Source organism: Colletes gigas, unplaced genomic scaffold (assembly GCF_013123115.1).
Source record: "Colletes gigas isolate AHSC1104 unplaced genomic scaffold, ASM1312311v1 Colletes_gigas_Sc00007, whole genome shotgun sequence".
In the NCBI taxonomy this organism is placed as follows: domain Eukaryota; kingdom Metazoa; phylum Arthropoda; class Insecta; order Hymenoptera; family Colletidae; genus Colletes; species Colletes gigas.
Window position 1 is genome coordinate 10,359,147 of NW_025106636.1, and position 63,349 is coordinate 10,422,495.

General features: G+C 34.3%; 1 protein-coding gene across 1 annotated transcript; it reads left to right on the forward strand.

The window, feature by feature from the left end:
* The first annotated feature begins 33,191 nt into the window (after positions 1 to 33,191).
* LOC122396622 (metabotropic glutamate receptor 8-like) lies at positions 33,192 to 55,020 on the forward strand. The gene is made up of 16 exons (XM_043395180.1): positions 33,192 to 33,197; positions 36,914 to 37,090; positions 46,799 to 47,014; positions 47,227 to 47,358; positions 48,027 to 48,206; positions 48,600 to 48,769; positions 49,148 to 49,302; positions 49,582 to 49,830; positions 50,457 to 50,612; positions 50,739 to 50,865; positions 50,925 to 51,036; positions 51,164 to 51,387; positions 51,790 to 52,070; positions 53,770 to 54,078; positions 54,175 to 54,314; positions 54,820 to 55,020. The coding sequence occupies exons 1-16, from the start codon at positions 33,192 to 33,194 to the stop codon at positions 55,018 to 55,020; spliced, it is 2,835 nt and encodes a 944-aa protein (XP_043251115.1).
* The last annotated feature ends 8,329 nt before the right edge of the window (positions 55,021 to 63,349 follow it).

The following is a 63,349-nucleotide window of genomic DNA, read 5'->3' on the forward strand; positions in this document are numbered from 1 at the left end:
ACTCCTATCTCCACGTATCCTTGGCCGCGGTTTTAATATTTTTCTTCGAAGAATTACTTCCCTCCGTACAATGTCTTCTTGGTAAATCAGATTTGATATCACTCGTGGTTTAATAGTGAAAATTAAATAAAAGGTTCAAGAAATCTGAAGTGTATATCGATGACTTGTTTAGTGATATTTCATAATCAAATAAATACTTATAAAATTATAAAAATTTATTCTATAACTTTACCATTCCCACTTTCATAATAACTTTCAAGAATGTATTCATAAACAGTTAAATTTGTTAAACTTGTGAAAAGCAGTTTTCAGTCTTATGTTGACGTCAAGACACAATTGTGAAATCCATTAATTTAATTATTCGAAAATGAAATTAATCTGATAATTTGCTATTCAATAAGAATAACGCCAATTCATTGTGGAATAAAGATATAATTAAATTGTTGTTTGCTTTTATTGCTTTGTCCAGTATCAAACTGATTAGCTTATAATCGAACGGACTGTTTAGTCTACGCGGTGAACGAGGTAAAATGTTTAGATCGTGATCTGTTAGTTCCTTAAATAAATATACAACGTCTGCATATATAGAACAGAGGGGAGTAAATGGTATTCATTGTATTGCATACTATTTCCGGAACCGATTCTAACTTTGGCTTTGAAAGCGATCATTGGGAGTATAATATGTACTGTATGTACCAATTAAAACATCTATCTGGCATCTATATAGATAGCAGCACTCTCTTTCACAACAAAGTTGGAACCATAACTCCTCTCATAGGATTCCAAATAGGAGGCGGATCCGAGGCAGGATCAGACGAGGATCCTTTAGGGGCAGTTTCCCAACTTAAAATTCGTTAAACGCATTTCGAATATGGTGGAAAGACGGCCAAATTAAAATTTCATGGCTTTTCACAAGTTCATTTGCATTGTTCAAGACTAATTTCGTTCCACGTTTCTGACGTATTGCTTATTGATTACGGTTGAATGGTAAAATTTCGAACAGTCGGCGAAGAAACAATATTCACGAACTGGGGGAGAAAGGTTCGACATCCGAGTTCAAACACGTGGCGGAGTAAATGGAAATTTCGATTCGAAAGGAGTACCCATAGCAGACATTTTTCGACGTTGGCTCGTTAATTAGGTCACCCTTCGTTCAAGACCCTCTGTTCGAGACCCTCCGTCCGTCGTTACTTTGCTACCCGTCGATATATCGGTAGCTTTGTTTGCGTTGAGCGAGGGTTTCAAATTTCTTAACACTTGAATAATCGAGTAGTCGCACCATATCGCTTCAACCGATCACAGTAGAACAAGTTTACACAATTATCTGGCCACTCGGATTTAACGTAACAATTATTTTATTATTTAACTGTTCGATCTTTCAGTACTTGATACCATTCCATATGTAAAAGTTAGGGAATGTAAAAGAAAAACTGTACATATACAGAATGTCACATCTAATTCGAAGACCCCCTTAAATAGAAGGATCAGACCGTTTAAATAGGTATAGCTTCATTAATTTTAGAAGTTCGATGATATGCTTTTGCATATATATTTCTAAAACTATATCCTTTAAGAAAATGCCCCCAAAAATCGAATTTTTGACAGTTTACAGTATTAGACTCCCTTGAATTAATTTACAATCACAATATTTAGTCAAAAATAAATTTGTTCAGCCTGTGTATACAATTTTTATCTCCAACTTCTTCGTTCCATTTCCTTCGAATCGAAGATTTGATACACTTTGTATCATGTGTTACGAGAAACATATGCTTCTTTTAAGGGGACCAAGCAGTCAGAAAATCGATTGCTTTTTAATTTCTTTTTTTTCGATAGTAATACTATTCAGAAATGAAATGTCAAAGTTTCATGACGTTCTGGTGAAAAATAAGGATTTTGAGGGATGAAAATGTCGAGCGCGGAAGTCGGAGGTGGCGGAACAGTGAGACAAGCGGCGGATAAAACAAAGGTCCAAAATAATTTGAACGGCTATAAACACAAACCAGTTTTTACTCATTTACGAAGACTCGAGCAAATGAACAGCTAGTTGAGCGATGTATTGGTAGCTATACACAGAATGCAATTGAACGTTTTAATAATTTAGTCTGGAAAATTGCTCCAAAAACATTATTCAGCGAGTCAGAAATTGTTGCTTATTTATCGATATGTATCTTCAATAATTTTTGCAAAATTTGTGTATCGCAATTGGACAGCGTGCGGAGGTAATGTGTTCAACTTCAATAGGCTGCCATTTTTTTAATTATCAATTTTTTTCTGCCCTTTTAGTACTGGTTATAGAAAAATGTATCCTAATTAAGAATCTTTTTCATTTTGTTGACTTACTGTTAGAGAAACAGAATGGCTGGAATCATGGAAGTCATTAGAACACTTTTTCGGTACACGATTGCCTACTTGACTCTGTGTTGTCATTAATTTTGAGTATTTCTCGTTATAAAAATTTGTGAATATTACTGAAAGAGTAATAAATATATACGCGAAACACAGATGCAAGAACTTGTATAGTTTCTTTACAAAAAAATACCAAAGAGAACACAAAAAACGCGTTTTACAGTAGAAGACATCCTTAAGTATCTCAGAGAAAAATATTATTTTATTTTTTCTTTTTAATGAAAATATCGAACAGAAGTATTTAACTCTAAATAAACAACGACGGTCCCGAAATGTGAAAAATATGTTTCAAAAAGTTTTTCGTTGATCTGTCGCCACGTTTGCCTCGTCAAGCAGCGTCAGATATTTTTCAATACGATCGTAAACGACAGAAATATTTAGATATTTCCTTCGAAACAAATACTCCACGGTCTAGCATTAATGCTGCCCCCAACAATTCACGTAAAATACATGACATTTTTATCGATGTCACAGTTGCTGAGCTACGCAGAATCAGTCTTTTGTAATAACAGAAATTAATTCAATTCATTTACCGTTGAGCCCATAAACGATCGTATATAAGAGATTTATGTTTTCTTTTCTCGCGAAGAGCACATCGTAAAAACTAACAGATGTTTCAGCGAGACTATAGCACAAGATCCTGTCTTAGACGCGCTTCCGAGTTGAAAGCCTCTTATAAGACTTTGGAAAGTTTAGAATAGCAGTTACACCTACTTCGGGTATACAATCTGTACTATTTTTATTGGAACGCGACGAAAGTCAGATTATCGACGCTAAATTACCTTGCAAAGAGCAAGTTTCTCAGTCTTGTTTCATAATTCGCGGAAAGTGAAATTAAATCTTCGCTCCGGTACACAAAGAAGTAGGAAAAAGTACGGGAAATGGATCGTACCGTTGGAAAAGTTGTAAACTACGATCGCAGAAACAAGAACATTGAAAAGATACCGCGATAAATTTATTGGAAATTAACGAACGTCATCTTGAACAACAGGAAGTTTCAAATATATTTCGATTTTTATGGATGAAAGTGCCCAAAAGTTGGTAAAATTTTCAACTAGTAGTCGGTGCTCAAAATTCTTTGTCAATTTTTTTAGAAAACGAAATTTTCGAATACCAACAAATATAATATTATTACTACAAGATATTGTAATCCTCGCACATTCGGAAAAATTTAGCGAACCACTGATTCTCAACGATTGTTTTGAAACATTATTTTGAGAAAAGGGTGAGTTTCTTCAAAGTACCAAGAGGGTAGAAAAGGCAATGGACCCTTTCTTTTACTATCCAAGTAATGACGAGAGAGTTAGTTATTTCGAGTCCAACATCTCCCTGATAGCAACCGAGGGGTGTGATCCTATTCGTGATCTTTGGATCAAGAAGCTATAGACTCGATGGCTTGGGTACTTGGATAACAGCGACGGTGCTAGTTATTCCAAGGCCAATACCCTCCACCCTGTGGTAGCGATCTGGGAGGAGGCAGCTTATGTTCGTTATCTTCGGATCAAAGCGATATACTGCGCTCAATGTCCTATGATTGGCCGTGGGTCTCACTCCTGGGGGAGATGTATTAAACTTTAGCACCAAAAATTACCCAAGAGAAAACTTCCTCGAGTCTGCTGGAGTTTGGCAGGTCCCTTTGCGTCTCCAGTAACGACAAGGCTAGTTCTCTGGATAGTAAAGACTTGGAAAGAAAAAACTCATTCTCGTGATCTCCTCTTCTGAGCTACTGTCGGACGTCAGAGAATAAATTTTAGGACATTTTTATCTTTGTAAAGTGTACAATCTATCCACATATTTTATTTCTAAATTGCACTATGAATATACTCCATCCACGATTTTTCAGTCCCTTTCGATACTCCGATAAAAAAATGTTTCATATCGAAGTTAATCAGTATTTAACCGTCAAGAAATTGCAGTTGCTTAAATTTAAAAAAAAATTGATTTTCGATAAAAGATTAAGGTTACTGTTATATTTTTAAATGGAACTAGGTTTTTTTGACTTCATAGTATTGTAGAAGATTTCGAGACTTCGGAACTTTAAACGTTAATAGTTATTTCCCCTAGATAGTAGATAGTTGTGTATTTATTTCTTTTTAATAAAATTCCAGTTACGTTTTGTTGTACATTATTTTGAAAATAATTATCTCAACTATATTAAATAGCTCTTCATCGAGCAGCGTATAATCCTGTATTAAATCATAAAATGTGACGTTTATAGTGAAATTAGCGTCGTTCGGAATATGGAGATAGATGCGTGGGTCAACGATCGATGAAATTGACCCGATCCACGCGCTGGGGATCGATAGCCGTCTATGCCAAAACCGGGCTAAAACCGATTCCCTGTTACGTAACGAGAAACACGCTGCTAAACAAATTTGCTCGCTTAGCGTAGTCGAATTTCATCTTACCCGAGATATATCCACGCTTCGCCTCGCTTTCCTCGATATATCGCCAGAAAACGTTTAATTTGTCCCGAAGGCCTGCCTCATTCATAGTTATCGAAAACTGTTGCATCGTAAATCCCAACGGAAGCGTGAAATATTTAACGACTGTAAAATATGTGTAGTTCGAGTTCGTGAGCGTGTGTTCGTTCTCAGTTTTGCTCGATTCGATACACGCGTCAAACTTTTATTATTAAACTTTTACTACGAGCATCAAAAACGACTTCAAAGTGCGAACGAACGCTGTCAAACCAGTGAACAGAATATCGTTTTCGATTTCGATGTATTTTTATAATTTGTTGCAATATTATTTGAATTATTGACGGCTAAAACTGAAAAATATGAGTTCTTCTGTCAGATGTGTTCTTTTAAAAGTCACACGAATCTATCTCAGAGTTTCCATCACTTTTTTCCAATATCAAAGAGCAGTTAATACTTTGCTGATCAGTCATACCGGTGTTTTCATCCCCAAACGTTGCTGATCGATTTCGAGTTGTCTCGTGTTTGCACAAACATTAGTTTATGCATGCAACGTGTCTACCAAAGCAATTACCGCAATAGCGTGTCTACTGCTGAGAGGTTGGGAAACAAAACACTGGTCTGTGATATTATAATGAAGAATCATGGTTTGTGTTAATAGAAAATTAATATAGTAAAAGATTTCAATGTTAAATGAACTATTTAATGTATTTCTAAAACACTCTGTATGAGATAGAAACCTCATCCAATCTCATCTCATCTTTCTGTTGCATACCAACAGCCCAGCTAGGACAATTAATAATTTTCTTGAACAAGATATAGTAACTTGAGTATTTCAAAACATTGATAAGATGAAGCCAATATAGAACATTTTTTAGTTATTTTAGAGTATTGATTTAGCTCTTGAACTATTTAATGTATTTCTAAAACACTATAGCTGCTTTATTTAAAGATGTGACACTCAATTTGGATAACCCTGTAGCTACGATTTAGTTTCCCGAAGTTGCATTTTAAAAGTGACTCCTTGAATTTTTACTGGAGTTTTTATCGACGAGTTTATCGGACAGTGTACTAATCTGTTTCGTAGAATCGTTAGTTTATTGTTAGGGCCGTCGATGGTGCGACGATCTAGCTAGTGATTCCGTCGAATCGTCACCGGGTTGTTAAGTTCATTCGGAGGTGACTGGATGCAACCTGATCGATTCCGTTGAAACGCTATTGAAACAGAATGAACAAAGAGCGATCAACGGGAAGTTTCCTTCCATCTGTAATAGATTCGATCTACAGGCGACTGCATAATAAATTATAGTACCTCTCGTATTGCCAGTGCTGAACGACGTATCTGTTGAACACTCGAGTTTCTCGAATGAATTTATTCAATTTAATTTACCACCAAGTATACAGTCGCTATCCGTTACGTTTCATTCCGTAGCTTGTTGCTGTCAATGATAAGAGTATCTTGATCTTAACTTCCCAATCTTTCGCTGAAATTATTTTAGACATTCTTTGTATACCTATTTCCATTGAAACCTCTCATATTGACAGTTGCATCAAATTGCAGTTTTTTTTCAATCAAAATGTGTATTCATACCATTCGATATAAATTTCTAAAAAATAATAATTAAGATGCAAAAGATTGACGAAGAAAAAGAATTTGTTTTTCATTACAAGTGTAACATATCTACGTTATGCTTTTTTTTTTAATTCAGTGTATCGGTTTTTTGAAAAGTTAGAAAATTAATTCAAATGTATCTGAAACTTAAAAACGTAAAAATATTTGATGTTTGAATACTGTAACAAATTATTTCCCATTCATAAAATGTGAAATATTTATTTAAGCAAATTTTCATTTGAATCAATGTAAAAACCGAATGAGAAAGTACACAATGCGTCGAAAGAAGAATCATTGTCGTATCAATTTCTTGTATCTACCCTTGGAAATTAACTACCCCTTGTCCCAGTTCCTAGAATCAACTTCATGTAAGTCGTTAAATAATGGTCTTTCAGTCTAACACTATTGCGCTTTTAAAATATTCACAGTGGAGATTTAGTCTCCGCGGAGACCTCAAAGAGGCAGCTGAATTTAAACAATCCGAGCACGAGACCTGCTTCAGATAGTTCGCCTCGACGATCCACGAATGAATAAAATCCCACACTGAGAAGAGCTTCTTGGTTAGACGGTCCTATGGCGAAAATATTAAATAGACTTATTTATTTGGAAGAAGAAACAGTTAACAAAACGATAATTAAAACACGAACGAACGATTAAATTCGTTCAATGCAAACATTATTATCGATACAACGTTTCTTATTAAAATTAGTAGTATCATAGTACCACATACGTATTTCTCTTAATATTTTCATATTCAATTAAATCACAAAAAAAGAAAAATGTTTCGTGCTGCGGTATAATTTCCAGCTCACGAAAAGGCGAAAGCTTTTTATTTACCATACGTGGTTTTCTTCGTGTTTATTCCAAATTTTTTATTTGTCTTTAGACTAATACTTGGTTCTCCCAGCCTCGTTAAAATTCAAGAGTCCTATCTGAATTTATTTTTTTTTCAACATCTAATCTCGAGAATTAATTTTTTGAACTCCTCGAATATTCATATCACGTTAACGTTTAATTACGTAAGTAAATAGATGAATACGACGTGACAGTTAACGTGTTAATAAATTGCAGCGATTTGCTGGTCTTGATTTTTTTTTAACGATTATCTGTCGGTATAAAATTTGTTGATCTCCCATAAGAGTGGTGGATAGTCGTCGTTCTTCGGTGCTAATTGCTCTGTATTTTGTGTTCGTGCCTAGTTGGGTGTACTCGATTGTGTATGTAGGTGTTAGAATTGCTTACTATTGGGGAGGAGATTCCAGTCGAGACGCTTGTGGAGGTAATCAGGGTAGATTGGTACGTGGTGCATTGGAGAGTCATAGGGTGTATGTCGAATGTCGAATACGAGCTGGAGATGTTCCCTCGCCTGCAGCTTCGAATGTAATTGGAGGTAGTAGTCATCTTCATTCTTGCGTAACGGATGTTGCGTTGAATGTTGTGGAATTAACGACATTATTGGTGTTTAGGGAAGGTAGCGTAAAGGGGGGGGGGGGGGAATTATGTGCAACGAGGACTTCTCCTTCGACCCCTCTCGCTATTTCCCCAGGGTGAGTTACACGATCGAGATGTCAAACATAACTCATCCTGCTACTTCTTTTCGTGGATCGTAAAAACCAACGCTTCTTCAAATCGAGTGACTTTATTTTTACCGAGGATGAGAAAAATAACAAAATTTACTAATTCTGTCCATTACAATTCGCGGATCAATACTGAAATATATAAACGAGCTTGATGTAACAAATAATATTACCACCCTTATTAATATAACATTATTTGAATGAAAATTTAGTACGTAGTATTCGATATTATTAAATGGTGCATTATTAATAAAAGATTAACGAGACGAATCACGAAGTCCAAAGAAATATGAAGTCCTAGAAAAATTGATAAGAGATGAATTTTAATTTTGTACCGGGCACTTTTGCACCCCCGCTAGAGACAGCCCTGATTCTACCCCTATTTTCTGCTGACTCTTCAGCCTCCAACTTCTCCTCCTTCCCCATAGCGATCTATTGTGATCTTTCAGTTATTCTTCGAAGTATTCGTTTCCGAAAACTACACACATTCTACATTTTCGAAGAATGACCCTGTCGACCGTTGATTTACGCTCTCCAAATTCGGTCTGCTTCAGCGCCGTTCGGCTGACCTCCATCGCCACTTCGTTCAGCATTTCTGGGGTCAATTTCTTCTCAGGGAAACCTTCCAGTATCGTTTCCACTCTGCAGCGAATGGATGCTCTCATACTCGTTCCTCGAGTGGTCGAAGTTGAAATTCCCACCGCTCTCGACTCTTCGAGGGTGGACATCTCTCCTAACATTTTTTTCGAAATACGTGCTAACTAATCTTAACGCTAGATCTACCAACAATCATGGCGTATTTATTTACGTCAAAGAAATTTAAACAATGAATCGAGGAAGTGTGTAATACGATAGAAATGAATGTTTGTTCGTTCTCTCATAGAAAACCATGGTTTTGCAAAAATCCAGTCGTGTAAATTTTTTGCAATTTTTATTAGAAATTTCTAATGAACTTTTGAGTTTAAAATAGCTTGATCACATTGAACATCTTGTTTACATTAGAAACGTGAGAAGAACAGGGGTACAAGTATTATAATAGACGTTCTGCAAAACAATTGAACAAATAAATGGAAAGGTGTAATTAGAATTGTTTACGTCGGTTACATATTATATCGTGCGTTGTAAGGGTACAAAAAACGAATTTAATTTTGTCTGTGAAAATCAGTGCCGAGTTTTTATTTCTTCATAATCAAATATTTCGCGTAATTAGTATGCTGAACGATAATTGGAAACGCGAAATAAAACCGCGAGATTTGTGGGAAATAAAGAATAAAAAACGAACACAGAGCGTTGAAATTAAAATAGCGTAATTTTTCTAAGTGAAATTATTCCAAGCTTGGCGCACCAACGCGTGCGTTGCATACCAAATGAAGAGTTAATTTTTTATTATGCTCGTAGAAAAGTTATACTTCGCGAAGTACTTTGATGTTCTTGCTATATTTCATCGTAACAAGCGAATTTTATTGTGAAATGTTTTACTTTTGCGCGAATTTTAATCAGCGACACACTACGTATTAAATTGCAAATATTTTATTAAATTCCGTTCGATAGTATTGTAGGAATGATATTGTCGTTTTATGTGTAATATCGAGGAAAAGGGAAAAGACGAGGCACAGGATCAATCGCCCTACCAACCCCTCTCATAATTTTCGTGCTTCGTAAAAAAAATAGTCGCGCAACAACTTTTATAGAGCCATTTTAAAGGTCGAACCCTACACTTTCGCTTCCTTAAATTCAATCTTCTCAAACGCGTTTTCACGCTCGAGGAAAAAAGAGATAAAACGAAAATGGTTGTTTTCGAAAATATGGAGAAAAATTCACACTGCTTTCGAATCATCGAAAAAATTTGTTTCGACGACTAAAACCACTCTAAAATTTTTATACATTGCCGTTGAAACAATGGAGAAGAAGCTTATATTTGAAATTGTGTTCAGAAACAATATTCTGCCAGATGAGGGTAAATTGTGTTCGTCAAAAAAAGGAAGAATCACAAAAAATTGATTATTGTTTGTTTCGTAACTGTAAAATCAGCACAACAGAGTACACTTATTGAAAAAATTTTGCAAATGTGGATCACGTGAAAGTAGAATTTTAGATTGGTATTTGCTACAACCCCTTTAGGTAGGTTTAATTAGTGACGCTTCTTTAATTTCTCAGAGTTATGGCCTAGTTAGTCGCAGGTTCTCTTCTAAACTTACATTCTGTTCTTACTACTAATCCTATTGTATGCTTGGCTACACTAAATTCTGCTTCGAGGGATAGTCACTAGCGTTCATCAACTTCGAGCTCTGATGGAGGAGAAAAAGTAAAGGAATACGAACTCCTTTCCAGGGATCAACAAGGTATCGACTCTTGCCTTGTTGAATCCTTCGAGCAGCGAAACTTTCTACAAGAGGATGAGCGCTCTTTAAATGAAACCGGATTTCAAATGTAGGGCACGATGAATTGAAACTAATCCTTGATTTTAGAACCTAGAATATTAGTAGTTCACGATACACTTACGAAAAAGTTGCATCGAATACGACAAATTTTAAATACGTTGCATTAACTTAATTTTTGAAAAATTGAAAAAAAAAGATTTCGAATATAGAGCACGATGAGTTGAAACTAATCCTGGATTTTAGAACCTAGAATATTAGATGCCCACCATATATTTATGCAGAAGTAGCATCGAATACGACAATTTTAAATACGTTGCATTAACTTAATTTTTGAAAAATTGAAAAAAAAGATTTCAAATGTAGGGCACGATAAGTTGAAACTAATTCTGGATTTTAGAACCTAGAATATTAGATGCCCACGATATATTTATGCAGAAGTAGCATCGAATACGACAATTTTAAATACGTTGCATTAACTTAATTTTTGAAAAATTGAAAAATATGATAAATATTTAACATATTTTGACGAATGACGGTAACCTCCATTACGGGAGTTTCAAAGTTTCTTGCATTAAACAGCCTTTCAGAAGCTTTTTAGTGCCTCCCGTTTGCGTTTGAGCCACCTTAGTTATCTACGAGAGCATTAAAAGCGTAATTAGCTCATCCCCAAATTGAAAGCTTACAACCGACTCTGTGGTTTGCGTCTAATTGTGCTAGTTGTAACGACGTGATTTTGAACTTAAAACGATCTCTCTGTTTGTCTAGTTGTTCTTGCACGGTCCTGTCATAAACTAGTAATAAGCTCTTTTTTGTGTCCCCTTTTCAACCACAAAATGATAATTACTATCCATTTTATCCAACCTTGCGCGTTATACTAGATCATCCCACAAGTTCGAACTTCTAAAATTGATGAGGATGAAATCCATCAACCATTCAGAGACAATCGAGAAGCGTTTGCTTGTTGAAAACAATAAGTGTTATAGTTAGAAAATTATGTCTTTTGTTTGCAAGATATTCCATAGAAAATGAAATGCTTTTTAATTAAAGAAACATACTTTTGATTTTCTACATTTTCTATATCTTGAAATGTTTTTTCTACAAATATAGTTCTTGAATTCGTGAATTTGATTAGGAAATTGTCAAACAACCAAATATTGCGTTGCAACATTTTCTAGAGGGAACAAAGTTTGAAAATTATCGGAATACTAAAAAATAATATTGAACAACATTTTAATGAAAAATCAAAGTTTTGTAGTGACAGTATAATGGATTTGTCGACAAAATGGGAAAGAGTTGTAGAATGGAAAATGTAGTACAATGTTTCATAAAACTAAATATTACAGAGGTGCTCTACTGTAGTGTTTCTAATATTGTTTTAAACATAGTACAAAATTCAGTAGGAACTTTCTGGATGACAGAGTGCATAGACGGTGTGTGGCGCTAAACATGTGTCGAGTAATTTCCAAACTGCGGTTTGTAGAAAAATATGTTCCATACAGAAGTTGCATAGTTGCGATAAACGGCATAGGGTACTATAATTGCATTTCCCCCCAGTGGAATAGCTAGAGTTTATGCCGCCCGGGGCAGTTCTTGAGTTTGCGATGTAAAGCGACGAAAAGTACGATATATAAGGAAAGTGACAAGTTTATGATAACATGTTTAGTTCTGATCTGAAAAAATTCACTACAACGTTCATTTTACGAAGCCATTTTTCTTGATTTTCCTTTAGCAATATTTATACGACACAGTCAAAGCCCGTTTCGTTCGTTAATTATTATTCTATAGACAATATTATATTCGTAAGTTTTGTATTAAAAAAATTCTGTAATTGTGAGAAACAGCATTACGATAGTCTTCACTTTTGAATAAACTGCAAGAGTTCAGTTGCTCTAAAAGTTTCATTGAAAAAAAAGTCGTTAACAAAAATTTAATAATCATCGTAAAGCCTGAAGCAGATTCATGAAGCTGTTGAAATATCATAGTTATTTTTTGTATCATTCTGCTCAACGAAGCAAACATTTTACTCCAATGTCGCTTACAATGAAAATAGAAAAAGCTTTCTTTTCATTGTAGCAGATCAAAAGTGCCGCCTGGGGCGGACAGTCCCCTCCGCCCCCTTTAGTTACGGTACTGATTCCTCCACCTTGTTGTTACAGTGAGTTTCCTAGAAATTCTGGATTTTTGAAAAAACAGAATCTTTTGCAACTGTAGAATTCTGTCACCTGAACAATCCACTCAGGTAATATTGTACTGTTCCTGTTTTATTCATCAAAAGTATAAATTTTCCTTTTACATTTTTTTCTTTCTTATATATTTGTTTTTACTTGGGCAAGTACTAAAAAAAAGGTTTTATATTTTATATACAATATAAATTCATAAATTTAAAACATTTATATAAAAAGTATTTATACTTATAAATTCGTGTTTTACATAAAAATTCCATTCCAAGTGTAATTAATTTCAATAAATAATTCTCAGCTACTTTCAGTTCCAATTAATTTAATAATTCCCCTGTCGATTTATTATTTCAGCGAAGTAATTGAAATAAAAAAAGCGTTTGTTTGAAATAATTTATTTAACACAAAATAAAATTACTTTTCTGTATACTTTGTGAAATAAAAATAACAAAGTATTCGAAATAGTCATATTGTTTATTTATCTTATTTGAAATAAAATGTGCCCAGGGCAGATTCTACAGAACAATAAACTTTGAAACAAATATTTTCCAGGATATTCGGCCACGAAAATATTATTATTTGACCGTGATTGAATTGCAAGGAGTCGTTAGAAAGGGACATTCCAGGAAATTGAAAATTGACAATAATGCAGCGTTAATAATGTAGCAAATTAGGTAATTAAATAATTGGACAGCGATTTATTGCATTACGTTTGACAGCTCGAAAAAGGTCAATTATCCTGTCGGAGACATTGGCAATTTTACCGGAGAATATGCCACTAAATCCTCGTATAGTGATGTGGTACCAACTCGATGGTTGGTGTCTGTGCGTTATACATGACAGCCAAGAGAAGCATTAGGGAGACAGTTCCGCAGCGGATTGGCCGTGGCTGAGAATGTCTGTGGTCATCGCGTTTACCAGACTTGTCGCCACTGGATTATTTTCGGCGATGTGCATTAACACTGCGGAGATCGCGGTTCATTCGACAGATAGGCGCAAAATCTCACAAATCTCTGAATTCTAGCTTCTTTTTTTTTAATTGGATTAACACTGCATAAATTACCTTTTTTCTGATTCTTTTCTAAACTGAAACTTTTTTATTTCAATCTCAATTTTGTTAGATGTTGTGATTTATGATGTAATAAAAATAATACGTACTTCTCAAATTGCTAAATTCACGAAGAAAAAATAAAGATATTGAGAGACGATTTTTTTCTTGATTTAAAAGTATTGCATAATGACATGTATATTTTGATAAATAAATAAGAAAGAATACAATATTACCTCGTCGAGTCGATTGTTCAGGTGACAGAAATTGGGTTTATTTATTCTGTATACAGAGTGTTTGGCCACCCCTGAGAAAAATTTTAATGGTGGATTCTAGAGGCCAAAATAAGACGAAAATCAAGAGTACCAATTTGTTGATTGAGGCTTCGTCAAAAAGTTATTAACGTTTAAAGTTCCGCCCGTATTCAATTTTTTTCTCGAAAATTGGTAGGATTTCGGGGGTATGTCTATTCACCAAAAACGATTGTAATTGACCCCTATAACTAAATATAATTTTTTTAGTATGATTTGAAATTTTTTAATTTCGCCGAAAAATTTCAGCATTTACTCGATTTTTTTTCTCGAAAGTGGGTAGGAATTCGGGGGTATGTCTATTCACCAAAAATGATTGTAATTACCCCCCGCAACCGAAAATAATTTTTCCAGAATGATTTGAAACGTTTCAATTTTCAGGGAAACATATCAATGTATGGTCAGACATTATATTTTCAGTAATGAATTTTTTTCTCGAAAATGGTTCGGATTTCGGGAGTATGTCTATTTACCAAAAATGCTTGTAATTGAACCCTGTAACTAAATATATATTTTTTAGTATGATTTGAAATTTTTTAATTTCGTCTAAAAATTTCTGTACCTACTCGAATTTTTTTCTTGAAAGTGGGTAAGATTTCGGGGGTATGTCTATTCACCAAAAATGATTGTAATTACCCCCCGCAACCGAAAATAATTTTTCCAGAATGATTTGAAATTTTTTAATTTAATTTTTAATAACTTTTTAATGAAGCTTCAGTCAACAAATTGGTATTCCTGATCTTCGTCTTATTTTGGCTCTAAAATCTCCCATTAAAATTTTTCCCAGGGATGGCCGGACACCCTGTATATAAAAAGGTTATTAATTCGACCGACAGGTTACGTTATCTCTTTCGAGTCGACAATAGACCATTAGTTTTATTTGCAGACCGTCTGCGACAGAGGCAAGAGAAAATTGGACACGTGTCCAATAGTTTAGAAGATTGCATCGGAGGAGCGAAACTTTGGAAAGTAATTTCATCCATTACACTAGAGTTATCGCGGCTAAAAGAAATACGTTTCTCTTATTTTTGGCTGCGCTCCAAACACCGCAAAGTTTCGTCAAAATCAACGTCAAGCACTTCACGAGTGTTCCTCGTAAGACTAACATCGATTTCCATAACTTTCAAACATTTTTACGCAAATTGGCCCGCTAAAATAAATCGAATATTTGGAATAAAATTTCTCCCTACAAGAATAAGACGATACAAGTACATTCGACTGTAATGCGAAATCATTATAATTTCAAAACTTCAATTCAAACACGGCACGTGTTACCGTTGTTCAATCACGCTAAAATTTGGCATAAATGATTTCTTCATCAAGTGTCACAGTCTATGGGGGGTGCATTAAAGAAAAACTAAAAAGAAATTTTTACCCCTCCAGCTAAGGACCACCCTAGCGTACACCGTGTTTGTTAACTTCGCTTGAATCATGCCTGTACCCTGAATTTTAGTCTTCCGCTCCAAAGAATAATACATTCATCTAATACAGACGTGGCCAACTAGCCAGAAATGAGCAATAGCTGTTGCTGGAAGCCAAGCGAAACTGACACAAATCCGTGAGTGTGGATGTGGTGGTGTTGCATTTTCTGACTGTGAGGGTGTGTGCGCAGGACGTGTCCCACACGGCTATCAGCAGAATCGGTACGGTAAAAGGGAAAGAAAAAGGGGGCGTAGACATAACGATTTATTGTACGCTGAGTCGATACAACGACGCGTAACGATAGCTGCACGACTTATGTTTGCGATCTTAACCCCCTGAAACCTCCAGGCAGTGTTCGAGATAGGAACGAAATCAAGTTCAGTTTGTACTTAAGAGTCCTAGTTTCGATAATCTTGTTTCGTTCCTCGGATTTCGAATACTACTCAGAAGCAATAATGTTTCAGGGATTATACAGTAATGATTCTTAAAATGAACATTGCTCCAGGGTTGGGCTGTCCATCTTTCGTAAAGGCGAAATTATCGTTTTTTAAATGACGTACGTCTTTCACGCTCTGCTGGGTTCAAAGGAAATCCTATTTGGGAGGGATAAAAATGTTCAAATTACGAATCACCTATGAGGTTCGTTTTAAGAATCATTACTTAAAATGTACTTGAAGTGTATTCATTCTGTACAAACAAATATCAAATTCTAGTATACTAGTTTCGAAAAGGTATTTAAAAGTATTACTTGATTAGGCCAGTATTAGAAAATCGAGTCGATGCTTTTAAAAAAGACCTGCTGTCCATTTTGTCTCTCACAAGGTTTGAATGAAATTAATGAAGATTTCTAAGTTTTTCAGTTAATATTTTAATTTTTTAATAAATAAGTTTGAGAAGTTCTTAATTTGATTTCTTGCTGAGTGAATTTTCATTGTCACTTGAGTATATTTGAATATTCATGAAAGAGAAAGATAGCCAAACCTGATATGTCAGGCAAGCCTTATGAAAATCCACAAAATTGAATTTACCTAAAAACCAACATGAACGAATCGACTGAACTACGATTAAAAACTACTTAAAAATTTGAAAAATATGAAGCGTCTCACTTCAATGATTCGAATTATACAGCTTAGCCTGATATTACTCCTATTTAATCGATCAACCTTTCAAAGACATTACATATGTTAACTAAAACAAATCTCGATTTCTACATATGAATGGTTCCACCTAATCGTGTCTCGGTATAATTTCCTTCTCGCTAATCAAATGTACATAACTCTTGGTTAAGTTATTCATACATTCTGCCAGACATAATGTTTCTCGCCAGAGATTTGTCACGCTGGTTAGCATAGCGACATTTATATGCTGAAATTGGCTCAGAATTATTAATATAAAGACACAAGTTGTTTTACACTACGCAATTAACAAAGAACATAACATTTTTTTAAATAATTCCTATAATAATGATAAATAATTTTTTTTCTTTAAATCGACTGTTTCAATTGGCACGGATGGGATTCAAATTTGGAAATTTTTGTGACCACTCTAGAATATTAAACTATTTATTAGTAACCATTTTATAAGTTATTGTATCTTTGTAAAAAGTGCTCGAAACGATTATCTTTAATAAGAATGCAGCTGTCACAGTGTTTTTACAATTTTTAAAACTCCTGAATGCAATCAGAGTCGTTGGCAACGTTGTATACATAGTATTTTAACTCTGACAATGGGTGTTAAATAAACAACTGTTTCGAAGTGAAATAAAAATCCGGTAGATTTGAGTATAGGGAAGGAGCTACTAAGCCCTGCGCGACCCATCCATTCGTTCAGAAATTGTTTGTTCGAGAACTGTCTGGCTACTCGCCAGAATATGGTGGTACACACATTACCAGAACCTTTGCACGGGTTTCGGTTTACATTTTGAAGTTACTATTTAACTGGTTCGACTGTGGAACAATGTCAATTTGTTGAATGGAAAATGGCATACAGGATGTCTCAAAATTAGATCAAATTTTAGGACCACCAACGAAGAAAACTCACGTAAATGTGACCATCTAAACACTTATTTTTTGGTCAATTTCAAAAAACACAAATTTTCAATTGTACTCTACTGTTGAGACATTATAAAATAATTATTGTATACTGATTGTTTCTCGACCATACTATTGCTTTAAAACCACAATAATTATTAGACTTAAGGAACGTAAATAGTATACAACTTCAAAGTTACGCTCGATTATAGAGAGTGAAAGTTTTCCATTAATAAACGAAATACGAATCAATTGGAATGGAAATCGATTCACGCGCGTCAGTATGCATCTCTTCCTGGCATTAATAATCGTTAGTGTTTACAACGGGTGTGGCTTATGAGTGACTTCATTATTGTTCAAGTGTCATAAGAGAACACAATTCATTTAGTCAATTTTCATCTTTCGATGATATTAATTGCATGCATGTTTATGTCGAATCTTGCACACATTCAACAAATTTATCACAGCACTACTATAATTAGTAGATACATATTTTTGCTTTAACGTTCAAAATAGGTTTCCACGACCATTATTTGCCATCGTTCCCTCAAATACTATAGTAATTTTTAATTTTGCTTCAGGTTTGACGAATACAACATGTTTACAATTTTGCTACTGTTCAGACCTGGAAAGATGACTAGTGGGATGACACAGGGGCAAGAAAGGTACCCAGCATGCTCCATCATATCTCCATCTTTCATCTCTAGGTACCATCAGCCTCTTTGACAGTTTCTGCCAATAACAAACGAGGATCGAAAACACGTGTGCCAATCATATTTGCATTTCTTCCGTTTGACATCTTTCCAGCTTTGCACAGTACATGTTTTATTTCTTCTGGTTGTCATCTTTCCAGCTGTGAACAGTACCTACGTGTTTAATTCTTTCTGTTTGACATCTTTCCAAGTTTGCACAATACATATTTGATTTTTTTCGTTATTCGTAACCTATTTGTTTGAAGTGTGAACGATGACGCAGCCACTTCTATCTGCCTTAGTGGCTCATCTTGGCGTAAAACCGTCTTTTTTCGGTCTACCAGCACGGTAGAATTCCGCGGATCGCAGTCGACGAAAATCCAACTGGCAAATTGTTCAAGAGTTTCGTTATCACAGAAGACTCTGGCAGTTTCTCAACTGCATTATCCCCTCACAGATACTTTGAAAACTTCTCCAACCGAATCGCGACAGACATTCCATCTTTTAACTCCGAAATCGTAAAATTGTTTCCAGGTACTTTCTTTTGCGCCGCATCACCGTATAGAGAAACCACTTTATCTCGAATTGCTTTTCATGGTGTACAATTAATGAAGCTCGCATGTAGCGAATGGTCGATAGAATTCAATAGAATCACGGTTGCCCGTGATCTATTCTTTTTCCACTGTTTCCAGTCATTCGTTTCCACGTCCTTGTCGGGCTCATTGTCTGCGGGAAACGACACACTGAACTCTCACAAAGGAAAATTTTTGCCGTCCAATTTTTCTAAATTAAGCAAGTATTCGCTCCGAGAGCGATTTTTTTGGCTACGTTCAAGATGTTAAATAAAAAACAAACAAAAAATACAAGATCGTGGAACTCTATCGTAATATCAAGAAATTACAGACTAATTTATGTGCATTTATTTCGTGAATTATTTATATTATTAATTGCGAATTGAGCACCACAATTAATAATATAAAATATTCACGAAATAAATAGATATAAATTTGAATATAATGATATAATGAATTATTGTTTCAAGTTTACTTTGCAAAAGTGTTGTTTAAAATATCCCAAGAACGATGATTACGTGTAATTCTTTGTACTTTTAAGTAGTAATGTCGATAATTTTGTAAACTAGCATGATTTATATTTCTATTCTTTTGTTTTCTAGACATATTTGAAAAATATTAATATAATACCGCGTCTCACGCTGGTTTAATAGTTTGTATTAATGACATTAATTTCAAACAAAGGGGGCTGCTCTCGTCCACGAAAAGTTCCTACGAATTCGTGTTTTCACATTTACGAGCTACTCTCGTTTCACTTTTGGGACATAGCACGCCAAATTTAACACATTGAGTTTCATGGCGTTCTCAAACAAAGTTTAAAATAATTTTGCCCATTATTTCCAGTTCCCCAGCATTCTGTGCATCTGCACTATGTTAAATGAGATCATTCGTCCGCTTTCTAATAGAAGAATTTTAACGATACTACAGTTTCGCGTCGCGCTAAAACCAATCAGCTAATGCGACGATTCGAGGAAAGAATACAATTAAAAATATATCCGTATGTATATTTAAAGTTTCCTCGCGATAATAGGTTTACTTTGATAATATCGCGCGATATCTCGAACAAAATGACTAAATTTAGTACGTTGTAAGATGCTAAAAATAATAAACAAAAAGTAGGAACTGATTATGTCCAAATAAATTATTTTCCTCCCGTTTCGTTAATACGGGATGGGAGTGTAAATAGCGAACGGTAAAATACCAAGAGAAGCACGAGGACGCTCGTCTTTGTGGGTATATGTAATTGCAAACTCTAAAGGAAATGAAAAAGAAATCAGCTGCAAGGAGGCCTGAATCAGAAGAAAGACATGATTGCATCGACTTTCTCTTCTCTATAGATCAGTAGAATTACTTCCATCGGCGCAAATTTTCACATTGTAAAGATAGAAGCCAAGTCCTTTGTATCAAACGTAAAGCGCACTTACATTTATTCGGTGAAAACCATGTTTTTCTCGGTATTATAAATTTTATTGTTTTCAATAAATTCCTCTCGGCCATTGTATTAGCATTCGTATAACAAAAATGAATATATTTTAAAGGTTGCTGTGCAGAACGATTCTTGGAACTTGGACAAGTTGCGTTTCTTTTTTAAACGAGAATGTTTGATTGTATACAAGTCCCCTTTAGTTTTGTTATTTATTTATTATCTCTGAACCATCTTTTGTCCCTCCACATTATAAAAACCGTCGTCAGCTCCGTTTTGAATAAATTTAAACGACTGTCGAGCTGTTTCAATACACTTCCTCGTCAGAAATTGCAATTATTTGTTCCAATATTTAAATGCTTCATATGCATCATTAATAAAATATTGTTGTGGCCGTCATTAAATTTGCTCGGGGCCGAATGCGCGGTAATATCGATTGTATTTTTCTCGCAGGAAGTCGTTTTTGCAGCTATTTACCGAACAACAGAATTCAAGCTCTCGTTAGAATTTCATGTGAATTCGAGAAAGATGATTTTTATGAAGACAGTCCTTTAAAACATGCGACTTGGTTGTTTGAATGTCAATGTTGCTTCTAACTTTTTTTAAAATAAATTGTTAAAATTCGTCGTACAATTGGGTGCAATTTTCCTTTATATTTGCGTGGCAACTATGAGCAACAAGAAACGACGACGAATGTTCGAAAAATAACGTAATTTATATAATTCACTTGTTAATAGCTAATTAATTATATTGAACACTTTTAATTAAATTTACGAACTGAAAGCTTGATTGTTTCCAGTGCACTGAACGAGTGCTCATTGAATGATAACTAATATTGGAAGCTTGATTGATTTCCGATTCTGCGTGGCTGGTAACTGAAAGTTTGATTGCTTCTGTCTAACTGCGCAAACCCTGTGTGCTTTTCTTGCTGCCAACTGACTTCGAAAGATCCACTAACAAAGAAACATACCCGAGTGTAACGAACGCTTTTTAACGGACCCTTGCACAACCGATAGCATTTGAAATACTGAAGCTAACGATACACAGCTTCAAATTGTAGATATTTTAACAAATATTTCATATTACTATTTTTATTGATATTTTAAAACCATTTTTTACGAGATCATTTTAGAGCATTTTTCTTTACATAAAATTTATTATTATTATGGTTATTAAAAAAATAGATTTGTTGAATCTGTGCGTGTTTGTATGTTTTTGTGTGTTGTATCTAATTGGCTGAATGTATCCCAAAGTAACTTTATATTTTCGTTTCTCATTCTAGTATCAAGATCTGATTAGATTTTGAGAAAAAATCTATTATGTCATTGCCTTTTAGATTTTTAAAAAATTACAAGTTCTGTTGTAATAGGGGCTCGTTCAGGTTATGGTTATAAAACCTACTTTATACCTTTAAGATTTATACGCCCGTTAACAGGATATTATACGAGTTAAAATCGTTTTGACTAAAACATAGAGAAGGTCTGCGACCGCGTTGTAAACTCTGGCAGCGTCTGGCGCTAACAGTACCTTCAGGCCATTACTTCATATATTCCTCCAAGTGGAAAATGTAACGCAATAGTTATCAAATAGAAACTGAATTTATAGTATACTCTCTTTCGTCGTTTCTTTGGTAAAATACTAGAAACATTCTTTAAAATTTTTTCAGTGAGAAAAGAATATACGATTTTATGATTTGCTAGAAAATTGCGACTTTGTGAGTATTATTACAGAAATGTAACTTACCAAAAATTAAAGGAAAATTTTTATCTTAATTTCTTACATCGACGAAACAATTTTTCAAAATTTCAGTAAAAATAATTCTTCTTTTATTTGCAAGGAACACTCTATCTACTATGATTTTTAAGAAATTTTTAGAAACAACAGAATGGAATTGTTCACTGTAAGGAAGAATTGTTATTAGGAACGTATTTATCCCACAAAGGAAAGCACTTTGTTTTATTCGTATGATTTAACATTATATCACCGTGCTTTTGACTTTTGCAGCATTGATTTCGTAAAACCATTTTGTGGCTCAAAGGCTTAAAAGAACAGAGAGTATGGAAAGAAATACATATGTAATACATATGCTACACAGCATGTTCGCTTTGACGTTGCCTTTCCGTCCCTAAAAGCGTTCTTCCATTATTGTTAAAGGGAAACGCGATTACTTTTTAAATGAATTGTTTAAATGAAGTTAATCCCGATGCTTTGTATTACTTTCGTCACAATATCGAAACGATACGAAGCTAGATATAATGTATTCTTGCTAATTTCGTTACTTCAAGCCTGAATACATTTCTGGGCGTTGCACGATATCGAATATCTCAAATTAAATTTAAATCTCAAACAATGATTATTTAAGCAACAATAACGCTTTGAGAATTTAAAAAATTGAATTCTTTTGGTTTTATTTTTCTTCCACGAATACCACCTTAAAATATTAAAGGGAATTTCGAAATAGCAGAGGAGAAAAAATAATATTTTTCACGGAACGTGTTCGAGTATTCCAGCAAGATGCTCGACGATAAAACATCCGAATCGGTTTCGTGCTGTTGCATAACTGCCATATGGAGTAAATACCAATACAGTCGATAGAATGTATCCATCTAATTCAAAACTGAACTGGATCGAGGTTACATAATCAAACAAAAAAGAAAACCAGAGAGAACAGCGACGAAGATGAACTTGCTGTGGAATTAATCAATAATTTTAATATTTATTTCAATCTTAGATACTCTTTATTGCTCAGAGAAACGTGGAATTAATTCCATTGAAAACTTGACTTGATATAGTAAACATTAAATTATATGTTTCTTTATTTAAAATTAGCAATAGAGATTATTGATACTTCTGTGTCACACAAATAAAAAAATAAGTTTTTAAGACAATTTAAATGCTTTCTCACAGTACTGTCTGTTTTAAAAATCGAAACACGAATATTATCATGAATTCAAGTAACAAACAACTTCTTGTTAATGATATTTTTTTCCACAAACAACTTTTAGTGTAACTGTTATTTTTGGTTCCCGATTAAAAGTTCGAAATTTACGATGAGTTTCAAACGCGGGTGTAAAAACTAGCCCCAATTGATAATAAAAGGGAAATTGTAACGGAAAATTGGGAAAACTCCAGGGAAAATATGATTAAAGTTTTATTGCTGGGACGATTATTTCTCTCTGGATCCCCGAAGGTCGGCTCGTAAATTATCGCAGCTATTTTATACTTATCTTGCCGCACTATTTTATACTTATCTAGTAATTACAATTCTTTTAACCTTATGTGCATTAATTCTCGGTCCTTTATATCGATTTTCGTTAGAAGGAATGCCCGCGAGTTTCAATCTTTTTACTGCTACAGTTTAAAATTCCTCAGCGTGGTTTTAATTCTCTCATAATGAAACGCTTACTTCCGCCCAATTTTATGGGCAAGTATTTAATACTTATTTTCATTTATCACTCTTTAACCTTCTTAATTTTATTTTGACAGGCTTTCGTTATAACACGTTTTGAGAAAAACTAAAAACCGTAAAAGCGCTTGTAAATACGCGCATTTTTCAAATTTCCTGGTATATTGAAAAGCTCTCTAAATTATCTTTTGCATTCAGAATTAACTAGCTTTTTTCACATTTTCTGTTAAATCTCGTTCAAATAACTAAAAGAAATATCTCGGACCTAACTTTTTTAAAATAATAAACGAAGCAAAATGCTAACGAGGTGGCTGAAAAATGGGAGTAATTTCCCACGCGAGACCGTCGACTCTTCGATATCAAGAAAAGTGGATTCTGTCTTCGAACTTTTGTTATCTATTGCAGCAACATTTCCCGCACGTTGTGGTATTTATTACGTGATTCAATACCATGGTATCGATATGCAGTGTATCTTCGTAATAAATGGCCAAACTTCAAGAGCATATTCTCCTCGTAAAGATGAAAAAGTTTCTCTCTAAGTTGTAACTATTTCTTGTCTACGACTGAACTTTGCACAGATGTTTAGACGTAAAAGTTTATTGCTGTAGAATGTCTTCTCAAATGATTAGAGAATCTAGCTCTGTTCCAAGCGAAGAACATTTCTTAAAATTGCTATTAAAATTTTTTTAAGTTATCTTGTATTTTTCAAATCTCACAATCAGTTGAATTTTCTAACGTTGGTTCCATGCACTAACGAGGAAATAAAAGTGTATCGAATGATTGTAATACGAAGGTCGATAATGCAAACATTGGTGATCTTGTATTCCACGACGAATTGGTTATCAAAGAAAATAGTACATTCTGACATGAAATACGTACTAATATTATTCGTAACCGTGTTAACATCAACGTCACTTATACACACGTGACGTGGTCTCCTGTGGATTATACGTGACGCTTGAATTCGAGGCATTTCAACGTATTAAAGTAAGTGGGCTGAAGTCGGATACTAAATACAGTAGACCTCCATTTATACGAGCCCAACGAGAGACACGCACAGTTCATTTAACCGAGCATGCTCGTAGAATAAGAATCCAACGATTACCACCGCTACTCTTAACGTTTCGTTCGTAGGACTTGTTCGCATAAGTGGATTTAATCATAGTAATATTGCAATATTTATTAACTTTGAAATGTTAAAGAATACAGACATTATTATTGCAATTTTGTGACTTGTAAAAAGAATAATTAAAAACCGGAGCACATCAGGACGAAGATTTGTTTTCACTGTTTCGTCAATTTTCGTGCGTTACCATTGGTTACGAAAATAATTAAATTGATCAAGTCAGGTGGTTCACCCTGTATACATATATAGGGTGTTCGGCCACCCCTGGGAAAAATTGTAATGGAAGATTCTGGAGGCCAAAATAGAACGAAAATCAAGAATACCAATTTGTTGATGGAGGCTTTGTTAAAAAGTTATTAACGTTTAAAGTTCCGCCCGTATTGAATTTTTTCTCGAAAGGGGGTAGGATTTCGGGAGTATGTCTGTTGACCAAAAATGATTGTAATCGACCCCTGCAACTAAAAATAATTTTTTTAGAACGATTTGAAACATGTGAAATTTCAGGGAAACATATCGATGTATGGCCAGACATTATATTTTCGGTAACGAATTTTTTTCTCGAAACTGGGTAGGATTTCGTGGGTATGTCTATTGGCCAAAAATGATTGTAATCGACCCCTGCAACTAAAAATAATTTTTTTAGAACGATTTGAAACGTGTGAAATTTCAGGGAAACATATCAATGTATGGCCAGACATTATATTTTCGGTGACGAATTTTTTTCTCGAAACTGGGTAGGATTTCGTGGGTATGTTTATTCACCAAAAATGATTGTAATCGACCCCTGCAACCAAAAATAATTTTTTCAGAATGATTTGAAATTTTTTAATAACTTTTTAACGAAACCTTAGTCAAGAAATTGATATTCTTGATTTTCTCCAATTAAAATTTTTCCCAGGGATGGCCGAACACCCTGTATATATTTATTATATGCGATATATGGCAAGCCGTATGGAAGAGCCAATTAATGGCTGCCTACGGCGTAATAAGTAAATTATTTTATAACAATCGAGACTAGCGAAACAGAAAGAATGACGATAATTAGAATTATGATATCGATTCCTATCGCAACCAAAACGTAATTATAAAAGATTTGCTTTTTAAACGTACATTTAGAAATCGATATTGATTTTTGATGCAATTATTATTTTCATTATTATTAAATATATTTTTGCTTATTATTTACGGGTTCGAAGTTATCTAGAACGAAGGGATGAAAGTTTTTTCTTTCAAATATGACCGCCTGAAAATATTGGAAAAGGTGAAAGTAATTATGAAACATCTGATGTTACAGGTTAGAAAATTTATGGCTACCAGCATACTATAACCGGTACATCAAGTTTATGAGGGTACTGGAGGCGAATAAGTATCCTAGTTAATTCCACCCCGAGACAGTTTTACAATATACATTCAGAAACATTAACTAGATAACACAATAAACTCAATATTTTTTTCGTTAAGATTTTGAAATAGGTATATTATTTGAAAAATACATACAGTAATTAGAATAGGAGTTTTACCGACTAAAAATTGACAAATCGTTTGCTATATGACAGATCTAGTAACTTTTATCTGAAAACTTCTTCTCTACGTTCTATAGTTTGCAAAATAAAAAATGGTCGAATATAGGAGGATCAATTTCCAACAGAAGAGTTTCAAAATTTTTTTTAATTTTCATGGTACCATTCTTTATTAACCGGAAGTATGCGTTCGCGCTGTAAGGTAATTCTCGACAAAAATGGCGATTGGACTTATTAATACTTTGTAAGTAGAACTTCCATAATTATTCTTCGTGTACGAGAACTAATCTATCCCGTGGCTCTCGGTGTTAATAAAACACCAGTTTTTGCCACCGACTCTAATAAAAATACCTCGGTTACGCAACTCCTCAACGCTGGCTCGTAATGGCGTATACTTCAACAGACAAATTGAAACGTTTTCTCAATAAAATGTTTGAAAAAATTCACGAGAATCATCCACGAGCATACTTTGTCGAAACGAATGAACATCGGTAGTCCCCCTTTCAAAAAAACAGTATCAAATATTAATTCGTTCCAAATAGTACAATTTTCATTTTCGTGAATTTGGTTTATAATACACAGCTGTAACTATAGCACTAAAACAGTAGAAATTGGGGAAAAATTATATCAGAAAGCATTAAATATTATATTATCGATGGATTCAATAACATATAAATATTTATACATTCTGTAAAATTCTATTTCATTATGTTTGCACTAATTTAAAAATACAATCAATACTTTCTGAACAATTCTGGATGCTTTCGTTTACACCAGACAAATCTACTACTAGACTGAACGTGGAACACTTCCAGTGACATATAACTCCAATGTTAATAAAAATTGCAGCAATGATGGCAATGTTCCCGTTATGTACCAAATCGTTCATAGTTTTCCTTCGATTTCATGATTTATCGTCGTGGCTGCCTCCTTTTTCAATCGAAACGACACAGAAAATCTACGTCGTTCTATAATTCGATACGATTTCTCTCGAGCCTCATTCTATGTGGTTTATTCCGCGATCTATTTGTTTTTTACAGCCCTCATCTTTTCGAAAATTTTATTAACGATCCGTATTCACGTTTCATAGAAATAGGTTACAATTTTATGCGGTTTCTCTCACAAATTGCATTGTTTACAGATTAGCATGCATATCTTGCAGTTATCCGGTACCCTCAATCTTCAGTTACACGGTTCGTTTTCATTTTGCTGTAGAAATAATACAAACTATTCCGTGGCACGATTCAATGCAAGATGGAACTGCAAGAGAACTTCGAAAGAACGTTACTAATTGATTCGAAGTTCAGAAGATGAAGGAAGTGCAGAGATATGCACAGTTAATAACCGTAGGAAGTCGGTTACACGTTCGATTCTAGGTCAATTATAGGCAAGATTTATGGCTGGGTAGAAAGACCGAATTTTGTTTTGCATACTACTCCTGTGATCATTATCTAAGCTTTTAGAGGCTACCCATGCTTCAGGTAGACACTGATTTATCTCGGTTCGATGAAGTTTGAGAAGAAAAAACAATAATAATACTTATTGTGCGCTTTACAATTTTTTCTTTTTTCTAATTCTGAATGAATTCCCCCCTTTGGTCGTTGGAGGGTGTTTATTGCCAAATTAATTATAAAATTAAACACAAGTCATTATGCTACGTAAACCTAACAAAGACATCCATTTGCCATTCTTATACAGGGTGTTCGGCCACCTTAAAATAGGACGAAAATCAAAAATATCAATTTCTTGATTGAGGCTTCGTTGAAAAGTTATTAAAAAATTAAATTAAAAAATTTCAAATCGTTCTAAAAAAATTATTTTTAGTTGCGGTGGTTAATTACAATCATTTTTGGTATATAAACATACCCTCGAATTCCTACGCACTTTCGAAAAAAAAATTCATTACCGAAAATATAATGTCTGACCATACATTGATATGTTTCCCTGAAATTTCATGATATGTTTAAAACGTCATAACTTCTGAACGGATTGGACGATTTTAATTTTTCAAAATGCAATCGACGCATATTTTGATGAGGAATATACAGAAATTCCAAAACTATACGAAAAGTTGTTCCTTCAACCCGAAAAGTGCGAAAAACCCCATAAAAATGGTCCAATTTTCAAACGATCATAACTCCTGCAATACAAAATATATTGCAATGAAATTTTGGGGGAAAGTAGGCCTCGTGGATACCTACAAAAAAGTATTAAACAACATTTTCGTACAGCGTCAAACAAATTTATTAAAAATCATAAACGAATTTTTAAGGAAAATCGACAGGGAGTAGGTGCCTTTTTTTGTCGAAATTAAAAAGTTTGAAATCATTCTGGAAAAATTATTTTTACTTGCGGGGGTTAATTACAATTATTTTTGGTGAGTACACTTACCCCCCGAATTCTATGCACTGTAGAGAAAAAAATTCAGGAAGGTGGATTTTCTTTGAAATTGAACAATTTCAAATCGTTCTAAAAAAATTATTTTTAGTTGCAGTGGTCAATTACAATCATTTTTGGTGAAGGAGCATAGCCCCGAAATCCCACGCACTTTCGAGAAAAAAAATTAATTACCGAAAATATAATGTCTGATCATAAATGTTTCCCTGCAATTTCATGCGTATGTTTAAAAAATCATAACTCCTGACCGGATTGAAGGATTTTAATGATTCAAAATTCAAACAATGCGTATTAATGGAGCTCTAGAGACCCAGGAAATTACTATCGCGCTTACACAGTTGTTTGCAAATTGCCGTTCTACAAGTGGAATTTTAAACGTTAATAACTTTTTAACGAAGCCTCAATCAACAAATTGGTATTCCCAATTTTCGTCCTATTTTGGCCTCTAGAATCCACCATTAAAATTTTTTCCAGGGTTGGTGGAACACCCTGAATAGAACAATTTTTCACTACTGCTCATAATACCGAAATAAAAACTAAATGTTAAAAATACAATTTTTTAGGTATAATGTACGTTGAATAATGCACATCTGTTCTCGATTAGCACAGTCTGGGTTTTTCTCTCAAGGAACAAGAGCAGTTAACCACAGTCACCGGCGAACCATAGCAAACCTCTGCGCGTAGAAACCGACTTTAGGTTGGAGTTTATGATACGGATGCCTGGAACGTAGTATTTTTTAGGAACATCCTCTGGTAATACTGAGGCTTCAGTCAACTAAGCTAGGGATTAAGGCTCAACGTTACATTCCATTCAATGTCCCCTTCGAGCGGACCGTTTGAGTTCGTCTTGTTTCGAGAAAACATTCTTCACTCGTGTTCGACGGGAATATTAATCAAATTTACAGTCCAAATAGAGATCAAAAACAATTACAAATTGTTCAAAGAAAGAAAATCCGACAGAATTATGAGATAAAATAAGTAACAATTTACGAAAAATACAACATAATTCTGTTGACTCATTAATTCCCATTTATTTAAAACACTAATTTTTAATTTTTCTGAGGTATCGAACTGTCTTTCACCAACTGAAAAGTTTGTCGACCTTTTAAAATTTTTTCCAAATCTTGTACATGAATAAGCGTTAAGAAAATTAATCGTACATTTTTTAGAAACGCGACGAAGCTTTTGTCAACATTGCAAAAAGTGAACCGACAAACAGTATTGGCAACGGAAGTTGAAGATTATATTGGGTATTTCTGTTGTAGGGAGCCAAACTTTAGAAAGATGTTTTACCTGCCGCAAGGATGAAAAAGAATCACATGAACACGGGCCCGGAAGCGCTTCCTTTCCGAGTTATAACTACTTCTTGTTTACGACAGAGTTTGGTAAGAATACCAATGAAGTTTAGAGTTACAAGTTATTGCTTTCTTTTTATTAAAAAGTAAACACAAACACGATTTACGACCACAACGATTGGTTGAACACTGGAGATTGTAAAATTTACGACGAGACTTTGTAATAATTTTGCATGTCTTTCAGCGAATTTGTGAACATCCAGAGGATACCGCATAAGTTTTATTCAGACTTAGCGATTTGAATTTTGAGAGATTGAATTAGAGAAGAAATATCTTGACGATCGTAAGTAATGTTATTTTCTGTCGACGTAATTTAAGGAAACGGGGATATTAAAAATATAAAAAATACAACGTTTTTCGATGATAAAACACGGTCATTTTTCGTAAAATTTATCTTAATATGTACGATCGGTTGTGCAAAGCGTGAATATCGACAGCCATCGATATCGATATGGCCCTTGGCAGTCACAGATATCGACGATGGCGATATCAAAGGTCACACCGATAACATGTTGATGGTATCGATGTCAAAGGATGTGTCGATAACGCAATTAACAAACTAGAAGGGGCTCGTACGGCATAAAAGCTTTGCAAGAAAATGACGAAAGGTCAATCGGCCAGTTAGTCGATCGGTCGTTCTCAGTTAACTAGTCATCACGGTGTCTGATACTGTCAACAGTCTTTTTCTATGATTTTAATCGAACTAAAATTGATTTTAAGTACAGCAGAATCTCGATTACTGATCAAACAAAAATCTATAATTTCGTTTCTTTCGAAAAGTTTGACCCTTTGCACCCCAATGGGCATGCATAGTATCCACACACTCGATTCAAGGTTTACGTAATAGAAACTTAATCAACGAAACGAATAAAAAAATTTGTATCTGTATTTTTGATCACAAAGTTAAATTAATACTTTTATATTTTTTATTATATCTTCGTGATGGCATAACAAACACGCCCTCGGTTGGACTAACATAAATTAAGCAACGCACGAATTAATTCTGAATTTTGGAAATAAATGTCGCTTCGAACGAGCTCGCGTTCGAACTAATTTTCATCGAAAACATATCACCAATCCAATGCATTGATAATATTATATTCGACCACATCATATTCAATTTTATACAATTTTTTTTTAATTAACTTCTCTGCCATATAAACTTGCATTTTAAAGAGAATATAGTTTCCATTTTATTTCCAATTTTGTAACTTAAAGAATATTCTAATATAATTATAATGTGTAAGTGAAAATTCATAGTACCATTAGTGCAACAGTAAAGTATCAGTGTAATGATTATGAAACGTCGTTTAGGAGACAGTATTCAGTTTCCCGACTGAATATTTTACTAAAGCCTTTGCTGTTAAAAGGGTACGTAGTATAATCTTGAACTACTTGAATATTCGAACGTTATGATCCCTCTAATACCTAGCAGTTTCTAGAACTACTCGCATTGCAGAAGCCTGAATATGCTACCATAAATGACCTCAGTTAAACAGGGTGTTGGGCCATCCCTGGGAAAAATTGTAATGGGAGATTCTAGAGGCCAAAATAAGACGAAAATCAAGGATACTAATTTGTTGATTGAGGCTTCGTTAAAAAGTTATTAACGTTTAAAGTTCCATAATGACCAGAAAATTTTTCGGCGAAAAAAAATTTCAAAATCATTCTGGAAAAAATATTTTTGGCTGTGGGAGTCAATTACAATAAGTTTTGGTGAATAGAGATATCCCCGAAATGTTAACCAATTTCGAGAAAAAAATTCATTACCGAAAATATAATGTCTGACCATTGATTGATGTGTTTCCCTGAAATTTCATGATATGTTTGAAACGTCATAACTTCTGAACGGATTGGAGGATTTTAATGTTTCAAAATGCAAACTACGCGTATTTTGATGGAGAGTATGTGGAAATTCGAAAAATAATCGAAATGTTGTTCCTTGACCCCGTAAAGTGAGAAAACCCCCATAAAAATGGTCCAATTTTCAAACGGCCATAACTCCTACAATAGTGAATGGTTTTAATTAAAATTTAGTGGTGAAGTAGAGCTCGTGGGTACCTATAAAAAAGCATTAGACATCATTAGATAAAGCATTAGAAACATTTCCGGCCACACAGTACATTTTCGGTAAAGTATTTTTTTCTCGAAAACGCGTAAGAATTCGAGGGTATGTGTATTTATAAAAAATCATTATAATTGATCCCTGCAACTAAAAATAATTTTTCCAAAACAATTTAAAATTTTTCAAATTCGCCAAAAAATTTCACACCTTCTCGAATTTTTTTCTCGAAAGTGCGTAGGAATTCGGGGGTATGTCTATTCACAAAAAATGATTGTAATTGACCCCCGCAACTAAAAATAATTTTTCCGCGAATGATTCGAAATTTTTTAATTTAATTTTAAAAGCAGAGTAAAAGTTTTATATTTTGTGCTTTTTTACTATAAAACCACTTTAATCGAATCGAAGAGGTTCTCACGATGACAATGATACCAAACACGAACAATAAATATAAGATAACGAATGAAAATAAAAATATATTAACAGCGAGAGAAACTATGTCGATAAAAAAATATTTGTCGATTAAAATAGAACATACTAAAAGCTATTTGTTTGTATCGCTCTTCGCGAAAATGTGTTCAAACTATCCGCGACAGTTTTACAAGCCAGTTAGTAAATAAGTCATGACATTGTATCGAAAATCGGTCAGAGCAACTATAGTAAAATCCATAACGTCAGTTATTAGTTGGGTGCACGCGTGCTCGACTGATTTTCAAATGCAATTTTCTCGAAAACGAAGCTTCCAACGCAATTTCGTCACTCATGATTTTCGTTTTATTTCGAACCGTAGAATCCCCACGGGTCCGTTTGTCACATGAAATACAAACTATATGCTTGGAACGTTCATTCTAGGATTAAGTATTAACTGTACCCGACTCGTTTTCTTTACTCTGTTTCTGTTCAGCTATATTTGCGTGGCACATTTTATTTGCAGTATTCTATACGTCGATTTAAGACTTTGAAGAGCTACAGTCAGCCCCATAAATATTCGTACCCTCGTTGCTCGTAAGAGAAATTTGTCGAAATCAAAGGACGCATTTAAAGTTTTGCAATAAATTTTTTATTATAAATGAACACATGCATAAAGTTTATTCATACCGAATTATAATCAAAACTGATTAACTAACAACGAAAATATAGCAGTCCACAATAGTATACCAATGTAGATTTTGTCAAAAAACCGTATATTATGGTAACCTTTTTACTTTTGCAAAAAGTTTATTGCAAAATCTTATATGTATCGTTTGATAAGGAATGAAGGTACGAATACTTATGGAATGAACTGTGAATAATCTGACGTCGAGTTGTATCGCTCGAAACTGCTTATCGTAAGGGGCATACGGGACTCGACGTCAAACCGAAATAGAAAAAGGAATATTTCTGAAGTAAAAGCGATACATTGCATTAGTTATACGTCACAAAGGTCTTTACGACTTTTCTGATAGATTTCCCCGCGTGGAACGTTTTACTTGCAATGGCTGTGCTGTCTGTGCTTCGTCAACGCTTTCGCGTAGTCAAACAAATGGGGATCAATGCTTTCCATTCTTTTGTTGCATTTCTGCTTTCAAATGCACCTGGCTCTGTGCGACGCAACACACTCGCGCAGTCGGATCAATTGCTATATGTTGTACGCATTCGAACAAGAAAAATGCAACATGTGACGTACTGCGTGACAAACGTTCGCCTAACTCGGGCCTTAGATTCCAATATGCCTGATCACACGAATTTATATTCATCCTTAGTGTTTTCTTTTGCTAATTAAATGTTTTGGTCATTCAAGTAAAATTTTATATTAAAAATGTAATTACGAATACCTATTACATTTTCCTCGTATAGAAATATTATACTCACTCCGTCTGCCCATCTCGCTTATTATCTTTTAAAGGCTGACTTGTGTAAAGACTGTTTTCTCCTGATCCAAGGATGGTAACCCAATACATCTTCCAACCAATAATCGATTGCGAGAAAACAAAGTAAAAGCTCCAGTCAGTGATGTACAAGGGTCTGAAATGTTTAAAAGAATTAGTAATACTAACAAAATAAATTCAGTTATATACGAAGTAATTGATAATTAGAATATTTATTTATTTATGGGAAATATATTCCAAGATTAAAATTTTGTACACTAAGTTTAAGTGATGAGTTTCGAGGTGATAATAATTTTTATCTTGAAAGTGGAAATCAATATCAAGATAATAGGATATCATGCATTGACAAAGGAGTGCTTTTAACAAAATTAGATAGAACGTTTTCACAATTATAAACTCTTTGTTTGTACCAGATTAAAAGTAACGATCACGGACCTCGAAATAAAACAAACACGCAATCAATAATCACGTTATACTTACGTTAAGCCCTCTTCAAACTTTGCTATCATTAAAATTGCAATGGATAATACCGAGCACGAGAAAACCTTGGAAGATCTCCAGAATTTAAGATCAACTTTTACTTCAGAAACTCCTTTAAGCGACATTAATTTATCGCATACAGCCCTTTTGAGTGGATCATATTATAATGGAGCTTCTCTAACGGTAATTTCTTTAGCGAGTGCTTTATCAAGAGTAATTTTCAGGTTATCGCCCTTTCAGGAGCGATTTCAGTCCACTCTCGTGATCTAGCATTCTCCCATTACTACCAACGATACTTTATAATAATGACTGAAGGAAAATCAGGATGGCGATCCATAAATGAAAATTATTTCTTTCTATGAAGCGATTAACGCCTGCAATAATCAATAGGAATTGCTGGAACTTCTTTGGGTGCATAGAATCAAAGTAAATTTCAAAATAAACATATAAATTATAATAGTTGATATATTCATTGGATAGAGGATAAAATGCACTTTAAAATGAGTGTTCATTCAAGTCGATCGCGTGGCTAGTTCCAGAGATATAAAGGTTCGAAGCGTTTGTTTATGTTCATTGTTGACGTCAGCGCGAGGTCATTGACCGCGCGTATAAATAGTAAACAGTGCGTAGTAAATTCTTTGAAATACGTCGTTACACGGAGACAGAGATAGTCAAATTAAAAGAATTACCCCTTTATATAAATTACGATATCTCGAAAACGGAAAGTCAGATTGCCAAAAATCAGAATCTATTTCAAAGAGGAATCTTTACAGCTTCCAACAGTGGCTCAGCTATAGATAAAATACTACTAATAATCTTATTATGCGTTGCTGGACTATTGTAAGATGGGCAGAAGGATAGTGGAAATTGAAAAATTACCTTTACGTTTAAATTATGATATTTCCAAAACAGAAAATCGTATCGACGTGAAACACAATTATAAAAGGCGATTGAAAGTAATATTTTCTTAAAGAGACATCATTTTTTTATAAAAAGCTCTCTATCTTTGCAAGTTGTACTGACAATAAAATTATTACAAAATCAACTAACATCGCTTTTCGATCCTCTAAGCTGACCACAAGACTGTTTCACGATTCCTAATGAGCTGCCTCAGGCTAACTATTGATGTCTTATATCTGACCCCGGGCTTAGCGAGGGAGGGTGGGGTTAATGACTTAGACGGAAGGGCTAACGCTTCAGGATGATCGTTACCCTGATGTTTACTTAGAAAAGAAAACATCCGAGACGTAGAGAAAATAGCTGACTCACAGTAAATGTACAGCCATCCAACAAAGTATCCAAAACCTCATTCTCATCTGATTGCCAGGTGAACATCTATATATTTTACTGAAGAAAACTTGTTACTATTTTCCAAAATCGATGAAACTAGTTTTATTAACTTACACATTATTTATATTCTAAAAATGTCTCCATGTCTTTTTTTACACATCAAAATTTATAATATATATTATTATATATATTTTGAATTTATTTATTATTATGCCTTTTACTATTTTAATTTAGTAAATTAACCACAAAACAGTTTCTCCATTTCTAACTATCAGTACCCTATATTAGGATACTGATTTATAGGGCTGACTCTTTCGAATGATCATTATACGCTAAAAACAGCTGACTCGCAAAAAGGGCGGATTTAGAAAAAAAACAATGAGAACTGTCCCCCACCTAAGTTCTACGAAATCTTAAAAAAATAGACGTACTATTTATTTTACAGTGTATTCTATAAATGCTTTTGAATATAAATAAAATATCAGTTAATAAATTATAAACGTATTTTAAATCCTGCAAAAGTGGTTTCGAAAATATACTATACTGTGTAATAAGTGTATACACAATGAGCAAAATAAATGTGAAAAAAACAAAAACGTCACAAAAACTGGAAAATTTAGAAACAAATTAAATTTATACCTCACTAGGGTTTCAAAAAAGTAAACTGATAGTATTACAAAATTGTATTTGTCAAATTTACATAGAGTCTGCGTCGATATATCATGTCGAATGTGATTTTTATTTCCATACTTCCCGACGAGGAAATTTTTATTTCAACTTGGAACAAAACTCTCTGGCACAATACCAAATTCAACATGCACTATTAAATTTGCATTTCTGTCTGCTTATCTTTTATACGCTTTATTGTTAGACAGCCAAAACACGCGATGGTTTCGAGATATTTCGTATTCAATGCTTCATCCGTATTAAAAAAACAATGAATCATTTGTGCTATTGTTCATTATAGGAAAAAAATCATAATTTCGCGTACGAATAATGATGATTTCAACGTTATTATTATTATTATTTACGAAAGTTACTCGTCATAATAAGATATAAAAAAATGTTGTATTTATGCTATATAAAAACTAACTAGAAAATAAACAATTACGAGAATCCCAATGTTTTACTATTGTTGCTTTATGAATGCTTTTTTACTAATTTTTTCATATAAATTCACCCATTTTTGAGTCGTACTATTTCGTAATGTTTACTTTTGCATTGTTCAAGCTTGCAATATTTAATATGTAAAACACAATATGAACAAACACATCGAAAAGGAAGATACACGGTTAAATGATCTAACGTAGCGATTTCTTTGTTCTGTTTCAGTATTAGAAGAAAATTCCAGCGTCTAGGGTCAGAATGGCCGTGGGAAAGATTTTAACATGGATTTCATATTCTCTGATTGTGAGCGAATGCCACAATTGGAAGGGACACGAAGAAGATGGCTCGAAGTTAATCCGCATCAACGGTGACGTGATCCTCGGCGGAATTTTCCCCATGCACGAACAGGTAAATTTATATGAAAGTCCCGCAACAGTTGGCTTTAAATTGACATATGAAAGCAATTCCGTACTATTGCGATCGTAGTTTTATTCTGCAACCAAAGTTCATTACTTGGCGACATCAGTCAAGTGGATTTAAGCTCTACGGAGGATCGCTGAAACTCTGTAATTCGTAGCAATTTCAGGCTCGATTTTCTTTCCATGCTATTTTGTGGTGGTATTTATCTTCAATATGAGTCAAAAATAGCTGGCAATTTGAACGGCGAGAACGTGGAATAACGGAAATGTATATCGGAGAATTATTGGAGCATCAATTACATCCGGCGATACGTAACAAAATGTTTGTGCCTAGCGTGCAAAATTAATATTAAAAGCCTCGGAATTCAGGAAGAGCATGCAAAGAAGCATAAAATAATTCGTAGTATCACGGGGAATTATACCAAGCTGAAAGATGTACCGATCTCCTCGCGAAAAAAAAGACAAGAAAACCGCCGAGTCCGCAAAAACATGCTGACGACGAGTGTTTTGGAACGGCGGAGGAATTACTGCATATATCCGGCATTACTGATTAATCGCGGGTTTAAATAAAATACTGCAATAGGCTGAAAATACGAACGTTCCACGAACAAAAATTATCCAAAGAATCATACCTCTATCAACAAATTGAGTATTTAATAATAGACGTATCAGTAAACTATATTTAATAAAATATGTCTGCTAAGAATTATTTTTTATTGATAGAAAATTATGAAGATCTTTTAATTTTTTGTCCAAAGCATGATTATTGATTAAATAAAAAAAAAATAGTAATTTTTGTCTATACGTAGCTGCAAATTTTTCTAAACGTCTCTCGTGTGTTCCCTTATTAAATGATATGATGCTCACCAACAGTTTCATCATGATAATCTGTGGCACTCGTGAAGAGTCATCCACGACGCTCAACCTCCTAGTGACCTAAAGTACTCCCCATCGGATCGACCGAGCACTTTAATTTCCTGCGGCTACCAATGATAATCAGGCAACGGGTCAACCACTCCTAACGAAAATCCTAAAATTCAAACACCAAAGGGAATTTGGTTTCAACTCTCGGGCGAGCCTGGCGTATTTACGAAGGGCAGCTCGTTCGCGTTTGCACAGTAATAATACAAGTGCAAAAGAGTAATTAATATAAAATCGAATGGGACATACGTAGATTTTGTTTGGTTATGTGAACAGAGAAATGATGGAGTGATTATTTCATGCCAACGTTTTACTCTAAGTGAATGACTAACTGATTTATAAATAAAAATTACAATGATAAATATTTTTTTAACTCGAACCGTAAGAGCTGTTTAACGATACTTCATTTGAAGGAAAATTAAAATTTTAATGTGACATTTGATCGACTTATCGATTTATTCTTAACACCTTGTACATAAAAGTTGAACGTAAATACTCGATGTGTGTATAGTGTTTGTTACGGTGTCAGTATAGTGAAAATTTGGAAATCTTATATATAGTGAATAAGATCCATATTTATCGAATGTGTTTTGGTTGGAAACAAAAGATAAACATAAGTGGTACTGCACCCAAAAGTGTTAGGCAGTATACTGGTGCGTAACGCAATAATGCTCGTCTATATGCAGAGTTTCGATCCCGGATATATGCAAAAAAACCGTTCTCATCGGTGTTTATGTTGTTCCAGCTCGATTGGCCGGCAGCTGCGAAAACAAAACCCGGCTGACCGCACTTCAAAGCGATACCGCGTGCGTATCGATGCGACAGCCACTAATGCAAACTATAAACATTTATATTTTTCATTGTCTCTCCAGGAGACATCAATGGATACGCGATGGTTGTTCGATTCGAATGAAACCAAACTAAAATGAATTTCGACCACTTTCGTTCGTAGGATCCTCGAATAATATCTGAAAACCTTTCGATTATGTGCAAATCAAAATTAATAAATAACAAAAATAAATACGCCATTTTGATACTATTTCAATTAAAGAGAATATTTTGAAAGCAACGCACGTTCTGACGCGGCCACGAACAGTGTAAAATATTAATTACCGGATTGATCGATTCGAAAATTAATATTAAAACAACGATAAATATCGACTCTAATTATGACCGCAGGAATAAGGAAATAAACGTCCGCCTGGGCACGCGAAAAGTTTAATAATTCCAGGTAATTGAAAAGTTTAATCTATCCGTAATTACCGATCGTTTAAACATTCCCGATGCAATTCTAAAGTGTTAATTTAATTAAATTTTTTCTTGCTCTCGGGAGAGAGCGTTAATTGGGAAAACGGTACCAAGTATTTTTCTTTTTACAATGTTACGTCCCGACACGACCGCTTGGGACTTTTATTTTCCTGAAGTGCTAAAGTGTATGTTGGTCTTTTTATTAAGAGAAGAGGCAATCTGGAAAATGAACATTTTACTATGAATGGCGCGTCGTTGGCATACATATATTTGTTTATTATTATTTACTGCAAATATTCGGTCACTATTGCAAATTGCCATATATAGTAATGATTCTTAAGATGAACATCTTTCATGTATGTTCATCTTAAGGTACATGAAAGATGTTCATCTCAAGAATCATTACTGTATATGTCAATTTGCAATAGTGACTGAATATTTGCAGTAGTATATTCAAAAACTCAAAACAGCGAAAGTGAAATGTTTTAAATATAGTCTTTCACTGAGAAATCCGAGAAATCCTTCCAGTTGGAAGGAATATAAATGTTCAATTTACGAATCACGTGTTCATTTTAAGAATCATTACTGTACTCCTATATGGTCAAAGGCGTAAGTGGTCGCTTATCGTTTTTAAATGTCGTCTTTCGCGTTTCACTGGCGCCAAGGGATAGTGACGTTCAATTTACGAATCACGTCTGAGATTAAAGGCATAAGAGAATGGTCGCTTAGGGGTAACTTTGTTACCCAAGATACATTGGAAACGTCGTACCCGTGGATCACTGGCATCTATCTGTCACGTTCACCTACTCGCTTGCATTTTCTCTTCCTTGTTATAACTTTGACTGCCACATCACTCCAATTCGAGTGACGCGGACAATCCGCAGGGGACCGCGTCACGCGTGTTATACGAGTGACGTTGCCCATTACTCGGTTACAAATGGTAATAGTAGAGGAAGTACAGCATATTTGGAATACCAGTTTGCTTAAGATGAGCGAAAAATTAACCGCAAGTATGGGACAGAATTACTAAAACAGTGAAACTAACAAACTTTTCAAATTTCAAACTAAAGAGAAACAAAAGTACCTGAATTTTGATTCAACTGAAAAATAACAGAAAGTAACAGATTTCGCTAATTATGTGCTATTTGATTTGACTTTTTATTTATTCGAAATTTCTTAACCTTCCATCTACGGACCATACGTTCCCCAATATGTGGGAGGAAATGAGGCTGTGGAAGCTGTGGCGATATGTGGCCCATTTATGGAGAATCGAATTACCTATGTATTTCATGTATTTGGGACACATATTGCCCATAGTTGTAGCAACGTATTGGCCATATTTAACATTTTTATGCAGGGCATAAAACTTGGTATAAATTATTTACGGCTCACTGACTAAATGCAATGAATGATATTACATCGATCTTCGAGCAGGTTCAGTAAGATTTTGTTTACAGCTTCTTTTGATAGTTTGACTAAATTATAAATGCTGTTCTGTCGTTCAATGACGACGTCCTATAACGATTTTTCAAGGTTGCACTCTTAATCTGATACACGAACGACCCGAGAGAGGAATTGAAATTACATATTGATTCTGGCGTCACTGACATGGCAATTCGTTACATTAATGGTGTCTCGAAAATAGTCAGTGCTAACCCCTCACTCATGAACGTCTGTGGTTTACGATCCAAATTGTCTGATTTACGTTGTTCGCTTGCTTCGCCTTCGGTTATCTATGATATAGTGGTTCCAACTGGGACGTGGCTACGTGATAGTACCTATTTCTAATGCCGAATTAGGATTTCGTAATTGCACTATCGCTTTGACAGAAACGGTGCAACTGGCAATTTACTCAGAGTCGATGGTGTTTTAACTCTTGAAATACTTCATTTAGCCTGTGTAAAACTCTCTTGAGGTTTATATATTTAAATTAAAAAGCATTATCTATTTACGAGGACAAGAAAGAATGAAAATTGCGAGCAATCTTTTATCATAACTGGGGGTTCCCGATGATTGAAAGAAGCCGTAGCCACTTATCTTTTAGAAAACCTAAGTAAACGAGAAAAGCCATTTCTGTAAACCAAATGTTTTGATTGGACCCATCTATGGGAGGGCTTCATTTTAATTACAGGAATGCACTTTTATGTACTCTGAATACTTGCACTTCGACTCTTTTATTTTTGTTTGCGCTCGACGAGACGTCTCCAAGAATCTTGAATTTTTCGTCACAAGCACCGAATGTCTCGCTCATTGAAACAAACATCCAATCTACGAGGGTGGTCCCAGAAGTACCCGACCTAACCAAAAAAAAACACAAGAAATTTGGAAACAAATATCTTTACTTTTCAACGTAATCTCCTTTTGGCTGGGTACGCTTTTCCCCAGCGGTGTTCAATAGGTTCGATACCCTGTTTATGGTGATAACCATCGAGCTCCTCAAAATAGCCATTAATCGTAGACTCCTCCTCTTCATTATTGGAAAATCATTTACCACCGAGCCATTTTTTCAAGTTTGGAATGAGAAAATAATCCGAGGGGGCTAAATCTGGCGTATAGGGCGCGTGAGGGAGCAATTCGAACTTTAACTCCTGGATTTTGGCCGTCGCGATAACGGATGTGTGAACTGGTGCATTGTTTTGGTAAAACAGCACTTTCCTTTTCGCCAAATGCGTCCGTTTTTCCTTGATTTTGTCACTTGAAAATCTTTTTCACTTTTCTCAATGAAAATTATTCCACGCGAATCTCAAAAAACTGACGCCATGATCTTGCCAGCAGATGGAACTGTCTTGGCCTTCTTTGGAGCTGGTTCTCCTTTTACAGTCCATTGTTTCAACTATTCCTTCGACTCAGGTGTGAAGTGATGGGCCCAGATTTCATCCATGGTTATGAATCCACGCAAAAACTCAGCTTTATTCCTGTGAAACATCGCCAAACACTCGATTGAAACATCCTCACGACGCTGTTTTTGTTCCATTGTGAGCAAGCGTGGCACAGCTTTCTCATATCCAAATTTTCAGTCAATATGCGTTCTACAGCACTTTTTGAAATGTCTACCATGTCTGCAAGCTCGCGCAATTTCAGTCGACGATCGTCCAATACCGTTTTGTAGATTTTCTTCACCATTTCCGGTGTGGCCACTTCATTTGGTCGACCATTGCGATATTCGCCTTGGCAGCTCGTACGGCTTTGTTTAAATTCTAACACCCAATATTTTATTGTTGTAAATGAAGGAGCAGACTGCCCTAGAGTAGAATCTTGCTCAATTTTGATAGTGGTTAGACTGAGAGCTTTCAAATATTGTATACATAATGACCAATCTTTTCCATGTTTACAAATTCACTGAGAGCGTTCACTATTAATGGCTGTCGAACAAATACTAAACTATGTAGCGTCTTCAAACTTGAAACCTAAGCTTTGTAAGGTTGGTACTTCCGACCATAGTAATTTTTTTAAAACAATAACCGCCATTTATACCTATAGCTTCTGGGACCACCATCGTGTCTTTGATGATCGTGGCCAAAAGGTTTCGAAGATTTACACAAAATTTTATACAATTCCTATAAAGTTCACCGAGCAAATTATATTAGAGAAATTTTACGGTGATATCCAATAGACCAGAAAGTTCAGTCGACCATCGTTTAGTTTCAGAATTAATCGATTCGCAAACGCACAAATAAGCACGTCGGATAAAATGAAATTCATACAATAGCACGGAATTTGAAATAATGATAGTATACGGGACACGCGGGACTATGATTGAGAGTGTGCAGCACAGATTTCTTCGATTTATTTCATACCGCACAAATACACTCTGCATATTACCATAATTATAATCCTGCACATTCGCAATTCTGGTTATTGCCTCACCCGAGCAACCTGATCCTTGTATATAAATTGACTAATCAACTAATTGCTTGCCCTGATATAATGCACGAAATGAATTTTCGTACTGCAGCCAGAAATTTAAGGAACTACACTGTTCTTCGGGAAACCTCAGCAACATTTCTACTCGTGAATTTAATTATTTACATACAGTTAAGGACTAAAGGAAGCGGACAGATGATGAAAATGAATATCAATGAAATTGTAATTACTGAAGCATCATAATTACAATTTTAAGCTTTATTTAACATTTATCTTTAAATCAAAAATCAATCAATTTCAATCCACATACTTTTGTCCCTGACTGTATCCAGTTAGATTACGTAACAACAATTTCAAACTTACCATTGAATTTGACGAGAGACCATGATTTCGAGTCAATTTTTACTTTCTTGAACCAAAGAAAATGAAGATGGCAAAACTGTAGCACTTTACTCGCCGAAATCTGAAAAACAAACATTTTTTTATTCGCAAACGCTGAGGTGCTTTGCAACTTTGTTGAAAATCGGCCCGTGAGCGTGTCAAAAAAATTTTAATAACAAATTAGAGTGACGCTACCGAAGTTCTCCTCATTAGAGTGTCAAAGTTCGCAGCATCGAACGAATATCGAAGCTTAACTGTCTCTCCAATTACGATAGAATTCCACGAATCCTTCACAGGTAACGCCACGAGTATCGAGCTTCAATCAGCCACTCGATAGCGACAAAACATCTGAAACAAAACAATCTCTTAGTTTACATTGAAGTTCACAGGCAACGCTACGAGTATCGGGCTTTAACCAATTCCTCGATAGTGACAGAACTCCACAGATCGTTCGCAAACACGCTACGGGTATTGGATTTTAGCCAGGCTCCTCGATGGAGATGGAACATCTATGTAACTGTACGAAAGATTCACGGAAATGGCGACAGAACGTTTTTAAAGAGTACAACGACGCATTCCTTCTTCTGTTGTTAAATAACACATGTGCTCAACGCTCTAAGACTTTCGTACGAAACACAACTGCGTTTGTAATTAATTGTTAATGCACATTGGTCACTAGAATTGTAAATTGTCACGAATAAAGAGAAAAATTTCGCCTTGATATTTGTTACTTTATCGCGTGCTACGTGAAGCTCCGAATAAACCATCGAAAAATTGTAAATACGATATTTCAATAGCAATTAATATTGGAAAAGTTCGAGAAGTAAGAATGTGGATCTATTTTTACAAGAAAATTTTTAAAAATACAGTTTGAAATTGGTTATATGAAAATTGATTGAAGTTATCGCTCCATCGAAGCGAATCGGCCCGGTCGTGCGGGTGCTAACAGTGACTAGGCGACTATACCTGCCATTGCTATATAGAACAGCGTTGCTCAGGCTATGGTAGTTGCATCAAGCCGACTAACACAGCCACTGAAACAAAGAACGAGTTCGTGTTACTGGCAAGGAAATATACAGAAGCGTCAATCGCTAAATATTATTGAATCGACGATCGACACTTCGGTATGTTCCCTTTGTAAAAATAATCTACTAATTTTTTTTTTTAAGTCCCTATTAATTTTGTTAAAGCATTCAAGGCCTATACGCTATTACATGTTACAAAACTTTAGGCAATATAACTTTCTCTAATATCACGAAAAGTAATTCTAAATTCGCAGCCATTAGCTCGGTGGTGCCCACGTTAGGAAAACTTTTCTACCGTGGGTAATACCGATTACCAGGTCCCACCACGAGGAGGTTGCTGCGTAAGGAGACCCGAGGGGAGATGGATGGAATCCATGTTCCATCTAGAAATATTTCATTCAGAACCAGTTTACTTGAGGTAGCACAAAAATTGTCAAAATTATGGCAGAATAAAAATAGCAAACGATTCAAGAAAATATCATATTATATGTGAATCCTCTTCAGTGGATGTATTATCAACCTAAGAGGGGAGGAAACATCCATAGTATCGAAACACACATGTGTAAATTGAACAAAATCAATTTTTCGTCAACCGATATTCACAAATAAACGAATGAGTCATGCATCAGTAAAATGGGTCAGCAAGTGGTCACCATTGGTCAATAGTGGTCATGAATGGCCAGCAAGTGGTCACCATTGGCCATCAATTGATCACCATTGGTCAATAGTGGTCTGCAATGGTCAACAGTGGTCAGCAGTGGTCCATCTTGGTCCCTTATGGCCAGCAAAGGATGATCCCAAAACAAACATGTTACATATTGTTAATAATTATTTAAACTATTGCGTTGTAGTGTTAAACAATCCTTAATCCTCACAATCGTCGAGTAGAGGTGTGAAGATGAAAAACCTATGTTGCCCCTGATATAAACGAATCAAGTGGCGATTTAACAAAAATCACTTTGAATTTTTATTAATTCATTTATCATGTAATGTCATGTAATCTGATGATGAATATGTCTGCATACTTTAATTTATTCAAATTGATCAGCTTCTTAAAACTTTTATATTATAAATATTTGGGTCGCGATACTATGACAAACAAATATGTTGGCCACACGGTGAAAGGCCTGAAAAACGCTGATATAGAACATGCAACCGCTGTAAAGTCTCTGATAAGAATCAATGGTAATTCCCTGCAATGAAAATTCTTTACAATATGGTCAGTAGATATTGAGAACTCTTTGTCGATGGCATTAATTATTGGAAATATTTCTCGGTCACTAATTGCGTTCTAAGCCATTGTACGTACACTTCATTGGGTCGTAGATATATTCAGGCTTGTCAAGGGTGGGTGGTGGTATTCTAATTTCTGTTTCTTAGTACCCGAAGTAAATGCAATTGAAGCGGTAATTTAAAAATTTCATATTTCTAATGTAATATGGCGAATATTATTCTGATTGTATACGAGTTCTAACGTTTCAGCGTATGCATGAATTAACAAGGTACTTTTTATTATTTTTGTGTAGTCAATTAACTTCTTCTAACACTTGTTACGTTATACCCTGTGCGCGGGTTACGAAACAAAATAAGGCTGAGTCACAGACACTCTTCCGTTAAAATATTCTTGAAAGGAGCTGTCAGATGGAATGAGGTCGGACAGTGTGAATAGCTCCATGCAAAATCCATTGATGGATAGTTGCCTGTCGGATAATGCGAATCCACCCATAAGAAGAATAATAACAGTGTGGTATACGTCCACGAGAAGATGCCAGTAAACACTCGAGATGCAAGCACTCGACTGTCTTCTTCTCGTGGACGTATACTGCAAGTCTCATGCGCGAGATGTTCACAAAATGCTTATAAATATCTCCACGGTATTCAACGACAATCTAATAATTATATTATAAATTAAAAAAAGGTATTTATTATGACGATTTCTCAATTTGTCTTAATATCGAAGGATACGTGTAAAAAGAGGTTTCTCTGTAGAAAAATAAAAATCTGAAAATTTCTAAATGCAAAACAATTAGCAAAACATTTATTATACTCGTCTTGAAGCTGTTCCTGGATAATTTTATACTGGATGGAAAAGATCTTGAACGTACCAGACGTAATAGAATAAATTAATCCGATCGAGTTACGTGGCTCGTCCTGTATAGTCGCTTCTGAAATTGTAATTCGGAACAACCGCGGTCCTAAAATTATCGATCCCGTTATACATGTATTTTATTCATAGGTAGCCATATTTTTATTCATAGGTGTCAAGTTCCATTGGTCAATCACCGTGCGGCGCAGTGAAAGAAGAAAAAGGGATGCAGCGTTTGGAAGCCATGTTGTACGTCCTCGACGAAATAAACGCGGACAATGATTTATTACCGAACACCACCCTGGGCGCCCTTATTCTCGACTCCTGCAGCAGCGATACTTACGCTCTTGATCAGAGTATGGAATTCGTCAGGTCTTACATGAACCAAGTATGCGAGATTTTCTTCCGTTATTATAAATTTATAACTGCAATTACAAATACATGATAATTCTACTGTTTCGAAAAATTAAATTGACCCACTCAAATTTTCTACCTCCCCTATTTACTGTTAATATCATACTTAAGAATACTATTTAACAGAAATTGACGGAACTGTAGAATACATACAATTATGTATACGCGATTTTACTGTTTTTTCAGGATATAACGGAATATAAATGTGAAAACGATAAACCACCGATGTACGTACCCCATAAACCCGTGACTGGTGTTATAGGAGCCTCTTTCAGCGTAGTCTCCATCATGGTCGCCAATATTTTGAGGTTGTTCAAGGTCTGTAAACAAAAAAAAATAATATTAGTATAACCCTTAACTGGACACTCAATTTTAGTTTAGTTGTTGAATTCACAAAATCATCTTTCTCTTCCATTTACCATGCAACAGATTCTTTAAAATGCCAATTGTTTTATAGTGTAATAAGTTTATATTAAAAATGGTGAGATTATATTACGACTAACGTCAAACACAGAGTATACAATGCTTTTTCATTTTAAACAGTCAATACAAATTATTTTTGAATGTTCTTTGCATAACATCTCTTTATTAAACACAAATGGTAACTTGAACGTGTCATCTGCTTTTTTTGTTGTGCTGTTGATGGACCAGGAATAGTACTTTTTTCAACAGCACTATAGTACGCTTTACTATTTTACTACGTATATTCTCACATATTTGAGATCGATAAATGAAATTACTAAATGAATTTTTTATACCTAATCTTTAAAGTATTTAAAAAACAATGAGCTAATGGAGGATTACATTTTTCAAATAATTGCATTGACACAAATTAAAGAATTATTAGTTTAAACTTGCGGAGTGTCCAATAATCCACTTAAGGGTTAAAAGTAGCGGATTGAAAACGATTCGTACGAGCGTATTTTAAGCGAGATACCTTTGGACTGTAATTATAACAAAATTATAATTATGTATTCTGATTGTAGATACCACAAATAAGTTATGCATCAACGAGCACAGAACTGTCAGATAAAAGCCGCTTCGAATATTTCAGTAGAGTGGTGCCGCCAGATAATTTTCAAGCCCAGGCCATGGTGGAAATTATTCATCAACTCGGCTGGAAGTACGTTTCCACGGTTGCTGTTGAAGGTGATTACGGAGAGAAGGTGAGACTAAATGCGTGCATTATGAGCCTCGATAAAAACTTTCATTTTTCCATTGGATTTATTTCTTTTTCCAAGATAAAAGTTCCACGTGAAAACGTAAACTCGTAAAAGTGAATCATGGACACCATTTTATAACATTTTCAAGGCTCGAATTAATACGTTTGTTCTTTCAAATTGAATTTAATCAAACGGAAACAGCTTTTTACTAAAAATTGTACAATAATTTAATCTTCGTTTTACACATAAATATTCCTTTGATTTTTTCACTGAGAAATTATTTAAAACTAATCTGTAGAACAATTAGAATGTGAAAATAAACTTCTTACGTACGTTCAAAAATCTATTACACCTTATTCGAATAAATCATTTCAATATAGTCCTTATACTTTTCAGGGTATTGCCAGTTTCATCTCTCTGTCAACGGAGTACAGTATCTGCGTGGCAGTTAGCGAGAAAATTTTAAGAAACGCGAAAAGCGAAGACTTCGACAAAATTATAGATCGACTCAGCTCGAAACACAATGCCAGAGGCGTCGTTCTATTCGTCGACGAGGACAACGTAAGGTAAAAATGTCAACAGTCAACGTTACGAAACGTGCGAACGATGCGTCAACATTTGGTCGTTTTTTGTTGTTGCATGTTCCAAAATGTTTTCTATGCTTAAGCAATATAATTCGAGGAACATTTTAAGTTTTGATTTGATGTCATTTGCACTATCAGCTGAAGATGAGTGAGAGAAACTTGTTTCTTGCAGCTGCAATATTTATTGTATTTAGTGATAAAAAGTATTGGTTGATCCATGTTTGGAAGAAAGTTTCAAGTCGTATGTGGAAATTGTTCTCAGTGATTGAATTTAGTAAATATGGAACTTAATTCGTATTAGTGAAGAAAATGATCGATCGATTTCGTTTCTATTGATGGAAACCAATTTTTTGTTCTCAGAAAGCTTCTTCAAGCGGCTGTCAGAGCCAATCGTACAGGTCATTTTATGTGGGTAGGTAGCGACTCATGGGGTGCCAAAGTATATCCAGTGAGAGAACAAGAATTCGCTGCGGAGGGTGCGATCACTATTTTACCCTACAGAACTTCTCTCCAAGGTATGCTAAATACTACAGATATTTAATAACATTTATTGCAATATTGCAAACAATTTATATTAATTTATATCTATGCAAAAGATTTAATATTTTTTTCAAAACACATATTGAATCTTTGAATTTGATTTAAGGGAATTGAAAATGGTAACAATTCTTAATTCTAATATTCTAGAGTTTTCTTCCAATAAAAAAATGAAATATACAATTTTATGTAAAATTTCATTCTCTTTTATTGATTGCTACTCTACCTGATATTTTGCCCTAAATTCGTATTTGTAGATTTCGACAACTACTACTTAAATCTTCGTCCAAGAGTAGACAACGAATGCGATGGTCAAACTGAGAATAACGTGCTACATAAGAAGCTGCCTAGCAAAATCGTGAATTGCAGAAACGTTTGGTTCCGTGAATTTTGGTCACAGCATCATAAGTGCAGTTTCAGTGCGAATTTGTCAGCAGGAATGACACGTTGCACTGGTACCGAGAAGTTAATCGATTACGAGCAAGAAGGCTTGGTACCATTTGTTGGTAAGCACTGTTATCACAGACGAGATATACGAGTAGAACTTACAACACAGACGAGGTATATGAATAGACTTTTCACCTCATGGACTTTCGCGATCGAGCATTATTTTAACTATTGCCTGATGTTAATTAATAATTGTTGAAAACAATAGGAATGAAAGTATGGTTAAATTCCAGGAGACTGAAGGATTCTTTGAATTTCTAACGAGAACCAAGGTCAGACATGTAAATCACATATTCGTTTCTTCGACCGAAAAATGAATATTCCACGCGAAAGGGTATCAAAAACGATTATTTGTACAACCCACGCTATCAAGCATTATTTTAACTATTAACTATTTAACTAAGATACGTAAACTGCGTCACTAAAATCGCAAAACGATTACAACATCCAACAAAACACATATTAATGCACACGAAGAGAAGTTGTGTAAGGTCTACACGTATAATTTTAAATCAACTTATGACTTTCAGAGAAATCTTATTTCCTGATGCTATAGATTTTACTACTTAATAAAAATTCAAATGTTCCTGAATTTCTAAAAAGTTTAACCACGTCACTATATACTTTTTAAATGTATTTTAAAAAATTCTTCTTTTTTTGAACTCCTGTGTTGATTTACTTTTAGTTGACGCAGTTTATGCAATAGCACACGGCGTACACAATTTAATCGAGGAGGAATGCGTAAATAATCTTGGAACGTCGCATTATTTGTGTGACAAACTTCGTCCAGCGCCGGATGGTCAGCAGCTTCTCCAGAACATTCGAAACGTTAGCTTCATCGGTGAGTACGTACTATTTCAGTAAACTGTTCCCTAAAGGAAAAGAATATTTTAAGATTAATATTTTTAGACAAGCATATCAAGAAATCGGTAAACTTTACTTTACATTTTGTACGTTTGTTGCACAGGTCGACAGGGCACTGAAATTAAATTTAAATCAGACGGAGATGCTTATGGTTTTTATAATATATATCAATATCAGAGAAACGAAGGCGGCGGTTTCGATTACGTTCTCATTGGCACGTGGAAAGAGGAGTAAGTAAAGCTTCATTCTCCATCGATGGTTCATTCTTATTTCGAAATTTCCTGTTTAGATTGACGCTTGACATTAATATAACAAAGTGGGCGACAGGAACTGGCGAAATGCATATACCTCGAAGTTTGTGCAGCGATAATTGCCCATTGGGCCATATTCGTAATTTTCAGGCAAGTAACAAGAGAAAATATCGCATTTTCTCGTCACTCGAAAATTCAATATGGTTTCTTACAGTGCTTGGATCATTAGGATCACTCTTTCTACTCATTTTGATAAACATTTTTATCAAATTTTTAGGAAGCTTGTTGCTGGAGTTGCGTGGCATGTCGAGAAGATGCTTACGTTTTCAACGACTCTTGTCGGAGTTGCAGTCCAGGCTATGCACCGGACAAGACAATGACAAACTGCATCAAACTTACGGCCGAAGTCATACCATGGACCAGTCCATGGGCACTGGTGCCATTAATATTCGCGTCCATCGGCATACTCAGCACCATGTTCACGACTGTAGTTTTTATTCGGTACGACTGTTACAATTTTAATCGTTATAATGTTTGTTCCACAAAAATTTCAATAGAAAATCCAAAATTGTTAAATTTCTTGCTGTAAAATATCTTACTTATAAGTTGACGTAGATAAATCCATGCTGGTGATGGATTCCTCGATTATCAATAATTGATGATAATTGTTTATAATAAGGGACTCCTCACCGATTTCGATGATTTTCAAGTATACTGTAGAATTCGAGATTCTAAACAAGTTTGTATTATCTTTAGTTTTCGAGAATTCTATAACATATTTAAAAACCATCAAAATCGATGAGGAGTCCCCTATTCCAAACAATTGTCAAAATTTTTAATAACTACATGTATAGGAATTTTTTGTCAATCGATTATTATTATAGTTTGATAATTACATTTCAGTTTTAACCGTACACCGGTGATCATGGCATCAGGACGCGAATTATGTTACGTGTTGTTGGTAGGGATTCTATCATGCTACGGCATGAGTTTCATAATATTAAGTAAACCAACCACATGGAACTGTACCTATTTGAGAATCGGCTTGGGCCTGTGCCTGAGCATTTGTTACAGCGCGATACTGACTAAAACAAACCGAATATCGCGCATCTTCAATCAGGGAACAAAGAGTATAAAAAGGATTCCGTACACGTCTCCAAAGAGCCAGGTTGTGATCGCGATTGGTGAGTTTACAATTTTCAGAGGCACGCTTAGAAACTTGTAGAATATTACAAATGTTCGTCGTTCGGGGCAAAAACCTTTCAAACTATTTGATTGTTTAACACTAAACCTACCCCAGAGGTTTCTTTTTCTATTTTACGAGGCAACGTACTTCTAATTTTTGCATTATACGTATAGAAAATTGTGTTTTGATGTTTATTCGTAAGATATCCTTCTCTTTTATATTAAAATTTTTTAAATTTTCATCGGATAGAAGATAAAACGACCTTGGAAACGAATTTTGTACCAAGTCGATACCGTAGTTAGTTCTAGAGAAAACAACTATTTAAGAAAAAGTGCTGGCTAGTAATTACGAAAACATCCCGTATTTAAATTCAGTTCCAATTAAATAAACAATTTGTGGTCCAGTTTTATCGTACACCAGTCGTACGATCAGTAGGAATTGCTGAAACTTCTTTGGGTATGTAGCGTCAAAGTAAATGTGAAAATAAACATAGGAGATAGCAAAAATTATAGTAGCTGGTATAGTCATTGGATAGAGGGTGAAATGCCCTTTAAAACGAGCGTTCGAACAAGTCGATAGCTTTATTAGTTCCGGAGATATAGCGATTTTAATTTCAAGTCGATGAGGTGGCTAGTTTCGGAGATAGGGTTTGTTTACGTTTCGTTGTGCGCGCGCGAGTTCATTGATAACGCGCGCGCGACAATAGTAAACAGTGCGTAGTAAATTCTTGGAAATACTACCCCGCCGAAACTGGGTCACGGCAGTCACGTACGCGGGGTAGCGCCACGCAAAAGACAAGGAGGTCCGACTCCGTTAGACGAAGACAGAGACAGTCGAATTAAAAGAATTACCATTTACATAAATTACGATATCTCCGAAACGGAAAGTCGGATCGACAAAAACCAAAAACCACTTTAAAGGGGAGGCTTTGCCGCTTCTATCAATACCTCAATAATTAATAAAACACTAATAGTTTCGGAACTGCACGCGTCTAAACTTTTACTATTTTTAATACGCGTTTAATAGCCTTTTCTAAGACGGGAAGCGGGAGACAGCGAAATTTTAAAAATTACCTTTTACATACATTACGATATCTCGAAAACGGAAAGCCGGATCGACAAAAACCAAAAACCATTTTAAAGGGGAAGCTTCACCGCTGCCAACAGTGGCTCAATTTTGGAAAAAACACCCGAAGCTTCGGAACTGCACGCGTCCAAAGTTTAACTGTTTTTAATACGCGTTGTTAGACTGTTCTAAGACAGTGGAAACTGAAGATTCTCTCCTTTCGTCTTTACTCTACATTCATTTTCTATTTACATCGGATGCTAACCACAATTTGGTACCAAATTTTATCCAGTTTTTTTACAAAAAAAATAAATCATTCAAAGACAGACTACATATTTCTCTCAGAAAATAAACAGTAAGAATCGAAGTGAATATTGTAAAATTCATTGTGCATATACTATAAGAAAAGTCGTGAAGTTAAATGGCGCTAAAATAATATTGCGTGTCAGAAATTCTAAACGAAATTTTTGAAAACGGTAGGTTAAGTGTTAAATAAACATTTCGTATTGAATTTACAAATTCAAACGCACAGTCGACAAAGGATTTCAACAGCTTTATCGGAGGTGTACCATTACTGTTTTAGCATAAGCCGTCGATCTTGATATTTTATTATGTAATTCCCATTTTTACAGGGATCACTGCAGTGCAATTAATCGGTGCTATTGTGTGGCTAATTATCGAACCCCCGGACACGACGGAAATTCATCCCTATCCATTGTCAGCGGTGCTCACATGCCGCGTCTCGACATTTTCTCTGATGATGTCGCTCGTGTACAACATGTTCCTAATACTCATGTGCACTTTGTACGCATTCAAAACGCGCAAGATACCGGAGGACTTCAACGAAGCGAAATACATTGGTTTCACAATGTATTCGACGTGCATTGTTTGGTTGGCGTTCGTGCCCATCTACTTTGGCTCAAACAATGACTACAAGGTCGGTATTTACAGCCATAGGAAATCATTGTACGTTATCATTCGTTAGCCATATAATTTTATTTTGAAATTCTCAAACTAAAACGAGGAACTGATAAAAGAACATTTACAGGTACAAATAGCAAGCATGTGCATGTGCATCAACATCTCTGCGTCCGTAGCTCTTGGCTGCCTTTTCACGCCAAAGGTATACCTGGTACTCTTTCAACCATACAAAAATGTTCGGCCTGGACATGCGAATGTAAGGATACTTCAAATTTCACATAACAAAAGCACAGTATCGAACAAAAGATTTCGGTGGTATGAGCGTTTTAATGCTAACAATTTACGTCGAAAAACAATTAGTCGGATTAGTTGCTATTCGAAGACTATGGCGCCCAATACGTCCAATTTCCAATATTTTAAAAGATCCATGTTTCATGTTTCTTCCTCGAAATCTAATAAATTAAAAACATTTCAAGTCTTTCAGTTTAGAATTCGTTACCAACTATGTCAACTCTTTGAGGCGCACGATTTTAAAGGAAACAAACCCCAAATTGTACACAATGTTTTTTACTATAAAAAGAAAACCTTCGTTTCTATTATTTACCATATATATATCAAGTTTTTGAGGACTAAAAAATATCCTACCGCGTGTAAGAATTTGAGCAAAAGGTGGGAGCAGTTTTTGAACCGCCTAGCGTCAAAGAGTTAATGGCGATGGTCCAACATATTTTTCCTACGTAATGTTCTTTGAACTCTTTCAGACGAGCGTACTGCAAATCAGTAATCGTGGAGCATACAGTATGCGATTCACTGATGGTCGTAGTCAAACGATGCAGAGCATGACCTCTTGTTCTCGTAGCAGTTCGCCGGCGGCACGTCAAGGCCAAGACGAGGTGAAGCACGCCAACGGTGAGACACAAGCACTGGCGAGTCCATCTGTCGAGGAGACCTCGGTTAGCTAGGTCTCTCTCATACACCTCCCTCCCTGTCTAGAGAATCAGGGGAGAATTCGTGAAATCGCGGTGGAGGTGTATAATGAAGCCGAAGAGGACCGTAAGCTCCCCACTGTTCAGGAAGTCTCAGAAACGAGGGATTTCCAGCCTTTCAGTGTACAGCGAGAATTAGCGAAATCGAAGCCGGAAGTCGATTTCCAGCGATTCTGATCAGGTGATTGATGTTTCATTAAATAATTTTCAACTCCTACCTTAAGCCTCAAAACTGAGTCTGCGAAACCCACTGCATCTTCAATCGCTTATGCATGGATTTAAGCGTCCAACGTACACACCTACACAATACAAACGTAGATTTATAAAAGCAAGTAATTTGTGGAAACTTTTCTACTTACAGTAATTCAATTTAATTAATTTTATTCGTTCTTACCTGCCTTACAAATCGCTGCTATAAACAGTCATATAACGTAAACAGTAGTAATATTTTTACGCAAGAATGAAATGTTCTAATTTAATATTTTTGCAACTGTGTTTCGAGCCGGGTGATCCAGAGGCGTAAAATTCGCATGGGAATGATCGCATTCCCATCAAAGTGGTGTCCAACGAAGACAAGACTTTCAACCGTTTACAGCGATCCACATTCTCCAATTTTGTTCGCGATCTACATGAAATGTTATTGTTGATACATGGAAATACCAGTGCCAAGACATCGTTTCAGTAAAGCGTCTCAGAACGAGGTATAAAATTGCACTGAGATATACGCAAGATAAAGAATCCATCAGATCGAATAGCACACTATTTAATAGGAAACGTGTAATTCTAATTTTGACAGGGTTGCAGGCATTCCTGTCGAATGTTAGTTCTATTATTTTTGATTTCTCAAGAATTACCACACGACTCAGGCAAAAATAACATCCACGTTGCTACCGCGTAAACTGAATTTTAATTTGTATAATGTTAACGTTAACATGCGACAATCTCTATCAGTCAACAAGAATAATCAACTTTGTTACTTCCTTGTACATCTCTTAAAAGTAAGTATCGCAATATTAAGTATTCGCTATTACGACATTCGATCGAAGTTCACTATACGCACATCGAGTATTTACGTTCTGCTTTTATATACAAGGTGTTGACAACAATTTGGAACCTTCGTGCAATATCAATTCCTCGTGCAAAGGGAAATCGATAAGTTCTTTGTCGTTTTGCAATGTGAAGCTTCGTTACCGAAATATAAGCAGTTAAAGTTTACTGATGTGACTTATTGTATTATTGGGGGATCAAGAGAAATTCTAGTGCCGCCAGAAGTACTTTTTTGTACACCTGATTTTGTAGTTACGTTTCAGTATTGGACTATCCTATATATTGCATACAATATCAATAATCAGTATACAAAATCTTAAGTCCGAAGGAAATGCAATAAAAAGATTAGAGAAAAAAATTTTAACATAACTTAACTTTGGTTGGAAAACATTATAAGGCAATAATATTTGATCAAATTTCGCATTAAAATTATAATTTTCCTTTAAACAAAGAATTGTTAAACAGCTTCTACGGTCTGAATGGCAGCATTATCTTGTTAAAAAATGTAATCACTGCCTGCAGTATGTATAATACTGAACGAATAACAAATAATGAAATAACGATTAATTATAATCGAAAACGAATAAAAAATTTAACTGCTGGAATCTCGATAACGGAGCTGCAAGCTACTAACAATAAGTGGACATGCAGGTTTTGTTTCTATTGGTATGAGCAATTGATTCTAAGGAAGGTCCTACGTTATTATTAACACCCTGTATATGTACAGGATGTCTCTAGCAATATATCTACGCGATTATATCTAAATATAGTGGCGGTTTAAAAGAATATTTCAAAATTAAACTTATTCCATTTCGAGGGATATATTTTGGCAAATACATATAATTTTGTTTCAGGTGGAATCTCTTCTCAAATTTTATGGCCATCTTTGTTTTCTTTTTCAACGATATAGTACGTTTGTTAAAGATCTAGATTTATAACTTATGCACATAAGAATCCAATAACGTAGGCCAGCAACAAAATTTTGGAAACAACTCCACTCGAGACAAAATTATTTCTACCAAAAATTATATCCAATTTACAATAAGTTTAATCTGAACAATTTATTAGAAAGTCACTATATTCGTTTATAACTGTGGGAAAAGATTAAAACGAGGCAACCTGTGTATATATATATACATATATACAAATACGAAGTACACAAATTCCTCGTGCCAACGGAAATTGAAAAGATTTTACTATTTGGCAAACTGAGACTTCGATTCTTCAGGTTTAAATTTTAAATTCCTGGTGCAAGTTGTTTTTAAATGTGAGACAGTCGCGTAATTTACGACACATGCACGCAGTTATATTTACCCATAGGATAGCCGGACTTAAAACATTACAAGATGGCGTCGCGAATTCCTAACGAAAAGAGGAAACGTAGGATGCGTCGGCCATAAAAAAATGTACGATATCTCGCTTACCAGTGCCTTTACAGCAAAGCTGCATATGACAAGAGTTATTGGAAAAAGAAAAATTAAACATTTTTGGTGTGTACAAATTTTCGATAGAAATTAATAACTAAGGTATTAACCTGATCCATCCTGCTTGTAGGGGGGGGGCGAAAAACAGTAGAACCTTGTTTGTTTGTGGTCGATAAAATAAAACGAAAAGCATTATATATTAGGGTACGCTAAAATAATTTTTGCATTTAAATAATACTTCCTATCGTGGTTATTGTTAGATAATTCAATTAGTACTTCATAAATTGTATAAGCAAGGAACATAAACGTTTCGTCTGAACTCGTACGGTCCCCTGTGCTTTTCTCGCGTTTTTTAACAATTTATCACGCCGTTTCTACGCTTTTCGAGACTAAAATCAAAAACTTAAGTGATGTGTTAGTGAAATAAGATTCATTTTTATAAAATTATTGGCGTAGCGTATTCTACCGTAAGCATAATTCGTTTTAAGAATGAAGAGATGTGTCCATATCATATATATTTCGTGCATAATTGCTCAACGTTACATATGTATTTATAGATATTTTTGTGAAAAATTGCATAAAATAAATGACTTTTTATTGAGGTTGAAAATAAAAATGTTTTGCATGATTGCATAGTAGACGCGTCGGAAATATAAAAAAAAAAAAAGCAAATCAAAAGTGAGTATAACTTTGGTATGATCATGATTATGGCTGGTAGAAATTTGCTATAAAAATCTCGAAAATCTATCAAAATACGGATCGTTAACAGTGCAGTGTACATAAACATGCATCTCGTGTGTGACAAGTTCGAAATGTGGATTGTTTATATATCACACGCAAAGTCTCAGACTCTAAGATGGAGAATGTCTTTCCAATTTCTTCTGGCAAGAGAAATTTACATATCTCACCTTCTACAATAATTTTGGTATATTCCGTACGAAGGAATCACATTAAAACCATTTTGAATACTTGCAGTTTTACATTTGTGAAACAAAAGTACTTACCACAATGATTCTTAATTATAAATAACTTTGTTCATTCAATTAAATATTCGATACAACATACACAAACTGTAGAATACATCTGACGAACAAACATTTACTAGATTTGCTTGTTTAGCTTCTATATGCTATGCATATTTCCTAATATACAGGAAACATAAATACGAGTAGTAATCATAAATAAAAATTCAGGGAATATAGTTAAAAATCCAAGTAGATTGTAACAATTTACAGATTCGTGTAATTTTTATTTAATTAATTTCGAAATTTCTATCTCATATTTTTGAAAAATGATGCGATTATATTGTTTGGCAAATAAAGACAGATTGATCTGAATCATATCATTAATGTCTGAAAATTAACTGCCACATCTTTGCAAACGTTTTAAAGAAACTTTGTAAGTTTGAAACGTTGTTTACCAATGATCATTGTAACAGTCAACATGTGCTCATCTTTAACTATCACATGTACCACATTTTATAACGCACATTTTTTAATTATACTTTTATATAACACCGAATCTACTATAATAGTATCTTGGGAACATAGTACCAGAGAATTGCTTCTTACATAATAATATCTCTTTATCTGTTACACTGTGGAAATTAAAACTGTGATTATTAGCGACAATATCTTTATAAGTTTTTTAGCGGATTTGATAAAAAATTTTAGTAATAATGCAAAATTATAATTTAACAATAATTAATATTAATATATCAAATTGAAGTGTAACTTCAACCTCTGATATCGATTTCTAAATTACACACTTATTTAAACTGTTAGGATCTATTCTACCAAGTCTGCCAAATATTATAATGTTACCCTGCAATAAAAACAGTGTAATGTTTTTCATAAAGATACTCGAATACGGGTGAAACTTTAGCTTATATTTTATAAAATTAGTGTAGATAAACCTGTTGTAAAAATATTATAATTGAATTAGTATTGGTGGGTGAAATTATTCATATAATATTGATTTTATCGCTTTACGATACAATAATGAATGACAAAGTATGCATAGCATGTACGAAAGCACAAAAGCAATGAATCGAATTTTCTGAAAAATTGAAAACACATATACGTTACAAACTACACATAATAAAACTAGTTTTTTTAGGTAAGTTCTTATTCTTCTTAGGTAAGTACTTTTCAGTGATTTTTCTAATAGCGTTGAAAATGTTTTTCAACTTCCATGGCTATTATTTTTACTTTTTCTCAGTTATTATACACAGTATTTCTAAATACTGATGATATAATAAAAAATCAAATAAAGATTATTGATAAATTAATTAACACAAACTAATGAATCTGATTTAAACTTAATTGGCGTTCTCGATTTTGTCGTTTAAATAAAATGCTCATAAACTAGTGGGAGAACAAGATCCTTTAAAAGTGCGATTCATTTTTTTTATATTTTCAATACTAAACGTCATTACATCTACAATTTTATACGCTACTTAGAAGGTTTTTATCTTAGGAAAGGGAAGAATACTATAGAAATTTAAAAAAAAAACATACATACGTCGTAGACTAGAATTTTTTAATTTTCATTTGGCATAATTACTATTAGCTAAATGTTACACGTACAATAAAACCGACAAGGAAGTAAAATATTCGGCCATATGAATAAATAAACCTGTACTTTTACAGATAGGTATAACTGCCGACAATTAAAAACTTCGAATAGATTTAGAAACAAAAAAATAGATATAGGTACATATGTATGTGTATATTTGAGAATGTGCGTGGATTTTTGACAGATCGTAATAATGCCGGGAGATTACACGGACAAATCATATACTTAGTCTGATTTTCAAATGGGCGGTCTTTTACACAAATTGGTCACCATGTGTTCTTGTTTAGATATGTACATTAAATATTATTAGTGTTAATTATAACAATCTTTATTTATACGCAGCGATATTATATACACGTTAAACAAAGAATAGATATCTATTTCTGTTGATTTTCTGTGTTAAATATGTCGTATTAGACCGCGTACAAAATTCGATAATTCAAAATACAATTCAGAAACTGAAAAACGACTTTAGTTTCTGCGTTGCAAGCTGAACACATTTGTAAGTACGTGGTCTTGCTAGGCATTTCTCGAGGATATCACTAAAACTAAAATTTTCTATCGTAATTTTGAGAGAAATTTATTATAGGCCATGACATTATTAATTATAATTACATTTTTAGCAATATTGTTAAACACATTTGCCATGTCTCGATAACGTCTAAGAATTATATGCTTATTACAGAAACGTGTCTAAAGAATATACAGGGTGTTCGACCACCAGTGAGAAAAATTTTAATGGGAAATTTTACAGGCCAAAGACGAAAATTAAGAATATCAATTTCTTGACTGAGGCTTCATTAAAAAGTTATTAAAAAATTTCAAATCATTCTGAAAAAATTATTTTCGGTTGCGGGGCTCAATTACAATCATTTTTGGTGAATACACATACCCCTGAAATCCTACCCACTTTCGAGAAAAAAATTCGAGTAGGTACAGAAATTTTAGACAAAATTAAAAAAATTTCAAATCATACTAAAAAAAATATATTTAGTTACAGGGGGCAATTACAATCATTTTTGGTGAATAGACATACCCCCGAAATCCGAACCATTTTCGAGAAAAAAATTCATTACTGAAAATATAATGTCTGACCATACGTTGATATGTTTCCCTGAAAATTGAAAAGTTTCAAATCATTCTGAAAAAATTATTTTTGGTTGCGGGGGGTAATTACAATCATTTTTGGTGAATAGACATACCCCCGAAATCCTACCCATTTTCGAAAAAAAAATTCGAGTAGGTACAGAAATTTTTAGACAAAATTAAAAAATTTCAAATCATACTAAAAAATATATATTTAGTTACAGGGGCCAATTACAATCATTTTTGGTGAATAGACATATCCCCGAAATCCTACCCATTTACGAGAAAAAAATTCGAGTAGGTACAGAAATTTTTAGACAAAATTAAAAAATTTCAAATCATACTAAAAAAAATATATTTAGTTACAGTAGGCAATTACAATCATTTTTGGTGAATAGACATACCCCCGAAATCCTACCCATTTTCGAGAAAAAAATTCAGTATGGATGGAACTTTAAATGTTAATAACTTTTTAACGAAGCCTCCATCAACAAATTGATATTCTTGATTTTCGTCTTATTTTGGCCTCTAGAATCTCCCATTACAATTTTTCCCAGGGGTGGCCGAACACCCTGTATAGTCTATAATGATGTGATCAACCACGCTCGACTGACTTGACTGAATAATTGTGAAGTTTTACAAAATCTGGTAGCGTGATACTTTAAAATAACTAAACCGGTACACGTAAGATTCATATTCATGATTAAGGACAGCAAATTGTTATGTTAACAAATTCATTACAAACTTGACCTATCTCACGAAATTGTTCATGTTTCATCCACTAAGGTAACGACACCAGTAGCGGCCATCTTGAAGGTTTTCTTTTTCTCAGGAAGACTACTACTTAAAGAATAAGTGACATTGAATATTTTGTAATGAACCTTTTAATTCTGAGAATGAAAGGTTGAGTATACATATAATGTCAAAAGCTTACGGTCGATGAAAAAAAAAACAGTTAATAATGATAATTTTTATATTTTTTTTTTTAAGCCATCCAATACACACTGTTCGCTACTGATGCAATTACCTTGGCTACCTATTTATTGTAAATATATCACCTACACGAATGAGTTGAATTTTCAATTGAATTCAACAAAATACAAAATCGTAACCATGTGTGTTTGCTTAAAATCTCTCTATGTATATAGATTAAGCGAAACAATCGATCGTCGCAGCAGTATAGACAACGAAAATATAGAATCAGCACAAATGTTTTGTCGTCTAGGAAAAAATTAATCAAATCTAGATAAAAATAGTAATCATAAATGGAAAAGCATAAAATAACAATTGTAAGATTCAAAAGTCACGTAACGTTAATGGTATGGGAATTCAAATTATCCTAAACCTTGATTAATATCTGAATATACACCAAAACGTTTATTTATTCCTCGATGTGCTTTGGAAATGATTAAAAATGTTCTAACGATTAATTGTAACTGTAATTAAGCGACTCAAACACGAGCGACTTTTGTATAGCTTCTCCAGACAATTAATGAATCAAATGGTGACCTGATAGATAGATAGATAATCTCACAAAGAAAGCAAAGGTCAATTTATTGTTACTTTACCTTTGGAATACTATATTATGTATGCGTATATGATTAATGTGCGATATTGACGTGTTATGTAATTTTTAAGAAAAAAAATTCCTCAAGTATCAGAAGATAAATACAATTTATCGTACGTTTCTATGTTTAGATTGAAGTTGATATATATATAAAATAATATGTAGGGAGATAGTTAAATTATTGCATAGAATAGTATGGTATCTATCATAATGTTTCTCGTTTTTCAAATACAATTTTATATTCTGATGCCAATCGGACGACTTTATTGTAACCTCAATTGAACATTTTGTAAAACAAACCTCAAACTCCATCGACAGTCAATAAATAATTATACAAACAGTAATTTTATTATATCGTTTCACCCAGACGTATGATTTCGTTACTTGTTAATTTTTAAACACTTTTTATGCGTATTTACATACATACAGAAGAAATGATCATTAAATAACTTTCTACATGAACTAACAAAAATCGCAAATGACCCTAACACCATTTCAATATTATAGCCAAATTGAAGTTCTAATGAAAATCCTGACGACAAATATTGGAGGTTTCGAAGATAAGGAAAAATTACTGTGGGATAAATATTAAGTGGTATGTCTG

Coding starts and splice junctions, on each gene's coding strand:
- LOC122396622 (XM_043395180.1), top strand. Junction 47,359..48,026: donor ATATTTTGAGGTTGTTCAAG/GTCTGTAAACAA, acceptor TTCTGATTGTAG/ATACCACAAATAAGTTATGC. Junction 51,037..51,163: donor GCCATATTCGTAATTTTCAG/GCAAGTAACAAG, acceptor TCAAATTTTTAG/GAAGCTTGTTGCTGGAGTTG.